This window comes from Sciurus vulgaris, assembly GCF_902686455.1.
Source record: "Sciurus vulgaris genome assembly, chromosome: 5".
NCBI lineage: Eukaryota > Metazoa > Chordata > Mammalia > Rodentia > Sciuridae > Sciurus > Sciurus vulgaris.
In genome coordinates this window covers 161,439,203-161,501,488 of record NC_136465.1, presented here as the reverse complement: position 1 = coordinate 161,501,488, position 62,286 = coordinate 161,439,203, and the positions used below count along the sequence as shown (strand labels likewise).

General features: G+C 39.0%; 1 protein-coding gene across 1 annotated transcript; it reads left to right on the top strand.

Moving 5' to 3' along the window:
- The first annotated feature begins 50,440 nt into the window (after positions 1-50,440).
- ARL1 (ARF like GTPase 1) lies at positions 50,441-60,157 on the top strand. Its single transcript, XM_079141407.1, has 6 exons — positions 50,441-50,672; positions 52,099-52,236; positions 54,737-54,818; positions 55,800-55,911; positions 59,006-59,184; positions 59,834-60,157. The coding sequence occupies exons 1-6, from the start codon at positions 50,669-50,671 to the stop codon at positions 59,862-59,864; spliced, it is 546 nt and encodes a 181-aa protein (XP_078997533.1). The 5' UTR covers positions 50,441-50,668; the 3' UTR covers positions 59,865-60,157.
- The last annotated feature ends 2,129 nt before the right edge of the window (positions 60,158-62,286 follow it).

Here is a 62,286-nt window from a genome sequence, read left to right as displayed (position 1 = left end):
TGCTCCCTAATAAACTGAGCAAGATGGCATGTGCTTGTAGTCCCAGCACTTGGGAGATGGAGGTTGGAGGATCACTTGAGCCCATGAGATGGAGACCAGTCTGGGCCTCATAGAAAAGCCTCCATCTTGTCTCTATGTTTACTGATACTCACATATTTATTGTGTACTGAGTACTGTTCTATCAAGTGGAGAGCAAAACTCAGCAGGACTTCTGCAATCAGGAAGGTAAGAAGAACGTAGTAATGGAGGCAGACACCGATCAAATGACAAGTGGATGTGAAAGTGTTACTTATTTCTTCTATGCAAAAATATTACTTATGTTGTTCTACAGAGAGAGCGAGTTATGGTGCTATGTGATGCTAGACCTGAAGCTGCTATACTACTAGCTGGGAGGTTGTCTAGTATAACTTAGCTTAGGAACTTCTATTTCATTCTCCATAAAATGTGTACTTTGGTCTAGAAGATCCCAAAGTTCTCATTCAGCTTTAATATTCTATGTTTCTTTGTGAATCCTCTTTTTAAAAAAAATTCTGAATACTTTCCAGGGGGGGGAAAAACCCTTTGTTTAGCAGAAACATTGGCTAGAAAATAATGTGACTTCTTTTCATCCGGCTAATTTGAATCCAATAGTCTTAGGCAGGCTCCTTCAGTCTTTTTGCTGAGATTTTGGAATATTGTTTACTCATTATTTTTGAGGGAACATGATGAGCCACGAGTAAGCAAGTTTCATTGAATAAGAAAGGCAGGTGGCATATAGCCATTTAGCAAACATGGCCCTCTCTGGGGTAGAATTTGAAAAACATCTTAAGAAAGCTGTGGTTGATGCGGGGAGGCACCTCCCCTGGTAGCTACCTGAAATCCTATTATTCATAATTCTTCAGAAAGCCATCAAATGGCAATGAAAATGTTCATTTGGAAGCAATACTGCCCTCCCCCCCCCCGCCAAACTTTAGTATGAATGTCTTATGTTAGCAAGAAGTCACTCAAGGAAAAGAAATCTTTAAAACTTGGAGCTTGAGGGATTTGGTCAGAGAATTAGAGAATTCAGACTTAGCTAGGAGTTCAGAGGTAGAAAGTCCCTAGGAAGGCTTGACTGCCAGGCAGAGGAGATCATTCCACATGAAAGATGGAGGGAAAAACTACTACACAATGTTGCCAAGGACCAGCAATAAGTATCAGACATGTTCATTATCAAGTAAGTCCACTCCCCAAGACCGAGCACCACAACCACATAGAATACTGGCCTTGCAGGGCCTAAAGAAAGAAGCACAGTCTAAGTATGTCAAGCAAGAGAAGAAAGGGTGTGAAATTTTTTTGCAATGACTGGAGGTCTTTGCTACCAGTTTCATAACATCTGTACACCCTAGATAGGTGTCAAAGAGGAAAAGGACAGGAAAAACTGAGCACAAACTTGAATTCATGTGACTTTCCCACGTTGATGCCAGCGAAAAAGTCAATGCATAAGTGCAAAACAGCTCTAAAAAAAATTACATGACTAAGCACAACTGGTATTAGCAAGCCAGTTCTTCTTTCTGTAAAGGACTTGAAACTTGCTAATGTAATAGGAGCAGTTTTCTCATGCCCGCAGTACCATTTTCACATCCCACATTTTGCCAGCTTGGTATTTCCTTCCTTATTACTTAAAAGATTGTCAGATATTTTGAAAGGAGAAAAAGAAGACAATTAAAACACATGTAGACACTTAAAAATTCTGAAAGAACAAAGAGCATTTACGATATCGGCAACAATTAAATATGCCCTTGTTTTGGAGAGGGCAAGGAACTTTGGTTAACATGGGGGAAACATGGAGGAAATGTTGTTTGTATTAAAAGTACATGTTTTCTGCATTCATTCAAGTAAAGGTTCTCTTTATTCCATACTATACATAAGTTGTCTCAAATAAAAAGCCAACATGTTTCCCTTTGGTTGTAGGGAATTCTAAGGGAAAAAAAAAAAAAAAGATTTTCAACCCAAGGGTGATTTACCACTGAGCTGTATTGCCAGTCCTTTCTATTTTATTTTGAGACAGGGTCCTTCTAAATTGCTCTGGTTGCCCTTGAACTTGGGATCCTCCTGCCTCAGCCTCCTAAGTTGCTAGGATTACAGGCGTACAGCACTGTGTCTGGCTGGTGGAACTGTTTCTACACCAGATTTTCACATGGAATGTCAACATATAAAACACATGGAATCTCTCCTGGATCCCATCTGGTTCTGCAAGGGCATCACAGAATGGCTTACAAAACCACGGATCTATTCCAACCTATTGATAATTGCACAAATGGGAAAAATGAGTTGCAGAAAGCTTAACTGGTTGACCCTTAAACATAAATCTGCTTAGAAAAAAAACCCAGAGCTAGAATCTTGGTCTTTGATGCTCAGTCCAGTACTCATTTTAAATCGTGTGTTTTTGTTGTTGTTGTTTTGTTTTGTTTCTTGCTTCATTACTTTATCACCAGTCCAGTGCAGGATTAGGCATGCAATAGGGACTTGATAAGTACTTACTGAAGGAATGTATTATGTTGACTCAGTCAATATCAAATAGAGATCATCAAGAACATTTATAAAAATAAATAATATAATTATATAAATTATTTTGTATGATTTTGATACTATTTCAGATCAGGTAATAGTTGGCTTTAAAATACATTTTAGCACTTGGTAAAGCAGTATGAATCCATATTCATTTGAGAAATGTATTTTGAGTGCAACTTGTGCTGTGTTAAAATAAACTGGAAAGTTCAGGTGGCGGCTGTCCATTTTGCCTGGACACTCTTTGCCAGTCTTCCCATGACTGTCTCCTTCTCATCTTTCACCCTTCAGCCTTCAGTTGAAATGTCACCTTCTCTGAGACCTTCCCTGACCTGTCTGTCTAAAATAGTCCTTTCTCCCCTGTTGATTATAATTTATCACTTTACCCTACAGATTTCCACCAAAGCATTTATTTTGATCTGTAAGTATCTCATTTATTTACTTCTTTACCTGTTGAAAAGTTACAGGTTCTCCTCCCTTTGAGGCAAATCCCTAGGGTCAACAGAGTAGCTGGCCTATTGCCAGTGCTCAATGAATATTAATTGAATGAATGAATCATTAAACAAATATAATGCCTGAGGGCACACAGTTGCCCATAATGATCTTATAATTTAATAAGAGTTTGAATACCAGTGGTGCCTGAAATGGTTCCTCATGTTGAACAGTAGCTATACTTCTTTCCATAGATGGCACTTAACCTTACTTTCCTCAGTAAATGAGAACAATAACATCAACTTTGACATTTATTAATAAAAGCCCTTTTTTCTCCATGCATGCCAATAATGCACCCATGGGATAAACTGAGTCTAACAGGAGGGCATGGGGGGAAGGGGCAGGCATGTGTTACCTTGAGCTAATGGATGGACATATGACAGGGAGTGTCAGGAGGTTTGTTGGACAGGGTTCACCAGAGGTCCATTTGCATGAGAGACCCAGAAGTGTCCAAGGAATTAGTTACTGGAGGTAGAAAGCCAATTTTGGGTGTTGCATGGTGTTTATCGTTCAGATTTGAAGAGTTTATGACTCATGTCAAAAACAATAACTGGGTAAGTTGTTATGATACAAAAAAAATTTGTGGGATGTGATAGAAGAAAGGACCTTTTTGCAGTATGGTTTGGTCCTCACTATGTGATAGCATCAGAGAATGCACCTGAATATATTTCCCCATTACCTGGAGGCTAAAAGGTCATGTATGTGGGCTTGGAAGAGAGACTGGGAGTCTCCCCTTTGTGTGCAGAGATGGAACTAAGGAATGTTGGTATTCCTACCAATGAATTTTCACCTTTTCATTTCACTCTCTACCTTTGTGGCAGTTGTTGAAAAGAGTGAGTAAAACTACATGTAATAATATAGATTATTTGCAAGGTACATTATTGTTAATTATTGTTAAATGTAGAAAGGTACAGAATAGTATAAACATTGATACTACTTATAATAAACATACATGTATTATTAATAATTATATTATTATTTATATTCATCCTATATACAAATACTACCATTTCTACTAAAGTATACATACCACTGGGCTCAGTGGCACACACCTGTACCTTGGGAGATTGAGGCAGGAGTACTACAAGGTCAGCCTGGTGAAGTTAGTGAGACCCTGTCTCAAAATAAAATAAATAGCTCAGCAGTAGAGTACCCATGAGCTCAATGCCCCATACCAAAAACACACAAAAAAGATATATATGTGTGTGTGTGTGTGTGTGTGTGTGTGTGTGTATACATAAGACTATAATGATAAATTCTGAGAAGGTGACTCTAAGTCAGGGTGGAAAAGAGATTGAAGTATGAAAAGACTATACTTTAATACCGCTGGAATTTTTAAAAATATCCTTTGGGGAATATTTAAAAGTCATGCATTAAAAAATAAAATTTAGGGCTGGGGATATAGCTCAGTTGGTAGAATGCTTGCCTTGCATGCACGAGGCCCTGGGTTCAATCCCCAGCACCACAAAACTAAATAAATAAATAAATAAAATAAAATTTAAATTGAAAATGATTTCTAAATTAGGTCAAAGTTCCTCCTATTGATAATATGTTTACTTATCCTAAAGAAAATAAAAAGAATATACCATTTACAAAATAATATGTAAATTAATTTCAGGTATTTTTGGTGGTGGAGGGGTGCTGGGAAACCAATGTGCGGCCTCACACTTGCTAAGCCCATGCTCTACTACTGAGCTATCCCTAGACCTACTAAGGAAATTTCTTAAGTGAGGTGGGCTAGATTTTTTCACAGCTGTACAAGACTGAGACTAGGTTCTAATGTTGAACATTTTGGAATTCAATCTTAGCTCAGAGGTTTATAGTTATGTACCTTGGCAAATTGCTTAACTTATCTAAACTTCGATTTCATTGACTTTAAAATATCAGAGAATGACAGTATTTTCTTTTGGGTTTTTTTTTTTGTTTTGTTTTGTTTTTTTTTTGAAGGTTTTTTGTTTGTTTTTGGTATGGAGGATTGAACTCTCAGGGGCACTTTACTATTGAACTACATTCCCAGCCATTTTTAATTTTAATGTTTTATGTTGAGACAGGGCCTTGCTAAGTTTCTGAGGTTGACCTTGAACTTAGGATCTTCCCGCCTCAGTCTCTGGAGTTGCTGAGATAACAGGGGTGTGCCTCCACGCTCGGCATTTTTATGAAGATCTAATGAAGTAATACAGCTGAATCTGCATACAGACTACTGCAAGGTAAATGCTTGACTATTAAGAATGATACACATGAAGAACATGAAGAGTGTATACAGTGAAGATTTATAAGATAAAGCCAACATTTATTCTTTCTTTCCTTCTTTCTTCCTCCTCTTTTCCTTTTCTTTCCTTTCCTCTCCCTTTCTTTCTTTCTTCCTTTCTTCCTTCCTATCTTCCTTCCTTCCTTCCTTCCTTCCTTCTTTCTTTTTTGATGTTGCTGGGAATTGAACCCAGGGCCTTGCAACTAGTAGGCAAGTAACTGCCTCTTAGCTATATCTACAGCCCTGATTTCCTTTTTGAAAAATGTGGCCATACAGTGACAAATATGGATACTAAAACAGGGTTAACCAGGCGGGTTGGCATATGTCTGTAGTTCCTGCTACTCAAGAAGTTGAGGCAGGAGTACTGCTTGAGTCCTAGCCACTGGGATTTCAGGCATGCCCTACTGTGCCCCTTTTATTTGTGTTTCTTGATGCCCTCACAATTCTCTGTTTCCCTGTGTTTCACTTAATAGAATGAAAGGAACCAGGGCCTGAAGAGAAAGAGTTCAAGCCAGATTCTGTGACTTATGAACTGGCCAGGCCACAGTGTCCCTACTTGGAAAACAAGACTGGGCCAGGTGATCTCCAGTTCTTCTGGCTCTAACAATCCCATAATAATGCCAGACCTGCCTCAGCCTCTCTAGTCTCTAGCAATTCCATATCCAGCGCTGCTCCATTCTGATGAACTCTGATTAGGAGGTGACAAAGAGCTTTGCAAATCATTATCTCCTCCTGTGACTATCTTATCACACACTAGAGAACAACATAAAATCATGATTATTGAAAGTACTGATGTCTTCTTAGAATTTTCACTTTATTTTGTGAAGAGAAGTTTCCATCAGAGATGGATACACTAATTTAAGAATGGAAATCCTTTAGGGTTTAAATAAAACAGTTTTAAAAGACTAAAAGCTACCAAGAATAAGATTTATTATGCTTCACATCTCCTATTCAAATGATAACACTATGTTTCCAAAGTGTACTAATTTAGTTTGCATTTTACAACATTTTGCAGAAATGTTAGGCCTAATAATGATTAAAATGCTTTATATTTGTGGAGCTAGTGCTGTAAATTTTACCAAGAGTTCTTAGAGTAGATTTCAATTTATAACTTCCAACTAAAACATCTCTCTGATCAAGAATTTGATACTATACCAATATAGTTCTTTTCTCTTGTCAGAAATGATGAATTGATATGTGAGTTAAAGTTTATTTTATACAGCAAATATTGCAAGTTGGCTTTAAAAAAACTGTGCTCAATAGAAATGCAAAGTAGGGTGGCATGATCTGAACCATCTTACTTTTTTTCCCACAATAGCAAGTTAGGCAATATTTAAAGAACTTCCTTATTTTAACTTTAAAATTTAAAACAACTTCTCTATATCAATAATAAGATTCTTTGTTTTCCAGGCAGGGAGTTCACTCCATTATTTGATATGCTTAATAGTATTTAGTATAAAGCAGATGTTTAACCAGGATGCCAAAATCATGGTATGATATCATCATACTCTATAGGACTAGGTTTCTTTTCGATGTGATGACAAGTTCACATGAATAATATGTTATGTGTATTTGGTTTTGAAACATGGGACAGAAACAGCAGGAGCAAATTTCCTTGTTTCCAAAACTGAAGGGAGAAAGTTGAATTTTAATATAAGCTAATTTTAGATATTCTTAGGATCATTAACTTTTGAATAGATCAAATTGTTGTTCAGATTGGACTGCCTCATTTGAGTAGATTGGGGAAATTCCATCTTAGCTATTTCCTCTATGTTCTAGAAAATATTGATATAGAGCACTAAAACATCTGATTTTTCTCTAGAGCAATAATGCTTCAGTGAGTCATTCATTCATTCATCGATTAAACAATGATTTTCTGAGTACTAAATATGTGAGGCACTGTGATGAACCTCATAGGAAAGAAAAAAATATTTAAATGGGTACGTACATATACACAATGATAATCTATAATTAATGGTTGTAGATGATGAGTATAAAATTCTAAGTACCAACAATGAATATTACAGTGGACTAAAGAAAGACTGAGAACTTGGGGTACTTGATAGTCAGGGAAGGAATAATCCAGGAGAAAGAGCTTGAAAAGATGGGTTGGATTCAGATAGAGGGCAATAAATGGAGGAAGACTCTCAGGAAAGAAAAGCAGTGTACAGGTCACTAAAGGATTAGTCATGCAAAAGACAATACATAGGCCACAGAACACAGAACTCCATAGGCACAGAGGGTGTTCAGTGGACAGCACTTAGTATCCCAAGAGCTTGTACAGAATGTGATTCAGCATGTTCAAGGCTTTTGGGTGCTTTATGTATACAACAATGACAGAGCAGATTTATTCTAGGTCAGTCCTTCATTTTGCAGAGGATCCTGAGTCACAGAGAGGTTGGATGGCTTTCCTGATAATAATGCAAATTTAATATTCTTCTTCTTCTTTTTGGCAGCACTGGGGATTGAACCCAGGGCCTCTCTTATCCTAGGCAAGTACCTTACCTCTAAGCTACATCCCCAGCTCTTTTTTTTTTTTTTTTTTTTTTTTTAAGTTTTTCCAGCATTCTTTTTTTTGTTGTTTTTTAGTTGTCAATGGACATTTATTTATTTATATGCGGTGCTGAGAATTGAACCCAGTGGCTCACACATGTTAGGAAGCACTTTACCACTGAGCATAACCCTGACCCCCCAGCTCTTTTTATTGCCTTTTGAGACCAGATTTTACTAGGTTAGCTGGAAGCAAACTTGTCATCCTCCTGCCTCAGCCTCCCAAGTAGTTGGAATTATAGGCATGTCCCATGGAACCTGGCTCAAACTTCATTTTAAAAGAACATAAATCAAGGCAGTCTTGGGGATAGTGAGCTCCCCACCCCCATTCGATTCTACAGTTTGCCTGAATTGAAGAAAAGTAGTAAGTTGAATCTGATTGTGAAAGTATTTGAATCCCAAGTAAAGAAGCTGAGGCCCCATCCTTGTTAATTCAACAATTTTTTATTGAACTTCAATGTGGTGGCTTTGGGAATACAGAGAATAAGAAAGGCCTGGCCCTGGACTGGGGAGATAGCTCAGTTGGTAGAGCGCTTGCCTTGCAAGCACAAGGCCCTGGGTTCAATCCCCAGCACTGCAAAAAAAAGAAAAAAAAAAAAAAAGCCTAGTCCTTAGGAAGCTCACAGTCTTCTGAAAAAGTAGCCAACAATAATAAATGTCTCTGTGTAATAAGTTTTAAATATTTGCAATAGATAAATTAACTTGATTTATTCAGTGAGCATCTATGGAGTATTTAGTACATGCCAGACATGTACATACCATGAAAACAGTGGTATTATGTGGTATTTGAGAGTGAGGAGAAGCAGGAAGGTGGATCAATGAAGTGTGTACTGTCCAAGAATAGGAAGTGAAGGAGGAATGAATAGGGTTTGGTATTGAGGCCAGAGAGAGGCCCGAGGCCTTTCAGAGGTGATTAGTAGAGGTAGTATTCAGATAACCAACCAGGGAAATAAGGAAGTTGGGAGAGTAAAACAGATTTTTGGAGTTTTCTTTGTTTGCTTTACTTTTCAATTAGGGAAAAGATATGTTTGGTTTTAGACATGTGAAGCTTGAGTTTATATCCATAAAGAACGCTCTATTAAGGAATTGGAGCTTGAGCAAAAAGCAGGGATGAAGAAAATGATCAGGTGTTTTGTTTCATAAAACCACATTTTCTTTCTTCATTCTTTGTCATCTTCTTCTTTGTAATCCCTCCGTGTTGGTCAGCTTTCCCTCACTGCTTACAAAATACCTGGAATACTCAAATGAAGAGGAGGGAATATTTCTTTTGGCTAATGGTTTCTGCCCATGGTCACTTGACCTTTGTTTTTGCAGCTGTGGCAAGCAGAACATCATGGCAGGGAACACAGCAAAGCGGCTCACCTCTGGTGATAGGAAAGCAGGGTAGGGGAGAAGGGCCAGGGTTCCAGTATTCCTTTCAAGAGCATGACCCCAACAGATTAACTTCCTTCTACTCCATTAAGCACCAGCACCAGCCCAATGGCTGGCAACCAAGCCTTCAGCTAATGGGCCTTTGGGGACCATTCAAAATCCAAACCATAAACCCCCACACTTCATCATAAAAAATTTCAGAAAATAAAGTTTAAAATTAGTATGACCATCACCTCTGTACCATCCATATTTGCTTTAACTTATATTTCTGTATATATTATTTTTTTTTGAACTATTGGAAAGTTTAAATACCATGATGCTTCATTTTATAAGTATTTGAGCATGCATCTCTCAAGAAAGAGAGCATTTTCCTGTGTAATTACAGTGTCATTATTATACTTTAGGAAATTAGAAATAAATTTCCTAAAATCTTGTCATACTTAGCCCATATTCAAATTTCCCCCATTATTCCCGTTCTTAAAAAGCCATGATCCGATCATGACTTATACTATGCATATGATTGTGTTCTCTTTTAACAGAACAGTCTTTATGCTTCTCTTTTTTTCCTTGATATTGACTTTGTTAAGAGAGCAGGTCAGATATCTTGCAGTGTCCTGTACTCTAAATTTGCCTGGGTAGGTCTCATGGTGTCTTTCAATTTGTTCCTCTATCCCCTGTATTTCCTGGAAACAGGGAACTAAATTCATAGACTGGAGAGATTCAAGTTAAATATTCATATCAATTTTATCTCTTGGATGAATTTCTATACTTCATATTGTGTATCAGGTGGCACATGTCAGGTTGCTCTGTGTTTACTGGGTTATTATTATAAAGGATATTGTAAAGGATACATACAGATCAGTGGGATAAATACTATGGTTTGAATACGATTCTCCTGTCTGGTCCCCCAATTAATTTTTAATGGTTTCCAAATCATATAAGTAAGGGGGTGAATACAATCTGACTGTGGTGTTTACAGGTGGGGCCTTTGGAAAGTGAACCCTGGTGACTTTATAAAAAGGAGAGAAACCACATAGACAGATACACAAAAATACTCCCTATCTCTTGCCATGAGATGTTGTGCATCACTTTGAGACCACCAGCAAGAAGGCCATCACACCACCAGAACCATGAATCCAAATATACCTCTTTTCTTTATAAAGTAGCATTCATGTATTTTGCTATAGCAATAAAAAATGGACTAAGATGGGAAGAAGGTAGGTGAACTTCCATACCTTTAGCAGGCACACCACCCTCTAGGAGCCTCCACATGTTCAGCTATACTGAACAACCCATTTAAATTGCTGGAGGAGGGTCAATAGAATTGGTTGTGCAAGTCCAAGTTGTCTGCTGATTGGTTAGTTACATTTTGTTTTCAAATAAAGAAGCTCCAAAGCCTTTGCTTTCTCAGCTACAAGCAATACAAACTAGTTATCTGTTCATAAGTCATCTAATTTTTATTTCCTATTAGTGCAACTGTAACAGTAAAAATGCCAGGAACCACACTGCTTTTATTAAACTCCAGTTTCAAAGTCCTGTTATATTTTGTTACATGAGTATTCACTTGTTAAAACGTATCAGCTGATTTAAGAAACAACAGCTGTCCTATATCCTAAAAAAATTGACCAACTGTATAAGTGCTTATTATAGTTAATGCACAGCTGGGTAGTTTAAATTCCTCTCAAGTTAATTGTGTAACACATATTTTAATACCAAGATTTAGGAACTTATATGTACCAATAACGCTCACCACCCCCAACACTGACTCAACTGCCTGCTTCAGTAAGCTTAGTAGACTTCCCATCCCTCCCCCCAGTACGGGGGATCATTCCAAGAATCTTGCAAAGATAGGTGATAGGTAAGATCTTTATCTCTGAGTTACATACCCAGTCCTTTCTTAAAATTTCATTCTGAGGCATGTTCTTACTCAGTTGCCCAGGCTGGTCTCCAATTTGTGATACTCCTGCCTCAGACTCCCCAATAGCTGTAATTACAGCAGGTTCCACCATGCCCAGTTTAATAGGATTCTTTATGTGGCAGGTACATCTGCAGCATCTGTCTATCATCGAGCAGGGACTGAGTACATGTTGTTATGATAGTCCTGGCAGATGGAGTGTCTGGGGTTGATTCCTGGGCACGTCTCTCTTGTTTATTTGTACTGTTTGCTCAGTTCATATAACAGAGTTTTCATAGAGTCTTGTGATCTAGCTGAATATGTTCACTTTATAGATGAGAAAAATGAGACTGTGTGAGAAAAAATTTACAAGTTATTGTTAATAGCATGGGCTGTGGAGTAAGTAGATGAGATGAAGTCTCCAATCCAAACTGCCATTTTTTAAACCAGATGTCTTGATATCTTGGGCAAGTAACTTCTAAAAGAAGGAGGAGGAGGACTAATTTATTTTTATTGAAAAGTGATCTAGGCACATGGTATAAAATTTAAAAGTACACAAGGGCATACAATAAAAAAAGGCTCCCTGTACTTCAAATCTACAAAATAGAAATATTGCTATGTATATGTGAAGGTGTATCTATATGATCAATACCTAAGTAGGCATCGTGGTGCACGCCTATAATGGCTTGAGAGAATGAGGCAGGAGGATCAGCAGTTCAAAGCCAGCCTCAACAATTTAGTAAGGCCCTAAGAAACTCACCTAGACCCTGACTCTAAATAAAACACAAAAAAGGGCTGGGAATGTGACTCAGTGGTTAAGTGCCTCGGGTTCAACTCCCAGTATATAAAAAAAAAAAAAAAATCAATACGTAGAAGTGGAATTTTTGTTGGGGATTTGTGCACTTAAAATGTTGTATATAGGTGCTGCCTAATGGCATCCAAGAGATTTCACAGTTTATGAGAGTGATGATTTTCCCACATGCTACTTTATGTATGTATGTACATATTTAGCAGTAGTGGGGATTGAACCCAGGGGAGCTTTACCACTGAGCTACATCCATAGCCCTTTATAGTTTTTATTTTGACACAAGGTCTGGCTAAGTTTCGGAGGGTCTAAGTTACCGAGGCTGGCCTCAAATTTGGGATTCTCTTATCTCAGCTTCCCAAGTTACCCCAATGACTTCTTCTTAGTGTTTATTGAAATTCTTTAAAAATATAACACACATACAGAAAAGCACAAAAAACATAAATGTACCATTCAATGAATTATCAAAGAAGCAATGCAGGTCAATAAATAGAAAATGATACCTCTTTCATGCCTTCTCCTAATCACTTACACTTTTCTGCTTTCCCCAATAGCCTGTTTTGAACTTTAAAAAAAAAAAACCTGGAATCATATAGTGTATTCATTCCTTTTGTCTGTCTTTTTAAATTAAAAAATGTGTTTGTAAGATTTCTTCATGTCAGTGTGTACGATTCTAGTTCTTTCATTTAGACTGTTACAGAGATTTCCATTACATAAACACATTGACACTTTCTTACCAATTCTGTTGAAAGACAGTTTTTGGTTGTTAGAGATAATGCCATTTAAACGTTCTCATACATGTCTTGGTGAACATATGCATGCATTTCTGTTAAGTATAGATGTACCTATGACTATGGCATTGCTAGACCCATGTCAAGGTCAGTCTAGCCTCTTTGAGGATGAAAGATCACATGGGCAAAAAAGGTCAAGCAACCCAGTCATTGAACCCACAGAACACAGCTGAATGAGTAACCCCAAGAAAGACCAGAAAAAAAATTACCCAGCCAATCCATGTAATTATGGTAAACAAAACATTTTTGCTAGTTTAAGCTCCTGAATCTTTTTGGTACTAGGGATTGAACCCAAGGATTTTCTACTACTGAGCTACATCCCCAGTCCTTTATCATTTTTTATTTTGAGACAGGATCTTGCTAAATGGCCCAGGCTGGCCTCAAACTTGTGTTCCTCCTGCTTTAACCTCCAGAGTAGCTGGTAGTATAGCATGTGCAACTGTGCCCAGCTTATATTAGAAATTTGGTAAGAATAGGGATTATTTCCACATACTTCATAGGCTTAGCCTATGGTCTCTTTTATGTAATCTTTGAATAATTATAAAAGTAATTGTGGGAGATATGAGGAAAGATGAATGAGCTGAATTGTTATTTCAGCGTAAGAAATTAGTGCTTTTTGTTTACTCTAGTGATAGGATACATATTTTATAAAATCAAAGCGACGGAACAAAATTACAACGTGGGATCATCCTATTCAAGAAAAAGAAAGATTGAAAAAACATGTGAAAAAAAAGACAATATAATCAAATTATACTCAAGACCCTTGGGTATGTGACCATTTAGAATATGTTGCATTTTCTTTGGAAATAAATGGTGGGTGGGAAAAAAAAAAAATGAAGAGGCTAAACAAGTGAGACTTGGAAGAACAGCAAACTATTGTTAGGGATAACAAGGCAGTGAGGAAATGTCATTGCAGGCTAGACAAAGAGTAAAGTGTGGCAAATCATTGTGAAACAGTTGGTAAAAATGTTTCTTGTGCTAACTTGAAATATACATTGCATACCTAATGAATTTGCCAAGCTGGCTGGGAAATTTCCAGACAGAATGCTGAGTGTCATTTGGCTTCTTGGAGTTGAGTACCGTAAGGTGTGGGAAGAGAGAAGAAACATAGGGGGCAAAGGACCTCATCTCAAAGATCTCCACTTGACAAGAGTCTCAAAATAAGAAACTTCTTCAGTGTAAAGACAGAATCAATGGCATAACTGGAAGACCCTTTATTAAGATCTCAGAAAATGTAGGATGCCATGGCATAAGCCTGTAACCCCAGCTACTTGGGAGGCTGAGGAGGAGGCCAGTTTGAGGCCAGCATGGGCAATTTAGTGAGACTCTCAGCAATTTAGCAAAATCCTGTCTCAAAGTATAAACTAAAAAGGGCTGGGATTTTTTTTTTTTTAATACTTTGTGTATTGAAAATTGCATTCTTATAAAAGGAATATTTGAAGTAGTGGCTATTAGACCCTCTTAGATAAAATGGGTTCTATGAATCTTAAGAGGATTATTTCATGTCATTCTGATTTTCCCAGAGAGGTCTATTTCTAAAAGAATTTTAATTGTGGCTTTTAAAAACATGGATGGAAACCCAGTAAAGCTCTTTGGAAAGCTGTAAAGTTTTCAAAAGAGATAAGGGGAAAGAACATCCACATTTTTGAAATTTAGTAAATTATTATTGTTCCATAAGTTCTGAAAAGGATTCAATTGTTCACTCAGCTTTTAATAAATTGACCAGTTGACACGAGTCTAATCATTAGTTTGAAACAACAACACCACCTGGTGGCTTCTCTTCAAATAGGACAACTTCCTTGAAGACGTTTGGCCTCTTCTATCAAATTAGGACTGGTGGGTCAGTTCTATTTTAGATAACAAGTTTAAATTGCAGAATATATGCATAGGAATTAAAGTAATATTTTTTTGGTACTGGAGATTGAACTCAGGGTTGCTCTACTATTGAACTACATTCCCAGCACCTACCCCTCCACCCCTTTTTCTTTTTTCAAATTTTTGAGATAGGGTCTGGCTCCTGCCTCACCTCCCATATCTCTGGGTACAGGCATGGTTTGCTGTGTCCAGCTTCTTATTTTATACTTTTATTTTAAATTTTTATTTATATATTTTGGTACTGGGGACTAAACCCAGAAGTGCTTTACCATTAAATTACATCTTCTGTCATTTTTGTCTTTTATCAGTATCCCTAAGTTGCTGAGACTGGCCTTGAATTTGAGATTCCCCTGCCTCAGGCTGCTGAGTTGCTGGGCTTACAGGTGTGTACCATTGTGCCCAGCCTTATTTTATAATCTCAACAAATGTGTTTAGTGCCCATTTGCAAAAACAAAACATTAAGCAAAATGGACAAAAAAATACTTGCATTTCATACTGAATGTAAGATAATGAAAAATCATAATAAGCAAGCAAGTTATAATGTTTGATGAGAAGTTGTTTAAAAAAACAGGATAAGGGGAATGTGGGGTAGGTTACAATTTTAAATAGGATGACATTTGGGCAAAGACTTGAAATGGGGCAATTCTACATGGTTGTCTGAAGAACAAAATTTCAGAGGCAGTCAATCTAAATAATAGTTTACAGTACGATGTTATAATTGTATTTCCTCAAAGATTACCTTTTTAAAATAAGCTGGAACATGTAATACCAGGTCAATATTAATGGGAGGCTACATTTTGAAGAGCACACTGCCCTAAAATTATGTAAATTTCTCATAGAATAATGACTATCTTGAGTTAGAATCAGAAAACACGGAAACTAGCAGTTTTGAAGTCCTGATTTTGTAATACTTTGTGCATTGACAATTGCATTCTTATAAAAGTAGTAAACTTTGTTCGAATCTTATAAATTGAAAGAAGTGAAGATTAGGTGGAGATGAGATAGAGCCACCAAGAAAGATAAGCTGTTTCTTTTGGTAGTTATGGTTTTGTTAATTTATCTCAACATTTTTTTCCCTTGGGGTGCTAGGGATTGAACCCAGGGCCTCGTGTATGCAAGGTAAGTGCTCTAACATTGAGCACTTCAGCCCAATCTCAAATACTTTAAAATGAACGAATATTTATGAAGTTTTGAGAACTATTCTAAATATTGCAGTTGTGTCAGTTCATTAAATCTTTTTCTTTTAAAAAGCCTCAACACCTTTGGAAATCATTTCAATTTTGTTCTATCCCAAGTTCCTCTGAATTTTTTTTTTTTTTTCTTCCCACTGGGAATGGAACCAACGTGTGTTCTACCACTGAGTTGAGCTGTTTTATTCTGAGACAGGATCTTGCTAAATTGCCCAGGCTGGCCTCAAACTTGTGTTCCTCCTGCTTTAACCTCCAGAGTAGCTGGGAGTATAGCATGTGCCACTGTGCCCAGCTTATATTAGAAATTTGGTAAGAATAGGGATTATTTCTACATACTTCATAGGCTTAGCATAAGGCTCTGAAATAGTGTGTAGAAAAAAATTAGTGGTTTTAAGCTTACAAAAATTTAAAGGTAACACCCTATCTTAATATTTTGGAATTTTTCTTTACATCCAAAGTTTCCATGAATGAAGTGTGTCTTTTTTTTTTTTTTTTTTTTTAATGCATTCAGGGAATTTTAACAGGTCTATACTGACAAAGAGGATTAAATGAGTAAGGTGTTTTGAAAAATAGGTTTTGATCAAATGGATTTTTTGGGGGGAGGGCACTGGGGATTAAACTTAGGGGCACTCGATCACTAAGCCACATCCTGGGTTCTTCTTTTGTACTTTAGAGACAGGGTCTAAGTTGCTTAGTGCCTCCATTTTGCTGAGGCTGGCTTCAGCCTGCCTCAGCCTCCCAAGTCACTGGGATTACAGGTGTGCGCCACTGTGCCCAGCTTGGTTAGTTTTTATTGAACTATTGTTTTCATCATGACTTGTTATTAGATGCTTAGTGTTATGGGGCACAACTTAAGAACAGACCAATCACCACTGAGAAGTCCAAATTTGAGAGTCTTTATTAAGCCGGCAGGCTGACTGTCTCACACAATGCCCCAAAAAATGGCTATTGGGAGAACAGCCCCAACCACAGGGTTGTAGGGGTTCTTATACCAAAAATCACATCAATCATAAGTGTCTATTGCTATGATTTAAAATTACATATTAACATCATGAGATCATTGACAGAGGGGAAGTGAATCAAAATGACCCTTACCTAGGTACAAACTAAAGAACAGTTACTAACATTTGCACAATTACTGTTTACATGGTACATTGGTTAAGGACAATAGAAATCAAAAGAGAGCAATTTTTCATTACATAAGAATTGTCATTTTGTATTGCTAAAAATGTCATGCTAAGTAACTGAGGATGGGTACAGAGGTGGGGTGTTCCCATGGGAAAAGCTTATTTCCTATATAACATGGAGTCTCAGAGCAAAATGGAGTCTGTTTAGTTAATGCCTTTATAGTCTGGCCTATAACATTCCCATGGAACCAGATCTGTCAGCCCATCACATTCCCCACTGGTTTTATGAACGTAATCAAATCATTGATTCATTAGTAGTGTATCGGTGATTGCAGTGAGTGTGCAACACCATTAGCTGAACAGACTGGCTTCTGTCTTTACCATATTTAGTTGAACAGTTTATTATGCATGGCCCGATTAAAAGCCCTAACATAAATAGGATGAGAGGTCCTGCCATTGTGGTTATTAAAGTAGTTAACCAGGGGGACTAAAAGAAGAAATTTTGATACCAAGTTTTTTAGGTTCTTTTTTTTTTTTCTCCCACTCCTTGAGTCTTTTTTTAATCAAAGATAAACTATTATGAACGACACCTGGGTGGTTACTATAGAAACAATAGGTCTCCTCTTAAGGCAATACATAATTTTCCTTATTTTAAAAATAGCAAATTTAATTCTCTTCTATTTTGTAGAACTACTTCAGCAAGTGAATCAAGGGAGTTTTCTAAGCGACTTACAGAGTTTTCTAACTCACTTAAGTCCAAATCTATTTGTCTACTTAAAGTTTTGAAATTCTGGTTTCCGGTAATCAGGGCAGTGGTTCCTACTGCTGTGGAGCCCACTATACCTATTCCTACTAGGAGGGAAACTAAGACGGGGGCCGCTTGTTTAGATATTAGTCCCATAGGACTTTTTTCTTCCCTCTTTATCATAATAGTACACCTGGGGAATGATGTGAACAGTAACACAGAATTTATCCCATTTGTTAATCTTAAAAAATTGAAGGGCTAAGCATGGAGTTATTCCTGACATAGTTCAAGCAAGAGAAAAACATGTTTAACATTTTTTCAGTCTTATCTTTACATGGTGGTTGGGGTCTCTGAGGGCTGTCCATTGTTCTGTTGTCTTGACTCAGATGTGATGAGTCATGTTGTGAGTAAGGTCCCCCCCATTTCAGCCAGGCATTAGTCCTTTTTGGAACCATTTGACGTAGACATAGTCTTCTGAATGAAATGGGTGTTGGAAATCAGTGTTCTCTTGGGGCTGGTTCTCTCATAAGTTGAACCTATTAGAGAGACTTAACAACAGGTTAGAATAGGAGCAGGTTCTTAGAAAGGGTAAAGGGCTCTGAAAGCATCAACACTTTAATCTCTCAGAGGAATTTGCCTCCAACTTTCTGGACCCAAACTGACCCTTGTTTTTGTGATTTAACCCAATTTACTTATCTATATTGACTGTCTTTTAAAATTTTTATTATTGCCCCTCTAATTTTAGGGACTTTTTAACTGCTGTAAGGAAAAAGGACGATGACCACTCTTCCTACTTGGAGCTGAGAGGGGGCGCTGTGGGGTGGAGCAAGCAGTAAAAAGTTCCTTTTTAGAAATTGCATCTTTCTAGGGGTAAAAGTCTTGTTTCATGAAAGAAACAAAAAACCATGAGTACAGAATAAATAGCATCTGGAACATGTCAATGAATATCATGAAGCTGATAGAAATTAATAATCTCTTACCAGGAGGTGGAAGAACTGAGAAGTGGTTTACATAAAAAGGCCTAACAAAGTCTAACAAGGCTGGAGAGGATAAGGCCTTAATTGTAAATCTTAACACTGTTGGAGTTATCAGGAATGTAACACAACATTTAGTTAAATTACTTACTGTCATCTGATTTTTGTAAAATATATATTTTACTGGGATGATATTTTTGTTTAGTAGAGATCCCTTTCTTTTTGTTACTCGGGGCTAGAGAATCATACTACCAAACATTGATTAAGTTTACCTGTATCGGAGGTTAGAAAGATCTGTAGGCCTTAAATTGACTTAAAATGTATAACTCTGGCAGTTTCTTTTGATAATTATCAGGCATTTTTGTCCAAGAATCTTTTTGTTACCTCTAGTTTTACTTATTTTGGGGAGGCTAACACAAGTGTACATCTCAAGTTACATTAAAATAACTGTTTGGTTTTTTAAAAAATGTCCAGGAATGACTTTGTTATAGTTTTAACTGTTTTTGCTAGGTGTTTAAGATCAAGGTCAAATTGACCTTGTTCCTATCCTTTGTTAAGAGTCAGCTGAGTTTCCCATACGGGTCACTTGAGAGCAGCTTCTTAGCTCCTTTAGTGCCATTCACCTGGTAGGGTCTCCTTGATGAGGTGGTTCCTTTGGAAGCATCAGGGATGGCTCCCTTTCCCAAGGACCCTCCTCTGCAGCAGGTGCGCTGATTGGCTTTTCATCCTCTCGTGGTCTCATCAGTCTCCCTGATTGGAAGGTTGTGTGGCCCAGAGTTGCAAAGCTCCGTAGAGAAGTTCTCTTGTTCCCTGGGTTTAGGCTGACTCTGAGGGCAAGAGTCAAATATTGATTTTCTTGACCCCTTTATTTTAATCTCAATCTTTAAGTTTTGATCTTAAACATCCAGCAAGTCAGTTTCACCAGTCATACAGTAAGAGTACTGTGTTTTAACTTTAATGTCTATGACTTTATAGTTATTTACTAACTTTTATTATACTGGGGTCTATATTATCTGTCCTACAGGTGATGACTTATTATCTCAAATTAATTTAGATTGTTTTAAAAGGAGTACCTCTGTAAAACATTAATCAGTCAACAGTATAGAGTTTACAAGGAAAATACAAAATGGAATTAATAACAGTAAAAACATATTTAGTTGTGTAATAGCTATCTTAAATTTTGACTGAGCTATATATTATATCCCTGTTTGAGATTACAGTAATTTTATAACAAAAAATCAATCTTTTGAGTATAACTTATGATCTGAAGTTTACTTATTTTGGAGCCATTGTAACATGTAATAAGGAAAGAAGCAGAGCCTTAACTCAGGTAAGGCAGGGCTCTTCATAAATCATAAGTAAAGCGGTCTAGTTCTGAAGTTGATCAGTATCTTTTTTAAAATATCATTTTATAAAGTTTACATATATTGTTTCCGAAGTCTATATAAATGTTAATTAACACAGTATGATATTATACCTAAAACATGAATCAAAGAAGGCTGAGAGAGCTTTTAACTTTCCTTTTGTGTAGGAAAGTGGCAAAATGTTTTCCTATTTTATGATATTAACCTTTAAACAGATCAGACTCTCATTATCTTTTAGAAATACATTTACATTTTTATCCCAGTGAAGAAGGTAACATAAGGTTCAGGTCCAGTTACAGAACACTAAATGATACAAATAAATCCCCAATAAAATTTCTTATTTTGATAAGTTTAAATTTACCATTACAACTTTAGGTTGGAGAACACCAGCTTGATAAAATGTTCTTTTAAACCTTTTAAAAACTTATATATCTGGAAGATATGAACACATTTAATATATAAATAAGAGTAATAGAATCATAATTACTGATTTCTGCTGCTTCTTGCCCAGGTTGCTTCAAGCGGCTCGCCGCCGCTTCTTGCTCTTTCGGCCTGACCAGCGGGACAAAAGACACATACTCTTCAGAAGTTCATGAAGCAGCTTCCACTTTATTCAGAAAACACCCTCAATATGTAAGCAGTCTCATGCATAAGCAATTGTAACCAGATATGTCCATCCAATCCTGTTAAAGGTCAAGAGATCACTAGCTCAAGCATACATGTAAAGTATATCTGTCCACGCGCTAGGTGGCTGAACTGATTATCATACAGCCAATTGTAAATGCTTCCTGCCTTTCTCCAGGCATAATCAGGATGCCATTTGCTCTCTGCCAGTTGCCATCTTTAGATGCACATGGCGTAACCCTGGGCCCCGGGTTTCGCCCGCCACAACTCCCCCTTTCTATTTATAAAAAGGACCATGCCTGTCTTAGGTTGTCCACGGCAGAGCAACATCCTTACCCGTCATTGGACAATGAGGCTCTAGCCCTCATTTCCTGTCTTAGGTTGGTATGAGCTCCCCATGAATCTTACCCATCTTGACTACCGGTCCCGTATATTTAACCAGACTTGGGGGATGGGCCAGCATCAATTGCGACGAGAGCTTGGCAAATAATGGCTGTTTCTCTGCGTGGATGTATATGCATTTTGTATATGCACAGGACAGATACAACACACAAGAGACCTCCCCTGGACAAAAACCCAAACCATTCTTTTCCCCATTGAACAGTGAACTGTAGAAATGTGGCCAATTGTTGTAAAAATAGGAGGATATAGAATAGAGGAGTTGGTAAGGGGTACAGGATAGGGCCACATCTTCACTATCCCCCATAGTTCATGTGAGTCTCCTCCATTAACTTGGTGAGAAATTGCCAGCACCATCAGTGGGAGAAGCCTCCTCATCTTCTTCCTGTTTTTGGGTCTCTGTTGAGGCCTTGACCAATCTCTCCGGCACCCAAATTGATGATTGTGCATCCTGTGGGAAAACACAAACAGACCCTCGGGTCCAGATTAGTACCGGATCTGGGCCTTTCCATTGTCCTGATAGAGTGTCCTTCTAGAGCACTTGAGGTAGATGCTTTTTATTAGGCTCTGAATGACGGTCAGCAGCCGATTGGCCCTCAGAATCAAGATTTAAAAAATTTAAAATGAACAAGACAACAGACAATTTGTCTTTTGGGGATCTGTAAGATGTCCCTATTCCCCCTTTTTGTTTATAAAGCATGTTTTTAAGCATTAAATGGGCATGCTCAACAATGCTTTGTCCAGTAGGATTATAGGGAATTCCTGTGACATGTTGAATACCAAAGGTGGAACAAAATTGTTTAAAGGCCTGGGACGTATATCCAGGACCATTATCTGTTTTAATTTGTTTGGGAACTCCTAGGATGGAGAAAGAGTGTAAACAGTATGTAATTACATCTTTGGTTTTTTCTCCAGTGTGAGCAGAGGCCATAATAAATCCTGAAAAGGTATCAATAGGCACATGAATAAATTGTAGTTTTCCAAATTTTGAATAATAAGTTACATCCATTTGCCAAATATGATTGTGCTGAAGCCCTTTTGGAGTTACTCCTAATGAGGGGTTAGGAATAAGTGTAACACATTTAGCACAAGACTTGACTATGTCCCAAGCAGTTGCCTTAGTAATTTTATAGTGTGTGCATAGAGTGGAAGCATTTACGTGAAATTTGGAATGAAAAGTTTTTGCATTTTCAAGCATATTAAAGATGTGTGGGTCTCTGGTGGCCATGTCTGTTAAATCATTGTGTAAACTTAAAGGACCTGGAAGGCCAGTATGAGCCCAAACATGCCCAATAAAAAAAGAATTTTTTCTATCCCAAGTAAGTTTTTGTAAACTTTGCAAATATTTAGTAATAGTGGAGGTGAGGGAAATCAGACCATTTAATTCTAAATTTTGAACAGCATTAACAACATATTTGCTATCAGAGAATAGGTTAAAAGGCTCATGGTGGGTTTTGAATACTTCTATAGCTATTAATAGTTCCGTTTGTTGTGCAGATAGAGTATTAAACAACAATGTTTCTGTAACATTATCTATAGTAATAGCACCCGTACCATTTTTTGATCCATCAGTAAATATAAGGGTAGCTCCTGTAATAGGTTCTTTTCGGGTGACTTTAGGAAAAATTATAGGATGTTGACTCCAAAATTGGAGAAGAGGATCAGATGGCAAATGATTGTCAAACACAGCAGAAGTACTAGTAAAGACTATAGCCCATGAATTTGAATTATCAATAAGATATTGTATCTGATCAGTAGTATATGGAGCAGTGATAGTTGAGGGATGTGATCCAAAGGTGGAAAGGATACTTTTAATGCCTTAAGGATTAATTCTGCCACAGATTCAGTAAACAAGGCTAAAACCTTGTTAGGGGCATAATTCATGTGAACCCATAGAATAGGACCCTTTTGCCAAAACACTCCTGTGGGTAACTTATTTGTGGCCAAGACAATGAATGATAAAGGCTTAGTTAGGTCAATATGATCAAGACGAGCCTTTTCCATAGCTGTTTTAACAAGCTTGAGGGCTGTTCAAGCCTTAGGGGTAAGCACCTGCTTAGAAAGGGGGTCAGAATCACCTTTAAGAATATCAAACAGGAGGCCCAAACTTGAGGTGGGTAAATGAAGGTAAGGTCTAATCCAATTAATATCACCCAAAAGTTTTTGAAAGTCATTTAAAGTTCTAAGCTCATCCACCTGAACAGTAATTTTTATGGGTTTAACCATAGTTTGATTTATGATAGATCCCAGGAAGTTTTTGGTGTTTATGATTTGTACTTTATTAATGGCAATATGTAAGCCCCATCTTTCAAGTGACTTTATTAAGGAATTGTAACATTGCTCTAAGACAGGTTTCTCCTTATGAGCTAGCAAAATATCATCCATATAATGATAGATTAAAGTTGAGGGTTAATTTGTTGATACACACCAGGGTGGAAATTAATCTGATTACCTTGCCCTTCATATGGTCCTTGGCCTGTCAGCATGTTTAGATTCCATTGAGGATTGCCCGCAACTGCATTTCGTTGGGCAGTATCAGAATATAACTCCTGGTTAGCCACCTTCCATTTTAATATGGCTGTGCTTTTGTTAGGATTGGAAGCCATACACAATCCCCTTAAAGTCTGCTCTGTCTGTTGAAGTGGCCAAGCTTTGGGCCATTTTGTAATTTTGATAATACTTTTGTCAGCCCCAGTATCTAATAAGCCCTCAAAACTTTTGCCTTCTATCATTAACTTTGTCACAGGCCTATCTTTTAAACCCCATGTTAACATGACCATATTTTGGCCAGTAGAACCTAATCCTTTATTTACCCTAATAATATTCTTTGATGGATATTGATCATAGCAACTGGGTAAGACCAACAATTGTGCTATGCAATCACCCTGAGCTATTATTGCTACACCTCTTGGTGAGGAAGCAAGGATTTTTATTTCTCCTGTAAAATCAGGGTCTATAACTCCAGGGACAACATTTAATCCTTTTAAAGCAGAAGAACTCCTCCCCAGAACTAATCCCACTGTTGCTTTAGGTAATGGGCCGACAACCAAAGTTGGTACTGGTTGTACTCCCATCTCTGGCGTTAATACTGTTCTGGCGGAGGCACAGAGGTCTGAACATCTACTTTCTCTTTCAGAAGCTCGACTTGATTGTTCTTCTTTTATAGTTTCTAATATCTTTTTCCCTTCTCTTAACTGTTTTTGAGATTTTGGTTTTTTGGAAGTCAGACAGAAATGAACTAATGTACACATCGCTACAACAACAACAAACAGAAACCAAACAAGGAAAGGTAACACAATTAACAACTTACACATATTTGTTATAGGATGTCCTTCTCTGTCTCTTGGGACAGCCTTTCAATATATTCTCTCTCTAGGAGAATCTTCCGTTATGCTCCCTCTCTAAGGGACCCTTCCGTTAAAACCTTAAGGCAACCGTTTCCTCAAATAGGGAAACCTTCTAGTTAATTACGCTAGTGAAACTGTCTTTTATTTACCTGAGCACTCACCCATTCCCAGTCCAATCCTCGTCTGATCCCCATATGGGCCACCACTTACTGATTTCCGCCGCTTCTTGCCCAGGTTGCTTCAAGCGGCTCACCGCCGCTTCTTGCTCTTTCGGCCTGACCAGAGGGACAAAAGACACATACTCTTCAGAAGTTTATGAAGCAGCTTCCACTTTATTCAGAAAACACCCTCAATATGTAAGCAGTCTCATGCATAAGCAATTGTAACCAGATATGTCCATCCAATCCTGTTAAAGGTCAAGAGATCACTAGCTCAAGCATACATGTAAAGTGTATCTGTTCACGCGCTAGATGGCTGAACTGATTATCATACAGCCAATTGTAAATGCTTCCTGCCTTTCTCCAGGCATAATCAGGATGCCATTTGCTCTCTGCCAGTTGCCATCTTTAGATGCACGTGGCATAACCCTGGGCCCCGGGTTTTGCCCGCCACACATAATTACATTGATGTTTTTATATTAACCATGTTTAACTTTTGAAGCAAATTTAGACTATGTGATGTACTACAATACTCTAAAATAACAGTTGCTGTCTAACCAGAATTGTACAAACCCTCAATTTTTAAGACTTGTTGCTCTAGAGAATAAAACTTAACAGATACAATGTTAAGAGTAAACTAATGTTTTAAGAATTATTGGTCATTTTAGCATATAGACTGAACTTTGGTTTATATCAGTACATTAATATTTGACCTTAGGGAACAAACCTTGAATAGTTTTAACTGTTGTGTCACCTATATATACACATAAACTTTTAAAAATTTACCCTTAATTAACACTTTTTAATCACTTAATTAGACACTCTTGTTGCTTATTTAGATGTATTACAGCTTTATTTTATCTCATAAAGACTTTTTTTTACCTAGAAACATTTTTTACTGAATATATTTTTATACCTAGAACCTTTTAATGTTTTAATCTGTTGATCCCCTTCTTAAAATTTATATTTTGAAACAGCCCTTATAAATTTCTGAATTTTGGTAAATTACTCCATTTTAATCAGATGAAATACTTTGTTACTTATAGGACTCTATTTAAATATAGTTGAAACTTTTGGACCCTGTATATAGAATAATACCTGTTAAGATTTTTAGTAACCATGTTTTCAGTGATAACACAAAGCAAATATAAATCCTCTTTTTATTTACCAATTTATGAAAACACCAAAAATGTTTTAAGTATGTTACCCTGTGGAATTTAAGGAGTTAAGAGTACTTGATGTTATATTTAACAGTCAGCATTTTAATTCTCTAAACCGATCAGATGTCTCTAACAAACACATCCATGATCAATCCCATATATGTTAAATCTAATTTAGTTATTTTTTTTTAAACCAAGATATCAGAGAAGTGTATTGGCCATATCAGTCATTTCTTTCCTATTGAAGAAAAACATAGAAACAATGGATATTAGACATTTTATAAAATTAACATTTTATTATTTTTGACCACCTGGAAAAAAAAAGCTATTAGTAACTTGAAAGCCATACTTTTGCTTACCCAATTTAAAAACCTTTTAAATCATATGAATCAAAAGCATTTGGACCTATTTTCTTAACTTTAAAATTGACATGAGTTGACATGTCAATTTTGGTACCAAATATATGTAGACGGACAATACACTGGTGTACATATACCTAAAATAAACAGATGGACAAAGGCCTTATAGCTCATTTTTTAAAACCCATTGGATTGAGAGTTGACCCTTGTAAACTGGCATCTGAATGAAACAGAGCATTAAGAAAACCTTATAGTTGAATAAAATAGGTCTGATAAAAAATTAACTTAGGCACACCAGATCGAAATTACGAATTCAAAAAATGGAATTTTTAAAAGTCTTTGGCCTCCATCCTGATGTGGTCCCTCTCAACAGAGATGAAAAGGAATTAAGAGAACATAGACAAAAGTTATGCCCTATCCCTCCCTGAAGGAATTTCCCGAAGAGACAGCAAGAGAGCTGCTTCCATTGGTCTCCTTGGGAGAGCACCCTCAGGTTGGGGTCTTGTTCTAAACCAGTTTTTCTGGTCTCCTGGATAGCAGCCATCAAAATTTTAGCCTGGCATTCTGGTGGACCAACTCCAATAGTTGGAAGTGACAATTGGCAGCAGTTTACATTTTAATGTAAGCTTTACTGAACATGGTTAAAAACCTTTTTAGCCATTTTTTCCAAATTTGACTACAAAACATTTGATCAAGATGTTCAGGAGATCCAAGATGGTGGACTAGAGGGAGGCTGTGTTCCTTGTCACCCTGTAACTCTGGTTTCAAGCAGAGGATATCTGTTTCTCAGTGAGGCAGTTTTTGCTGCTTATCGATCCCCTGGTGTTTACCCCATTTGTCTGCTGTGATGACCTGCAGTCTGCCAGCATATCAACGCCTTTTTTGAGTGCAGATTGCTCACTGTCAGGCATCTATCATCTGCCATTTGCCTGCCTCTCGCCTGTCCATCGCCTGCCTTATACCTATCCATCACCCCACGCACGAGGTTCACCTCCCGATCGTCTGACAACACTCAGCAAACTGATCGCCGACTGCCAGTGGAGCACCAGCTGGCTGCTGTTGCCTGGAAATTCACTGTTACAGTACCTGCAGGTTTGATTACACGTGGCTGCCGCCATTTTGAGACAACAGCCAGGCCCCACAGGACCCCTGGCCGGGCTGACTGAGCCCCATCTCCAGGATCCCTCAGCCCAACTGATCACTCCCTGCCTCTGGGGCCCTCACATCAACTGACCACTCCCTGCCGCCAGGACCCCCAGACCAACTGACTGTGCCCTATCACTGGGACCCCAGACTGACTGATTGCACCTGGCCTCCAGGATCCCACAACCACACCAAACACAGGACCTCCAGGACCCCTGCCTGACCAACTGCATCCCGCCTCCAGGACCTCCAGCTGATCACGTCCACCCCTGAGCTGCAGCTCCCCATTTGCCAACACATTTCGAAGCCAGAGCGGCCATCTTGGGTAATCCTGGATGCCGTAGCTCCGATCTTTGGGTGGGGCAAAACCCATCCTGAGATGCCTGCTGGAGGCTTGAAGCTCATTGTCAGGTACCTCTCATGCATCAGGCTACTGAACGCTGGGAGGTTTCATTACTCTATGACTGTTATACTGTAGATTTTCTTTTTCCTCCTTATTGAAAAAATTTAAGTTTTTATTTCTTTACTTTTCTTGCTCTCTTTTCCTTTTGTTTACCTGTTCCCTCAGAGTCTCTTTCTCCCTTTTTTTGCATGCTAACATCCAATTTCTTTTGATTACACTCTCACCCTGTTATCTAGAACTTGTGTATAATCTTTTCTTATCCCATTAACAGCCACATTCTACATCCCTCTGCATCCTCTTTGTCCTCCATTAGAAACTGCAGACCTTATTGCAAATCTGTTTGTTTTATTGAAGAAAATATTTTAACTCATTCTCTTTATTTTGACAATTTTGTCATTGTCCTCATAGGGGCTATTTGGTCTAGGATTGCATAGTGTGTGATTTGGGCACTGCTAATATTGATCTCCCCTTAAAGAAAGGGTTTTGGAAACCTATAGGGCCACTAAAAGCCTATAGGGGGAAATCTGCAATACCCCAGATCTGCACTGCTAGAGGGGAAGAAACCTGAACAACATGAAAAAACAAGGGAAGAAAATAATCCAAACAAATCGAGATTCTATAGTAATAGAATCCAATGACAGTATGTTAGAAGAAATGTCAGAAAAGGACTTCAGATTATACATGATTAAGATGATTCGCAAAGCAAAGGATGAGATAAGAGAGCAAATGCAGGCAATGAATGATAATACCAATAAGCTGAAAGAGCACCTGCAGTGTCGGGGTCTTAAGCCCCCTCGCCCTTCTCAACCAGCGACAAGGGAAGGGGACACGCCCCAACAAGGTCAGACCGGGATAGGTAAGGCCGACTGACCGCCCACTCCCAGCCCTCCTGGCGAAGGACAATCAGATGCGTCAGGGAGACCCGTCACAGCAGGAACTCGTTTATTGAGGAAGTCACACAGCTTTTATGTAGGGTGGGGGCTAGGCGGGAACCAATCAGCTTAAAGGTCAGCAAGGCATGGGGTGTTCACGCAGGCGAGAGTCCCATAAGACTATATGGCAAGCACGAGCTGATCACGTTCGCGGAACTGTTGTTAACCAATCCCTGACGGTGGTCCAATACATCGTCATTAACTATTGAAACCGCCTTTGAGGCCTTGATCTTGCTCACTCGCCAGGGAGTAAGGAGTCAGCCTGAGTTAGTTAACGTGTCATTAGTCCCAACATATCCCCCTTTTTTGTTTTATATTAAGGGTGTGTCTGTCTTAGGTTGCCCCTGGAAGGGTCTTACCTGTCATGGACCATCACCCTAGCAGTTTGGGGGTCCACCTTACTCGAAGGTGTGCCTGTCTTAGGTTGTCCACGGCAGAGCAACATCCTTACCCGTCATCGGACAATGAGGCTCTAGCCCTCATTTCCTGTCTTAGGTTGGTATGAGCTCCCCATGAATCTTATCCGTCATTGACTACCACCTTAGCACTTCAGGCGGGCCCCTCAGGAGGAGCAGGGCTTAAGGGAGAGACACTTAGACTCCAGTGTCCTGATACGAGTGATCCATGATCCTATAGGGCTCCCAATCATCATTATGAAGGGCGGTATAATGCTGTTGGACCACCATGAGCTGCACAGACTTAGCCTGGCTTTTCAGTAAATGGATAAGCTTATTGATTATGCAAGGCCCAAAGGTGAACACAAGGATAATGGTGATTAGCAGTCCCATAAGCGGGAGGAGGTAGGGGAGCCACCCATGTAACCCAGTCCAGAGGAAATTAGAGTGGAGCTCATTCCTACGATGTTCCAGATCTTCTTGTAGGTTTTTGATTTAATCTTGTACAATGCCAGAGCAGTTGGCGTAGAAATAGCACTTCTCACCAAGGAACAGGCAAAGCCTTCCTTCGCCGTTAGCAGATCCAAACCACGACGATTTTGCAGGACAACAGTGGCCAAGGAATCAAGTTGAGCCTGTAGATCTAAGATGGTAGAGCAGCAAAGTGCAATGTTAGGAGCTCTGTGTAACTCTCAGGGAAGTCCACTGTCCAAAGTCATGAGGTCAGAGACCCCAATCTCAATCACCGTTATTCCATTTTTGCTACTGTGCATTACATTCTTAAATGTCATTTTAAGAAGTTTACATATATTGACTCCTGAGTCTATATGAACATTAGTTAACACAGTTTAACATTGTATCTAAACATGAATTTAAGAAATGCTGAGAGAGCTTTTAACTTCCCTTTTGTGTGACGAAGTGTCTAAACGTTTTTATATTTAACCTTTAAACAAATCAGGCTCTCAATAACCTTCAGAAATACATTTAACAGAAGGAAGCAGAGCAGGCGACCATGGGGTAGGGGCTTTCTGAGGTCTTGGCCTCCACCTGACCTACCTACCCCGCAGCCTGGAAGGACCGCCCTCCTACAAGCCACCCACCCCAAAGGCCAAACTGGAGGAGCCAGAGATGGAAATGCCTCGGTACCATGAGCTGCCCACCTTGGAAGAGCGGTCCGGGCCACTGCTGCTGGGGGCCACAAGCTTAGGGTCCCCTGTGCTGGTGCCTCCAGGGACACCTGCTGTGGAGGAGGTTTCCCTGGATCTAGATGAGGACGAGGAGGAGGAAGAAGAGGAGAAAGACTATCTGGACAAGATCAATCCCATCTACGATGCCCTATCCTACCCCAGCCCCACTGATTCCTACCAGGGCAAAGGCTTTGTTGTGTCGCGGGCCATGTATGTGTGAGTCGCCATGACTCTGACCTCTCCCTTGTCACCTGATCCCGTAGCCTTCTGCCAGGGATCTGGTGCCCCTGAACTCTGGACAAGCCACTATCAGTTAACACATGTGCATCCCATCAATGACTTCCACTTTAGTGGCTCCACTGTGACCTCTCACCCATGATCTCTGACCCAGAGAAACCTGTCATGACCAAGGAAGCTTGATAACTTTATCTCCTGAGGCAGTAGGTAGGGAGGATATGTTTCTGCACAACCTCTGACCCCAAGGACTCTTCTGAGACTGTGACCTTCAACCATACCACTCCCAACCACATCTCCACTCCCCACAAACCTCCCCGCAAGATGCTGCACCTCAGATTGGTCTCAGGCAGTGAAGTCCCAATGGGTCTGTGATGGTGGGCATTACCGGTTCCCTGCTGCAGACCTGAGCCCTCCAGGCAGCGGAGCCCCCCTTGTGCCCTCCCCACCTATTCCCCAAAAGGGAGAGGAAGGGATTCCCCAGGCCAAGGCAGAGTTCTCCCATCTCCCTCCTGCAGGCAGAAGTCTCAGGGCCCAAACCCTTTCCTGAGCCCCACCACCCCAGTTCCTGTCTACAGAGCATGAAGCCCCAGCCCAGTGCTAGGTGGGGTGAGCCTCTGCAGAGTGTGCCTTGACAGCCCAACCCCAGGAGGAGCATTCACTGTTACCTTGAAGACTACTGCATCCCTTTACCCCTGCCTGGAGGGATGAGACCTGAATAGCCCCCTTTGGGGAAAAGTGGGTCACCTGGGTTGGGAGTAGAGGATATATTGTTTTGTAAACTAGAATTTCCTACAAAATATGAATTTATACTTTGAAAAAAAAAAGAAATACATTTAACAAATTTTACGTATACCCTATTGATGACAGGTCCCATAATAGAACATTAAATGATAGAAATAAATCCCCAATAAAATTTACTCTTTTAAGTTTAAAATTACTATTACAGGCAAGTTTAGTTTGGAGAATAGCAGCTTGATAAATTCCCTGCTTTAAAAACTTGTATACCTGGAAAATATGAACACATTTAATATATAAAAAGTGACCATTTCACAATTACCTTGACATTTTTATCTTACCAAATTTAGTTTTTTTAAAGGAAAATTTAGACTCTGTAACATAGTACAATACTCTTAAAAGTTGCTTAACCATAATTGTATAAACCCCAATTTTTAAGACTAATTGTTCTAAAGAATAAAACTTAATAGACACAAAGTTAAGAGTAAATTAGTGTTTCTAAGAAATCCTTGTCATTTTACCATATAGATTAAACTTTGGTTTATATCAGAACATTAGTATTTCACCTTAGGAAAAAAAACCTTAAATAGCTTTAACTGTGTCACACACATACAACCAACTTAGTTACATGCAAACTTATTGAAACTTGCCCTTTACAGACTTTCTTAGCATTTATTTAGACCCTCATGTATTTTATCACATAAGCACTTTCTTACCCAGAAACATTTTGTTTTTCACTAAATATATTTCCATATCTAGAACCTTTAGTTTTTCTTTCCTATCTGTTGACTTTTTGTTCACATTCTGAAACAACTCTTATGAAATTTCTTAATTTATATAAATTACTCCATTTTAATAAGATTAAATATTCTGTTATTTATAGTACTCTAATTGAAACACAGTTGAAACCTTTAGAACCCTTTGTATATAGAATTATACAGGTTAGGACATAACTTTTAATAACCTTGTTTTTAGTTTAGTGATGACACAAAACAATTTTCTCTACAAACACATTTGAGTAATCCCATGCATGTCAACTCTAATTCACTTATTTTCTTAAAAAAAAAAAAAAAAACCCAAGATATTAGACAAGTGTCCTGAATAGCATTTGCCATCCTTTTCTTGTTGGAGGAAAGTCCTAGAAAAATTGATGTTAGACATTTTATAAACATCAACATTTTATTAGTTCAACCACCTGGAGACTTGTGAGTTAATTTTAAAGACATTTTACTTCTATTAGTTTACCCAATTTAAATTGAACCTTTTTAAATCACGTGAATTAAAAGTATTTGGATCCATTTTTAAATTTTAATTTTAGGAGCACTCAGTTTTGATACAGACAAAACATGACACCAGACACCATGACATACACATAACACAAAATCAAAGGCCTTGAAACTTTATAGGTGAATCTCCATTGCAATGTAACAGATGTTCAAAAACTCTAGTTGAATAAAAATAGAACTGCTCAAAAAGTCATGAGCTCAAAAAAAATGTAGAATTCAAAAAAAAAAAAAAAGAATCCTGGAAAAATGATACGGCTGTTAATTACTTTAGTAACGCACCATAACATTTACTTTTGCTGGAGTTCAGGTAAGACTCTTTTTGCTCTTTTTTTTTTTTTTTTTTCTTTTCTTTTGGGTTTGAGACCCGTCTCCTACCGAGCCTTCAGGCTTTCTCTATTTGCGTTTCAATGGAAGCCTTGACTGAGATTTGGATCTGAAGGGGGCCAAAATGTTCTAGCAGAAACTTGATGCCTAGGGCATTTTAACCCTTATTCCTGGTTAGTAATCAATTCAGGTTTGGACGCAGAAAATTGTGAAACAATTATCTCCCAATACTTGTGGGGACTGGGGCTACTATATCATACTCCTTACTAGGACACGCCACTGATGGTTGGGCTGGTTACTCCCTCCACACCGGTATATGTGGGACCTCGTGGCAGGAGGACTAGGTGGGCTGGGCTGGGCTGGGGAATGCAAGCAGAAACAGCTGAGTCGAAGTTGGAGGAGGAGGAGGAGGGATTTTAGAATACTTGCGGTAAACATACCTCAAGAGGGTGTGCTCTTGGGTGAATTATATTGTTCTGGTTGATGGTATTTGAGGTTCCTGGTGGGCACCCAGATAGGATTTGGTTCTCCAATTGGGAATACACATCCAAAACCTCTGCCAGCACTTATTAGTGGATCAGGACCATGCCAGCATCCAGTTAATGGATCTTTCCATTCAACTTCAACTTTCAGGTAAGGCACCTGATTGGCCCAGTGTCATTGGAAGGCAGTTAAAGGCTGATTTTTTGAGAAATTTAAAATATTTAATGTAAGCATTGCTGTCCTTAATTGATCATGGGGGTTATTTTCCCCTTTTTGTTTTATTAGTTGATTTTTTAAAGTTTTATTATGTCTTTCAATTATGGCTTGTCCTTTTGGATTATATGGGGTTCCTGTAGTGTGTTTAATATGCCAATTGTTGAAAAATTCTTGTAATGATTTACTTGTAAAACAGGGTCCATTATCCGTTTTCATTTGTTGAGGCAAGCCTAAAATGGCAAAACATTGTAAGAAATGGCTTTCAGCATGCTTGGCCTTTTCACCAGAGTGAGCAGTGGCCCAGCAGGCATGGGAGTAAGTATCAATAGACATGAATATATATTTTAATTTTCCAAATGGTACATAATGAGTTACATCAGTTTGCCAGATAATGTTAGGTTTTAGACCTCTGGGGTTTACCCCAGGGGATTGGAGAGGTGGAACCTGTAAGAAAGGTAGGCAAGATTTGCAGGTTCTTACAATCTTTTTTAAGTCCTTTACAGGGACCAAAGGAAACTTATGATGTAACCCTCTCCAATTTAAACGGGTCAGGTCATGAAGGCCTTGGGCTAGTTGTAAGTCCTGTTGAGGTTGGGCGGTAGCTATTGAGGTCCCCGATGTGGCTAACTGGTCGGCCACAGCATTGCCTTGTGCAAGGGAGCCAGGTAGATTTTGATGTCCTCTTAGATGCTGTAAGAATATGGGTTCAGCACGCTCCTTTAACAAGGACTGCACCTGAATCATCAAGGGGGTAATAGGATTTTTATCTAACTTGATATATGAAGAGACCAATGTAGGTAGCAGGTTTACCACATATAGGCTATCTGAGAAAAGATTCATGGGTTCTTGTATTTGAGTTAGGGCCATAGCAATTGCATATAACTCCTTAAATTGTGCTGATCCAATAACTGGTTCAAAATGGGTAATTACTTCCTGTTTCACTAATCTGGGAGAGGGGGGTAAATTACAACAGCAGATCCCTCTTTTCCTCCATCTGTGAATACATTTACAGCTTTAGGGAGGGGTTTAGTGGAAAAAAGTATAGGGGGTGCCCATTTTAGTTTTGAAAATGAGGACACCCATTTGTTTGACCCATAATGGCAATCAATCTTCCCTAAGAAACCCTCCTATGCACAGGATACTCTATTGTTATTCCTTTGAACCCATTCAAAATCCGACAGGCGATAGGGCACTGTCAAAACATCAGGCTCTTTTCCATAGTGCCTAAGGGCAGTATCCCTGCCTTTAATTATAAGGTCAGCCAATTGGTCTAGGTAAGCGTAGACCCTAGGAGCCGCCCCTATGACTGCGTGTATCCATTGAAGGGGCTCTCCCTGCTGAGTTATGGCTGTGGTGGACAGCTGGTGGACAGCTGAGAACCGGAGAGAATCCAGAGGCTAAGGGGGTCTTCAGGCCGGTATCGAGCCAACCAGGTAGAGTTAAGGGCTGCTTGTATATTTTGGAGTATGTGTTGATGGTCTTGAGTTAGGGTAATAACGTTTGTTGGATCTTTGTCCTGCAGCAGGTCAAAGAGAGGGAGGATGTCCTCCGTAGAGATAGGAAGCCATGGCCTCAACCAATTAAGTTTCCCTAATAATTTTTGTAAATCAACCAAGGAATAGGAGGATTGGAGGAGTAATTGAGGTTTAAGAGGACAAACAGAATCCAATTTAAGCTCAGTTCCCAGTATCTTGAAGGGAGGGACAGTTTGGACCTTATCATTAGATATATGTAGTCCTCCTCTCTCCAGAAGGCCTTGGAGTTCTTTGTATGCTGAACTTAGTTGTAGGGCATTAGTGGCTCCTATAATAATGTCATCCATGTAAATATACAAAGTAATTTGTGGCCTTTTTCGTAGGGGTTGAAGGAGCTCAGAAACAAAATGTTGACAAAATGCAGGGCTATTTGCCATGCCTTGGGGTAGAACCACCCATTCGTAACGTTCATCTGGTCCTTGATAATTGGTAGAGGGCACTGAGAAAGCAAACTTCTCACAATCGTCTGGGTGGAGTGGTATTGAGAAGAAACAATCTTTGATATCAATAACAAGAAGCAAGAGATCTCTTGGGATAGAGGGGATCCAGGGAAGACCCCTTAAAGGGGATCCCACTGGAACCATATGACTATTAATTTTCCTGAGATCCTGAAGCATTCTCCATTTTCCTGATGTTTTTTGGATGACAAAAACTGGACTATTCCAGGGGCTTAGAAATGGTCTGATATGACCTAAGGTTAGTTGTTCTTGTACAATATTTCTTAAATGTTGAAGCTTATTTTGGGGTAATGGCCACTGTTCCACCCATATTGGGGGACCTGGGAGCCACTGGATGGCTGGCGTTATTGGAACAGTGGCCCTTAGGATTGGGGGTGAGGCTTTACCTGGGGAGCTGGGACCTTCTGCCTAGATGCCTCAAAAAGAGGGTCTCCTCTGTAATTGCTAAAAGGGCCAGATAGATTAAATTGTTGTTCATATTCCTCTTGCTCAAGGAGGTCATCATACACTGCCTTGTGATCAGTTGTTATATAGACCTCTGCTTCCCCTAAGATATCCTGTCCTAGTAAATTTGCAGTAAGACCTGAGGCCACAAGGGGGCACACGTCTCCCTGGGCACCGTCCACATCCCGCCATTTGAGCCAATCTTTGGTCTCTTCTGATTTAGTATTACCTCCTACCCCAAGCAACTGGGGGCCAGGAATCAACCTCCACTGAGGTGGATCTTCCTCCTTTCTTAACACAGTCCTATCTGCTCCAGTGTCGATGAGACAGCGGAATTTCTTTCCTGCTATAAAAATGTCCATTTTTGGCCTGACCCTGGGGACAATGGGAACAGTCCAATGTGCCTTAGGGGGGCTATTGGGGGAGAAACCTCCTTTGTGTGACGGGGCTGGAGGGTGCCCCCTGATTAGTTTAAAGGTTTCCCCTCAATGTCAAATTTAGATTTGCAATCCTGCCAATGGAATCCCTTTCTGCATCTTGGGCAAGGCGTTTTGGGGGTGGCCAGCCTTTGAGCTGAACTAGCCGAACTTTGAGCTGAACCCCTAGAGCGTCCGGGCAGAGCCTCAGAATACACCAGACCAGTGGGGCAATCCCTCTTGAAGTGGCCTGGTTGCCCACAGCCATAACATACTCCTTTGCCCTTAGCCCGACTGGTGACAAGGCTGCTGTGAGAGCCTCAGCAAGTGAGGCAGTTTGGGCCTGTAGGGCTGCAACCAAAGATTCAGACTGATGCGCTTGCGTGCCAATATCTTTGGTAGCCACTATCCACCTACCCATGGAGCGATCTTTCATCCCTGCACAGGCCAATTTGTGATCGGTAGTCATTCCTTCCCAAACTAACATTTTAACAAATTGATCTCTTAGGGGCCCTGGAGGAAATTTTCTCTGAAGGCTTCTTTCTACCCTTTCAATGAAGGTTGCTAGGTCCTCCGTTGCCTTCTGGGTAATTCCTGCGATGGGGGGTTCTGAGGGGCCCTCCTCTAGCTTTTTCCATGCCGCCAACCGTAGGGCTCTTACTTGTTCTTGATATGGGGCCTGTAAGGGGCCAGTAGAGAATTGGTCACTGGACCCCGAGAGCATCCCATAAGTAACCGGGACAGGAGGGTTAGCGGCCTGGTTCCATTCAGCCTGAGCATGACATTCTTCATTAAAAAAGGCACACCACTTTAGATATAAAGGACCAGAAAGGACAGCTTTAGTTAGGTTCTTCCAATCCTGAGTGGAGCACTGCTGGTGGGCGAGGCCCTGAAGGATGGTTTCAGCCCAAGGGGAATTGGACCCATCCTCTGAAACAGCTTTCTTTAGTTCCTTTAAATCTTGTGCCTCCCATGGGTACCATATAGCAGGCCAGTTATCCCCTGGATTAGCATTTACCGGGAAGGCCATACAAGGAGGGGGGAGGGTAGAGTCAGTGCGTTCTCCCCCAGTATCATAAAATGGCCGCTGGGAAGATTTCCCGCCATCTGGACAAGATGGTGGCAATGAGCTTCTCTGGGGCAGAAGTGGGCCCTCACTATGTGTAGAGGCTGGCTGCCATCGTGGTTCCTCAACCTCGGGAGGAGCAGACGGAGATGGATTGGGATCCTCATTAAAGGTCTCCCAACGTTGTTTACTATGTGGCAAGTTTCTGGAAGGAGATGCAACAGAAGGAGCCAGCGGGGAGCCCCCCTTGGGAGGTTCTGGAGAGAAGCAGGCCTTAAGGGAGGATGATGTAGGGTAGACTCCCAATGGGGGACCCTCCCCTAAACTGATTTCCCTCTCCCTAACCAGTTGTTCTACATGATCCCATGTGGACCAGTCAAAAAGATTAGCGGCGGGAAGCCAAGGGGCCACCTGAGTAAAGGTGTCCCAGGCTTTTTCCGCCTGTGTATCAGACAACTCAAGGCCCCTACTCTTCAGGATGAGTCTAAGAGCTGAGAGCGCAGGGTCACCATGTGTGGTGTGTGTTTGCCCCATCTTTTCGGGGATGCCTTACCTTGGAACTCGCTTGGCCCGATCTGCCGGTATTTTCGGTTTCGAAACTGCCTCTTCGCTTTGGCTGTGGTTCAGCCTTGAGGGGCCCCACGTTGGGCACCAGATGTCGGGGTCTTAAGCCCCCTCACCCTTCTCGACCAGCAACAAGGGAAGGGGACACGCCCCAACAAGGTCAGACCGGGATAGGTAAGGCCGACTGACCGCCCGCTCCCAGCCCTCCTGGCGGAGGACAATCAGACGCATCAGGGAGACCCGTCACAGCAGGAACTCGTTTATTGAAGAAGTCACACAGCTTTTATGTAGGGTTGGGGCTAGGCGGGAACCAATCAGCTTAAAGGTCAGCAAGGCATGGGGTGTTCACGCAGGCGAGAGTCCCATAAGACTATATGGCAAGCACGAGCTGATCACGTTCGCAGAACTATTGTTAACCAATCCCTGACGGTGGTCCAATACATCGTCATTAACTATTGAAACCACCTTTGAGGCCTTGATCTTGCTCACTCGCCAGGGAGTAAGGAGTCAGCCTGAGTTAGTTAACATGTCATTAGTCCCAACACCTTCAGGAAGCAAAAGATCATTTCAAGAAAGAGATAAAGATTCTGAAAAACCAAACCAAAATCCTTGAAATGAAGGAGACAATAAACCAAATAAAAAACTCAATGGAAAGCATCACCAACAGACTAGACCACTTGGAAGACAGAACCTCAGACAATGAAGACAAAATAGTTAATCTTGAAAATAAAGACCAAATTTAAGAATTATTGGGATTGAGGAAGGCACAAAGATACAAACCAAAGGAATGAACAACCTATTCAATGAAATAATATCAGAAAATTTCCCAAACCTGAAGAATGAAATGGAAAATCAAATACAAGAGGTTTACAGAACACCAAATGCACAAAAACACAACAGGTCCACACCAAGGCACATTATAATGAAAATGCCTAACATTCAAAATAAAGATAGGATTTTGAAGGCCATGAGAGAAAAACATGAGATTACATATAGGGGGAGACCAATACGGATAGCAGCCGACTTCTCAACCCAGACTCTAAAAGCTAGAAGGGCCTGGAACAATATATTTCAAGCTCTGAAAGAACATGGTTGCCAACCAAGAATCCTATACCCAGCAAAACTAACCTTCAGATTTGAAGATGAAATAAAATCCTTCCATGATAAACAAAAGTTAAAAGAATTTACAAATACAAAGCCTGCGCTACAGAATGTTCTCAACAAAATATTCCATGAGGAGGAAATGAAAAACAACAATGGAGGTCAGCAAAGGGAGGAACTACCTTAGAGAAAAACCACTCAAAGGAGAAACCAAGCCAAGTTAAAAACCAAAAATAAGCCAAATGACTGGGAATACAAATCATTTCTCAATAATAACCCTGAATGTTAATGGCCTAAACTCATCAATCGAAAGACATAGACTGGCAGAATGGATTCAAAAGAAAGACCCAACAATATACTGCCTGCAAGAGACTCATCTCACGGAAAAAGACATCCACAGACTAAAGGTGAAAGGATGGGAAAAAACCTACCACGCACATGGACTCAGTAAAAAAGTGGGGGTTTCCATCCTTATATCAGATAAAGTGGACTTCAAGCCAAAGTTAGTCAGAAGGGATAAAGAAGGACATTTCATACTGCTTAAGGGAGCCATAAATCAGGAAGACATACGATAGTGAATATTTATGCCCCAAACAATGGTGCATCCCTGTACATCAAAAAAATCCTCCTCAATTTCAGGAATCACATAGACCACAACACAATAATTCTGGGTGACTTTAACACACTGCTGTCACCACTAGATAGATCTTCCAAACAAAATCCAACCAAAGAAACCATAGAACTCAATAACACAATCAATAACCTAGACTTAACAGACATATATAGAATATTCCATCCATCAACGAGCGGATTCACTTTCTTCTCAGTAGCACATGGAACCTTCTCAAAAATAGACCATATATTATGCCACAAAGCAGCCCTTAGGAAATGCAAAAAAATAGAGATACTGCCTTGTGTTCTATCAGATCATAATGGACTGAGAGTAGAAATCAATGACAAAATAAAAAACAGAAATTATTCCAACACCTGGAGACTAAATAATACGCTATTGAATGAAACATGGATAACAGAAAACATCAGGGAGGAGATAAAAAATTTCTTAGAGGTCAATGGGAATGACGATACAACATATCAAAATCTCTGGGACACTATGAAAGCAGTACTAAGAGGAAAATTCATTGCATGGAGCGCATTCCAGGAAAGAATGAAAAGTCAACAACTAAATGACCTAACATTACAGCTCAAAGCCCTAGAAAAAGAACAGAATAATAGCAAAAGTAGTAGAAGACAGGAAATAATTAAAATCAGAGCAGAAATCAATGAAATTGAAACAAAAGAAACAATTCAAAAAATTGACAAAACAAAAAGTTGGTTCTTTGAGAAAGTAAACAAAATAGACAACCCCTTAGCCACACTAACAAAGAGAAGGAGAGAGAAAACTCAAATTACTAAAATACATGATGCAAAATGAAATATCACAACAGACACCACTGAGATATAGAACATAATGAGAAGCTACTTTGAAAATCTGTATTCCATCGAAATAGAAGACACTGACAAATTTCTACAGACATATGCTCCTCCCAAACTGAACCAGGAGGACATACACAATTTAAACAGATCAATATCAAGCAATGAAATAGAAGAAGCCATTAAAAATCTACCATCCAAGAAAAGCCCAGGACCAGACGGATTCTCAACTGAGTTCTACAAGACCTTCAAAGAACATCTCATTCCAATACTTCTCAAAGTATTCCAGGAAACAGAAAAGGAGGGTACCCTACCAAACTCATTCTATGAAGCTAATATTACCCTCATACCCAAACCAGGAAAAGACACATCAAGGAAAGAAGATTTTAGACCAATATCCTTGATGAATATAGATGCAAACATCCTTAACAAAATATTGGCAAACCGTATCCAAAAGAATATTAAGAAAATCGTGCACCACGATCAAGTGGGGCTCATCCCTGGAATGCAAGGATGGTTCAACATTCGTAAATCAATAAACGTAATCCACCATGTTAATAGACTTAAGGATAAGAATCATATGGTTATTTCAATTGATGCAGAAAAAGCGTTCGACAAAATATAACACCCCTTCATCCTCAAAACACCAGAAAAAATAGGGATAGTAGGAACATATCTGAACATTGTAAAGGCTATTTATGCTAAGCCCATGGCCAACATCATTCTTAATGGAGAAAAACTGAAAACATTCCCTTTAAAAACGGGAACAAGACAGGGATGTCTTCTTTCACCACTTCTATTCAACACTGTCCTCGAAACTCTAGCCAGAGCAATTAGGCAGACTAAAGAAAATAAAGGGATACGAATAGGGAAAGAGGATCTTAAGCTGTCACTATTTGCGGATGACATGATTCTCTATTTAGAGGATCAAAAAATCTCCTCCAGAAAACTTCTAGACCTCACCAATGAATTCAGCAAAATAGCAGGCTATAAAATCAACATGCATAAATCTAATGCATTTTTATACGCAAGCGATGAAACAGCTGAAAGGGAAATGAGGAAAACCACCCCATTTGCAATAGCCTCAAAAGCAAACAAACAAACAAACAAAAACTTGGGAATCAATCTAACCAAAGAGGTAAAAGATCTCTACAATGAAAACTACAAAACATTGAAGAAAGAAATTAAGGAAGACCTTAGAAGATGGAAAGATCTCCCATGTTCTTGGATAGGCAGAATTAATATTGTCAAAATGGCCATACTACCAAAAGTGCTATACAGATTCAATGCAATTCCAATTAAAATCCCAATGACGTACCTTACTGAAATAGAGCAAGCAGTCATGAAATTCATTTGGAAGAATAAGAAACCCAGAATAGCTAAAGCAATCCTTAGCAGGAAGAATGAAACAGGGGGTATCGCAATACCAGAACATCAACTATAATACAAAGCAATAGTAACAAAAAGAGCATGGTATTGGCACCAAAATAGACAGGTAGATCAATGGTACAGAATAGAGGACACGGACACAAACCCAAATAAATACAATTTTCTCATACTAGACAAAAGTGCCAAAAATATGCAATGGAGAAAAGATAGCTTCTTCAACAAATGGTGCTGGGAAAACTGGAAATCCATATGCAACAGAATGAAACTAAACCCCTATCTCTCACCCTGCACAAAACTGAACTCACAATGGATCAAGGACCTTGAAATCAGACCAGAGACCCTGCAGATTATAGAAGAAAAAGTAGGTCCAAAGCTTCAACTTGTTGGCTTAAGATCAGACTTCCTTAACAGGACTCCCATAGCACAAGAAATAAAAGCAAGAATCAATAATTGGGATAGATTCAAACTATCAGCAAAGGAAACTATCAGTAATGTGAAGAGAGAGCCTACAGAGTGGGAGAATATCTTTGCCTCTCATACTTCAGACAGAGCACTAATTTCCAGAATATATAAAGAACTCAAAAAACTGTACACCAAGAATACAAATAACCCAATCAACAAATGGGCTAAGGATATAAACAGACGCTTAACAGAATATCTACAAGCAATCAACAAACAAATGAAAAAATGTTCACCATCTTTAGTAATAAGAGAAATGCAAATCAAAACTACCCTAAGATTCCATCTCACCCCAATTAGAATGGTGATTATCAAGAACACTAGCAACAATAGGTGTTGGAGAGGATGTGGGGAAAAAGGTACACTCATACATTGCTGGTGGGGCTGCAAATTAGTGCAGCCACTCTGGAAAGCAGTGTGGAGATTCCTTAGAAAACTTGGAATGGACCCACCATTTGACTCAGCTATCCCACTCCTTGGCCTATACCCAAAGGACTTAAAATCAACATACTACAGAGATACAGCCACATCAATGTTCATAGCTGCTCAATTCACAATAGCCAGACTGTGGAACCAACCTAGATGCCCTTCAACTGATGAATGGATAAAGAAACTGTGGTATATATATATATATATATATATATATATATACATACACACACACACACACACATACACAATGGAATATTACTCAGCTATAAAGAATAATAAAATCATGGCATTTGCAGGCAAATGGATGAAATTGGAGAATATCATAAGTGAGTTAAGCCAATCTCAAAAATCCAAAAGACGAATGATCTCACTGATGAGTGGATGATGATACATAATGGGGGGTGAGTGGGAGGCAAGAATGGAGGAAGGAGGGACTGTATAGAAGGAAAAGAGAGGTGGGAGGAGTTGGGGGAAGGAAAAAATAACGGAATGAATCAAACATCATTACCCTACGTAACTGTATGGTTATGCAAATGGTATGCTGTTACTCCATGTACAAACAGAAACAACATGTATCCCATTTGTTTACAATGAAAATAAATTTAAAAAAAAGATGTTCAGGCAGCCCAAAGACAATTTGGTGGTCCCTTGAGGGGGTCATCTGACCTCGAAGGTTTGTTATTCTCTCTCACGGTTCCATAGTCATTGGCTCTCTTCTGGAATTCCTGAAAATTAGTTAATATGTCCTGGAGGGGAGTACATGACTGATGTGAGGGAGACTGACCCATGCTTACACTTAAAGGCAAAAACAAAACAAAACAAAAACAAAAACAAAAACAAAAAAAAAAACACAGAAAAGGACAAACACAGAACAGATAAAACACCAAAGACAAGGACAAGTGGCCACTCCAGGTTCCAGACCAGAGGGACTGAGCAACGTTTTGCCAGTCCCAGACTCAGGAAGTAATGCTGTGTCCAGCCTTCCTCAGAGTCCCCAGATGCAGATCCACCAGAAACAGACTTACTGGTCCCCCAGGGATGCAGAAACAGGTGACTCTCTCGAAGAATTTAGTTCAGTCCTGGGGTGGGGCTCCACAGACCGTGCAGCCTGGGGCTGAGGAACGTCTCTCAGAGGACTTCCCCTAGGAGCAACGTTGTGGTCTCTCCCCTTCGCAGGAGTTCCCAGGTCAGCAGTGAGCGGTGGTTGCCCATCAGGCAGCAAGGATCTCACTGGGGCCTCCAAATGTTATGGGGCGCATCTTAAGAACAGACCGATCACCACTAAGAAGTCTGCATTTGAGAGTCTTTATTAAGCTGGCCAGCTGACTGTCTCACTCAACGCCCCAAAAAATAGCTATTGGGAGAACAGCCCCAACCACAGGGTTGTAGGGGTTCTTATACCAAAAATCACATCAATCATAAGTGTCTGTTGCTATGACTCGAAATTACACGTTAACATCATGAGATCATCGACAGAGGGGAAGTGGGTCAAAATGACCCTTACCTAGGTACAAAGAATGGTTACTAACATTCACACAATTACCATTTACATGGTACATTGGTTAAGGGCAAAAGAGATCAAAAGAGAGCAATTTTTCATTACATAAGAATTGTCTCCAGTCCTAAGAATCCAGTCAAGAGAAAGAAAACAATGACTTACACATGAAAGCTCACAGCAGCAGTATTTCTAACAGCCAAAATGTAGTGATTCAACTCTTCATTGACTGCTAAATGGATATACAAAATGTGGTATATCTACTCAACAGGACATTATTCGTTTTTTTTTTAAATAATTTTTTAGATGTGGATAGATCTTTATTATTATATTTTTTAAAATTTCTATGTGGTACTGAGAATTGAACCCAGTGCTTCACACATGCTAGGCAGGTGCTCTACCACTGAGCCGCAACCCCAGTCCCAGGACATTATTCTTCTATAAAAAGTAGTAAAGCATTATTACAAGCAACCACATGTAAGAACCTTGAAAATATAGCCAAGTGAAAGAAACCCGATGCAAAAGATCACCTATTATATGATTCCATCTATACAAAAGTTTCACAAGGGTGCTGATCAATGGAGACAGACAGCACATAACTCTTGCCATGGTCTGGAATAGCAGTTAGGAGTAGATCAATTGGGTATTTTTTTTTTTTTTTTTTTTTTTTTTTACAATGGAAGTATGTTCAAACTGGACTGTGGTAATGTTTGCAAGAACTTTAAATCTGTTTAAAATCTCTTGAGTAGTGCATGTAAAGTAAGTAGACTTTATGATATGTAAATCATAGTTCATTAAACAGGGAGACAGAAGGGAGTCTGAGCATGCATGCACACGATGACAAGACAGCATTAGTACCTGAGGTCAAAAGTAATGTAGGCTAGAAGACTAAGGACCATTTAATGTCCTGTAGTAAAGAAATAGTGCAGATACCAAACAAGCAGGACATAGCTTCACCAATCGGTCCTTCTGGACAATTCAGCTCCTGCAAGTGTCTATACTGGTGGAAGTAAATGTCCTGCTGGTCAAATATCTGACTTTTGGAAATGAATTTAGGAATGAATATTGCATCATGCACTAAAGCAGTGGCATCCACATGCCGAATGATTCTGGAAGTCTCACAAAGTCATTCCTATGACTAGGGAATTAAGCAAAATGCTTAGAGACATTATTGGACATGTGCATCATAGGTTTTATGTTATGGGTATGTAAGAAATAATTGTTATGTTATGGGTTATGTAAGAAAAATGGAAATGATCCCTAAGCAAAACAATACAAACAAACAACAACACCAATAACAACAACAAGAAAAAAACATAACGGGTTGGGGTTATGACTCAGTGGTAGAGTGCTTGCCTGGCATGTGTGAAACCCTCGGTTTGATTCTCAGTACCTCATAAAAGTAGATGAATAAAATAAAGGTCCATCAACATCTTAAAAATTTTTAAATATTTTAAAATGAGGAAAAACAAATTAGCCGTCACAAACAACAAGAGGTGATTATAGCCCATTCTCTGCATTGGTGTATCTGAAGTGAAGTGGGAATTCCCTAAGAGCCCTCTGCCTTAAGAGTGGTACTGAACCACAGATGCTTGCCCTCCCTGCTTCAGTGGGCATTCCACCAAATTTATGCAGTGTGTGTGGTTCCTCAGGTAGGGCCCACTTGTCAGTGAGTCCTGTCCCCTGTATCTTAGGTATAGGTGACAAAAATGGAGAGAGTGTGGTGCTCAGGAGAGAGTATCTGATATGAGTTCACCGTGAAGGAGTGGAGACATATCTACCTCACTACAGATAATTACACCATGCATAGCATCCTTCTTTGGACCTATGTCTAAGTGAATATTGTATTTTATTGGTTTGGTGATTTTTCCTTAATTTTAAATTTTATGTATAACAATGTATAAAAATAGATTCTATGAGATTCAGAGTGAAGTTTCAAAATGTGTATGTGTTATATAAACTAGTCAGCATTTAGCATCTTTCACCTTGTATCTTTATTGTTATGGTGAGAACATAAAGAATCCATTAATCTAGTTACCTTGGAACACAGCACATTGTTAACAAGTATAGTTATCCTACTATATTCTAGGACCATAGAAATTGTTTTTTCCTGTGTATTTTAACCCCTCTGAATTTTACTTCTCCACCCACCACACTTGGGTAACCATTATTTTACTCTTGTTTTTGTGATATGAACTTTTTAATTTTGTACTTAAGAACATGCAGTGCTTGTTATTTCCTATCCAGTTATTTAACTTTATTAATGTTTTACAACAACATGCTTCTGCAACTGACAGAATTTAAATATATTTATGGTAAAATTGAGTGCCTTTTCATTTGCTTGTTTGCTATTTTTCTAATTTTTGAGAAATGTGTATTTAAATTCTTTGCTTGCTTTTTAAAAATTTTGCTTTTTTTTTCATTCATGAATAAAAAGATCTTCAACTATGTTTTGATATTAGGCCTTTCTAAGATATATGATTAGTATATGTTTTATCCCATTCCCTTTATTAACTATAACATTTAAATCAAATAAACCTTTGACATTTGGTAAAAAAAAAAAAAGAATTGTCATTTTGTATTGCTAAACATGTCACGCTAAGTAACTGAGGATGGGTACAGAGGTGGGATGTTCCCACGGGAGAAGCTTATTTCCTATATAACATGGAGTCTCAGAGCAAAATGGAGTCTATTTAGTTAATGCCTTTATAGTCTGGTCTATAACATTCTCATGGAACGAGATCTGTTAGCCCATCACACTTAGTACAGATTATGAAGGACTGAAATGCCATCTAATAGTCAACAATAATGCTTTTTAATTTGAATGCAGCATTTCAGTATACAAAACATCCTGATATATATCTCATTTGATTATTTGGTTCTAAATATGTAGTCTGCATACAAAGTTATATTACAGCACATTTTTTGTTCCTTTTTAAAGGGAATATTTTCAAATAATATTGCAATTGTACCCAAACATTAATCTTTTAGGGACAAAAATGTGAAGTAGCAATGGTTAAGATAGGCCAACTGGCAACAACTAATCTTGATGAAGAGGAGTCAGATGAAGAATAGGGAGAAAGATCAATGGATTCATAAGGCCTTACACTCAGAACACAATGCTTAGAAAGGATAGCCTCAAAAAGATTCAGGTGTTTAGGCTAAGAGTCACTCTTCCCTTCTCCAATAATAAATCATAAAAAGAAGCAAGACCAAACGTTTCTTTGCATGGAAAATTTCTGTGGATTAATGGTCTTCAAGGATCAGAACAATAGGCAAACATAGAAACAACTGGACAAGTGCTGGGTATAGTGGTGCATGCTATAATCCCAATAACTAGGGAAGCTGAGGCAGGAGGACTGCAAGTTCAAGGCCAGCCTCAACAACTTAGCAAGACCCTGTCTCAAGATAAAAAATAAAAAGTGCTGAGGATGTAGCTCAGTTGTAAAGCATCCCTAGTTTCAGTCCCCAGTACCAAAAGCAAAACAACAAAGCAAATAAACCAGAATAGGCAGTAGGAATATAAATTAATATAGCCATTGTGGAAAATAGTGAGTTTCCTCAAGAAATTAAAAATAGAATTACTATATGATCCCATTTCTGGGTGTATGTCCAAAGAAAATAAAATCAGTATGTCAAAGAGATATGTGCATTCCCATGCTCATTGCAGTTTTATTCGCAAGTCATGAAATTAACATACCTGTGAATTAACACATTAAAAAAGAGAATGTGGCTCTGCTTCCTCAGCCACGCCCTTCCATCATGACATTCTGCTTCACCTCAGGTAGAGAGCTATGGAGTCTACTGATCATGGACTGAACCTCTGAAAGCGTGAGCCAAAAACAAACTTTTCCTTTTCTATATTATTCTTTTCAGGTCTTTGGGTCACAATGATTTAAAAAGAAAAAAAAAAAGAAAAGCTAAAACAGAAATTGGTACTGAGATGTGGGGTTGTTGTTATGACTTACCTGACCATGTAGTTCAAAAGCTTTTTTGAGCTTTTGGGAGTTTATGGGAGCTTTTGGGAATTTTCAAAAGCTTAGAGCTGTAAGCTGGAAAAGCTTTAGAATGTTTTAAGTGGGTGACTTTGGTGAGTACTCAAAAGACCAGGACGCTGTTAGAACTGTGGAAAGTAAAGACTGGGCTCATGAGGTTTCAGAGGAGGATTCTATTGGAAATTGAATTAGAGGCCATTTGAGTTACTTTCTGGCAAAGACTTTGTCAATATTTTGCTTGTGTCCTGAGACTTTTTGTAAGGTTGAATTTAAAGGCGATATACTAATTAAAGTGGTGGAGGAGATTTCAAAACAGCACAGTATTTGGGCTGTAGCATGGATTGGGAGCTTTTAGCCAAGTTTACGGTGATAATCAGGAGCAGAAAGCAAAGCAGAAAGATCTGGAAAAACTTGCAGTTTGGCCAGAAATGGGTAAAATTGATGCTAAGGAAACTGTGGTTGTTAAAGAATTACAGTCACTTAAAGAGATGCTAAGTACTTTACACAGAGCAAAAAAGAAAGATGGTTTGAAGGTATCCCAGGAATTGGCAAGACCATGTTCATCTCAGATTCAAGGGTATCAAAGTATAAATTCCTTTGAGAAGAGACCATGGGGGCACCTTGGTCGCACAGGCAGGCCTAGAAGTTGTTTCACTGTTCTCAGCTGTGTAGGCACTGAGGCAGCTGCAGCCATGGTCTCAGGATGAATGGTTACTGCTCAGGATGGTGGCAGACTCTGGAGTCAACAATGTGGTACTGGTTCTGCAGAAATGTAGGATGCTGGAGTTTGGGGGTCATGGAGGTTTCCACAAAGATTTCAAAGGAAGGCCTGGAAAGCCACACATAATGTAGAAGGGTGAGAGTCCCTGTGGGCAGCCCCTGAGAGGGTGATACGAGAAGATGTGAGAAAGAAGCCAATATAAACTTTTCTTCCTCTGGGAAAAAAAAAAAAGTGATATATACACAAAAACAATGAAATACTATTCAGTCTTACAAAGGAAATTGTGTCACTTATGTCAGTATAGCCAAACCTGGAAGACATTATGCTAAGTGAAATAAGCCAGGCACAGAAACACAAGTACTTCATATTTGGAATCTAAGAAAGCAGAATTTACAGGAGCAGAAAGTAGAATGATGTTTGCCAGGGGACAGGGAACATAGGGACAGAGATGTTTTAGCCAAAGGATACAAAGTTTCATTTAGACAAGAGGAATGAATTCTAGAGATACATGGTGCAGCATGGTGACTATATTTAGTAACAACATACTGCATACTTAAAAAGTGCTAAGAGAGTAGATCTAACATTTCTCATTACACAAATAGCTGTGAGGTCATGGATATGTTAGTTGGTGGTAACCACGTCATAACACACACAGATATCGGAACCTCACACTGTACACCACAAATAGATACAATTTTGTTCAATTATACCTCAATAAAGCTTGAAAAAATTCTTTAAAAAGGTAACTCATAAACTCTTGAATGGATGACAACTTCTATTATAAATAAATAACCTGCGAAGTTTGTATTAGGAAAGACATCTTGAGAAACATGTTAAGTGTTCTGGCGGGTACTGAGGGTTTGGGGTTAAGGGATCCGTTTACTCTACTGTGTTATCTTTAGAAATTTTTAAGAGACAAACGCTTGACCTTTACAAATCAAGAATCTCGGGGACTCTTCCCCATCCTCCAGGTGTGCTTCCCTCCTGCTTTCAACATTTTCACTATCAAAATCTACATGACTTCCAAGTGACACCCCTAAGGGAACAAGTCCCCGATCTTTCTAATGCGGTCTAGTCCGTCCACACGGCTAATTACGGAAGGGTGGTCAGGTGTCCAGAGTCCGAAGGAAGAGGGCAGGGCTCTAACGCTGGTCCTGTAGGCCACCGAGATGGCAAAAAGTCCCCAGGTTGCGACCCGGTAAGGCTGCCGGGTATTGGTGGCAAGGAGAGGGGGAGGGCGTCTTCCCATTATTATTACGTCGTCCTATCTCCCTCTGGGGAAAGCACCTGGTGAAGCGAGCCGCCCGCGCAGGACGCTCCAGGACCTACAAGTCCTGCGATGCAGCAGCCTGCGCGAGGGTTCTGCGCGGCCGCTCCGAGGAGGCCCTACTCGCATTCTGAGTTGGCTGATTCGTCAATTTTTCGTGTTAGAATTTAACATGAAAATTCGTATCCCTGTATTTCGGAAGCCGTTTTTATCCAGGAAATCAGAAACCGGAGCGACTTCAGGTTCCTGCATTCTTTAAGATTCTGGCGTCCCCAGCATCTACGCTCGGCCAGCCGGGGCCCTGCGTCGAAAGCGCCGACGCGGACGCTCAGGCCGCCGTGCCCAGCGCGCAGTCGCGGCGGCCCCGGCCCCCACCCCCGCCGGGAATCCGACGTGGAAGTTGCTGGCTGACCGGGCTTGAGAGGAGACCGCCTTGGAGCCGCGACCGGAGGGCAAAGCTAGCGGAGGTGGCGGCGCCGAGGCTGGAATAGCAGTCGTTGCCGAGTCGAGGCCTGCCTCCGAGGACCGGCGAGGGCCGACTGGCGGGTCATCATGGGTGAGCGGTCCGAGGTGTCCGGGCGCGCTCGGGGGGCTGCGGCTGAGGGCGGCGGGCGGGAGGAGGAAAGGCGCCGCGGTGGGAAGCCCCGAGTGGCCGGCTTCTCCGGGGCGGGTCGCGCGGGACTTCGCTCACCTGGGCTCTTCACCGGCGGGGTGGATCGGCCCGGCGCTTTCTCCGCCGCCCCGGCTGCCTCTCCCGGGTACCGTCGGGGGCGGGGGCGGCCGGGCCGCGAGTCCTTTTCTCCCGACACCGACTTTCCGCTCACCCCCTGACACCCCCCTCGACTCGCTGGGCACAGTTGCGAAGCCTAGCGACGTGTCCGTTGCAGGTTCACCGACACGTTGAAACCCGAGCTCGGGCCCCGCATGGAGGCTGAGTTCTCTCCGTTCGGGAGTCGGGACTGCGTCACTTTGAGAAGTCCGACGGGGGGTGTCGCTTTAGAGCCGCGCTGGCATCTGTGCGATTATTTGCTGCAGCTTTTCGTGTAAAATTGAGCCAGATGAATTGAAAACGGGAAGGGTAGTCCTCGTCCGGTGAATAACATTTTCATTTCAGTTCTTGGGACGGTTCGTTCTGCCCGCTCGAGCCCAAGTGAGGGTGAACCTGCTTTCACTTGTTTACCACCTTCCAACGTGAAGATGCATGTTCTTTGGTTCAAATCTCGGCAGTTTTCCGGGAGGATCCTTCCTGCTCCAGAGCCTGTCTCGTATAACCCTTCAGATTTGTTCTTCCGCATCTTTCCTACCTGTAAATGGTAGTAAGGACTTTGTCAAGTCACACCCAGGCCCTTTGACTTTTCCCAAGGTTCTGTAGCCCGTGGTATGTTCATTTTTCCAGACTTGGCAGCTCTTAATTTTCCCACCTCCTTTCCGTATAAGCAAAGTGTAGCGTCACTTTTGTTGTCAACTTATTATTTTTCTCAACTTCTTTTTAATCTTCTCCAGTGGCTTTCAGAAATAGTTCTTGTGATTTCTGGTTTGTGTGCCTTGAGCCTGTTATATTGCTAAGTGAAGAAGTCTCAGTGATTAAAGCTAATTATGGTGGTTGTACTGCTCTACAATAATTGCTTTTCATGTGGGAGGAACCTCATTGTCCCACTGCCCTTCTGACTGGCCCTTTGGTCTTTAGGGATAGTCAGAAAACCATGCCAAGGCATCCTTATTCTGAACCTCATGAGGGTGGTGACTAAATTTCTAATTGTTTAGTATGTCTTCTGCCTGCCTGACATAATATTTAGGGCTATTGATACATCACTAATTACTTGTGTGATATCGAGCAATACATTTCATTAGAAGCAAAAATATCTACCAGGAGAATATATTGTTATTTAATTTGGTATGTAGCTTTCAAAGGACAAGATTACATGTATTGTGCATCTGGTTTACACAATATTGAATATGTTTTTGCTTTTATCATCTTTTAGGTGGCTTTTTCTCGAGTATTTTTTCCAGTCTCTTTGGAACCCGGGAAATGAGGATTTTAATTTTGGGATTAGATGGTGCAGGAAAAACCACAATTTTGTACAGATTACAGGTTGGAGAAGTTGTTACTACTATTCCTAGTAAGTGTTGGCATGATAAACTAATTGTAGGAACTTTCTGGTTTATAGATAATATAACTTTCTGAATAAATAATTTACATAATAAATTGATAAGGTTTGTAAACTTCCAGTGTGAATATAATATTAATGACACTTTTTTCTTTTCTTTTTTCTTTTCGGTACTGAGGAGTGAATCCAGCAGTGCTTTCCCACTGAACTACATCCCCAGCCTTATTTTTATTTTTTATTTTGAAACAGGGTCTTGCTGATTTACTTAGGGCCTGCTGGGTTGTTGAGGTCAACCTTGAACATGTGATCCTCTGGCCTTACCATCCAGAATCACTGTGATGATAGGCATACTGTACTACACCTGGCCTGATAACACTTTTTTTATAAACCAAGAGGCAATTTGATGTAATTTAAGGCTCCCTGTAAGGGTGCATAGCAGATTTACTATTTAGAGCTGAAGTTGACTTAAGTCACTAAATCTTACTGAAAGCCCGTATCTTTACTGATAAAATGAAGATAATAAATATCTACTGGCCTTGAGGGGGGGAAATAAATGAAGTATACAAAAGTACTTTGTAGGGATTGAGGATATAGCTCAGTGGTAGTAGAGCACTGGCCCTGAATTCGTTCCTAGCACCCAGGGGCAGGAGAAACAAGAAAGTGCTTTGTAAATGTGTGTAAAGAATTATATGGATGATAAGTGATATTATTGTATGCAGAGTTCCTTTTTCCTGTATTTGCTAGTATTTTAATTATAGTTAGTTTCTCTTAAGTAATTCTACTGATTCCTTTTTGTTGTTGTTGTCGATGTGGTACTTGGGTTTGAACCCAGTGACTTGGGCATGCTACTCAAGTACTATACCTACATCCCCAGCCTTTGTTTACATTGTATTATTTTGAGGCAGTGCATTACTGAGTTGCCCAGGCAAGTGTTGAACTTGAGCTCCTCCTGCTTCAGCCTCTTGAGTAGCTGCGATTTCAGATGACAGGGTTTTACTGATTACTTTTAAAGGTCTGAGTTGTAGAGACTGAGTGTCAAAGTAAACTTGTACCTAAAAATAACAAAAGAAACACCTCAACTTTAAATCAGTTGTTGCTTACTTAGAAAAATATTCACAAACCTGTTAAACTATATAAGAATACTGTTATAAGAATACTATTATTTATACTTTTTCATTTGATTTGAATTTACTTAAGATTAATACATTTAAACTAAATTGAAGAGTTCAGATTTGCTCAAGATTATTTAAATTATGCCTCTATAGTTACCTACTGTTACTGAAGTTCCAGATTTTAAAAGAAAAGTCTAGCTTTTATGAAAGAAGAACTCCTTGAACTCTGTAGCATGTGTTATTTCTTTTAGGTACTTTCAGTACATTTCAGTTTCCTTGGTTCTTCTCAAAATCTCTAATCTCTACTATGGCAGCTCTTGGTGGCCTGTGCAGTGCACAAGGCAGCACATTGGTCCCATTTCAGTGAGGGCTTTTTATACTATACTTTTGTCCTTTCACATAAATAGTGCTCTTAATCATGGTGAATGTGGGGTAATCACTGTGTAATTTGCCTAATTCTAAGGGGGACATCATGAACTTGCTTTTTAGTTTTCCAGTTAGGTTTCTCATACTATAGTTTTTTTTTTCTTTAATCATCCTGTTACAACTATAAGTTGTTTTTTGCTTTGATATTTTTAATCTTGTAAAATGTAAGTAATCTTTATATATATCAGTCCTAAGTTTTTTCAGCATCCTTTCCACTCCCTTAGATTCCTTTCAATAAAAATGGTAGTATCTTGCCCTAGCTATATGGTTTCCCTTCAACTGTCCAGCAAGACTTTATTATGAGTGAGCTGTCGAGGAGGGGCTGTGAGACTACTGGCCTCAGAGAACCCAGCTTCTGTAAAGCCATTGCTGTGTCATTACAGAAGTTAAGAATCTATTCTTGAGTGTTTTGTTTTGTTTTGTTAGTACTGGGGATTGAATGCAGGGGTGCTTAACCACTGAGCCATATCCCCATCCCTTTTTGTTTTTTATTTTGAGACAGGGTCTAAGTTGCTTCGGTCCTCATTAAATTGCCGAGGCTATCTTTGAACTTGCAATCCTTCTGCTTGAGCCTCCCAAGTTGCTGGGATTACAGGCATGTGCCGCTGCCTCTGGCCTGTTCTTGATCTCTTATTTATTTGCTACCTAACAGTATTCCAGTTTTTGTAATATACTTACAAACTACAACTTTCTGAACACTTTTATTTGCCACTACTGAGGGAATTTAATATAATAGGATTTCCATTGCACTGGGAATGAGATATTTCAGGGCATTATGTAATCTGAAGGTGGCGCTGATCTTGCTAATTGCTGTTTGTGTATATCACAGAATACTATCTTAAATGAAATAATAATATCCCAGCCAATAATGTGATTGAACAGTTACTATTAATTGCTAAAACTCAATTAGATTGGATACTTTGAAAGTAGAATGTATTAATGTACGTATACTATTGATTTGATTTCTCTTCCAGCTATTGGCTTTAATGTAGAGACGGTGACATACAAAAACCTTAAATTCCAAGTTTGGGATTTAGGAGGACAGACAAGTATCAGGTATGGTTTAAATACCAGGCGATTTTGTGGTATTTAACTTTATTTTTTTTTGGTTAAGTATTAATAGCAATAAGCAAAACATCTTCTATTGTAAATTAGTTGGAGTCACTTAAATTTAAACTGTGGCAAAATTTGAAACTATCTATTCCTTCAGAGCATCCATTGAATTAAAATCTAAAAATACTACTTCAGATATCTGACTTTTTTCAGATATCACTTAAATGAAAATCTGTTCATGAAAATCTCAAGCCCTAATTACTAAAGTAGTTTTTAACTAAAAAGGGCCTTTCATTTAGCTTTGTCAGCCCCTTCCTCTGTGTGACAGACTAAGAATTCATAAAAATACCCCATTTAGAGGTGAGGTAAACATAGATGTCTCTGGCAATTCAGGACTTGCATGAATATTTGGTAACTCAGTGATAGCTTACTATGGTGCCATTGTAAGAGATTAGTAATAAATTTCCTACACATACTGCCTTCCTTTAACCCATTTCATATCTTAAATCACTTTTGAGGTTATTTCTAATTTTAGCCATTTCTGCTTCTTGGTGTCTTTAGTGATTAATGACTTTGATAAAATCATATTAAAGTCCATTCCTTTTAAAGAATTCCTAGTTAAAGATTTATAAGCTACATTGGCCAGATGTTTGTACAACTTTTCTATCAGAAAATTTAGTGATTTTATAGATGATAAGTATCTCTCTCTGCCTAAAAATTTTGAATTATTTTGAAATTCCTTGGTCCTTTGATTTAATATTTACCACCATTCTTTCAACCTCGCCAAATCCTAGGGACATGAGAGATATCCATCAGAAACAGTGTAATCATTACAGCATTGATTCTAACATGAGCAGGGTAGGATTGGCATGCAGTCTTCCCTACCCCCTTATTATTGCCCTGAATCCTAGCATGTAAATTGATATGTCAGTTTTTTTCTTTCAAGCAATAATTATATGTTCCCCCTTTTTGAATTTTCTTTAGACCATACTGGAGATGTTATTATTCAAACACAGATGCAGTCATTTATGTAGTAGACAGTTGTGACCGAGACCGAATTGGCATTTCTAAATCGGAGTTAGTTGCCATGTTGGAGGTAAGTAAACTGCCACTTCAAAATGAAGGGAAATCATTTATATTTGCTTGCTCTTTCTAGCATATATTATCACATGTAGAAATAATGAAAAAGAATGCAGTAACTTTTTCCCTTCATGTTGCTAGTGTTCTTTCTTATTCATAATACTTCCTATTCCAGAAATATAGTTGGAAATGGAGGAAAAAAGGAAATCTAACTCTAACCTTGTGTAACTTCCTATAAGCTAGATATTTTGATTTCCAGAAAGTTCAGAGCTCTCTTTTTTAAATATGTATTTTTTTAGTTGTCAATGGATTTTTATTTAATTTATTTATTTATATGTGGTGCTGAGAATCTAACCCAGTTTCTCACACACGCGAGGCAAGCGCTCTACCACTGAGCTGCAACCCCAGCTCTCAGAGCTCTCTTAAAGCAACTTTTAAACTACTATAAGTCACTCCTGTGATGTATACCCCCACCTCCTTGTGTGTATGCATGTGTGCGTAGTTCTGGTGATCAGACTTAGGGCCTCATGCATGCCTGGCAAGCCCTCTACCACTGAGCTAAGCTCTAGCCCTTATGATATGATATTTAAAAAAAAATTTTTTTTTAGCTGTTTTAGAAGCACAAATGTAATTTAAAAACTAGTAAAGAAACAATAAGTGGAATAAAGAATAAAGTAAGATAAAGAGTCAGAAAATAACTGAGACTCCTGTGTGAGGGACAGACATGTCAGAAATGTGAATTTCTGGGTTACTGGCAGTACTAGGGATTGAACTTGGGGACTTTATCACTGAGCTGCATCCCCAACGTTTTTGTTTTTATTTTGAGATAGGGTCTCACTAAGTTGCTGGAGCTGACCTCAATCTTGCCATCCTCCCACCTCAGCCTCCTGAGTAGTTGGGATTATAGACATGTGCCACTCCACTGGGCCACACTGACCTTTCTTTTCTTTGGGCATAGTAAGTTGTACACTTATGTACCTGTTGATCCCTCTGCTTGGACCTCTCTTCCACTGCTACCTTCTGCCTTTTTTTTTCCGGACACAGTCTTCCAGAAAGAGAAGTCTCAGTTACTTTCTAACCCCTTACCCTACTGTATTCCTTATACCACTTATTGTTTCTTGATTTTATGTTAGTGTGACTTTGCAGTGTTGGGGGTTAATCCCAGAGGTATGCTACTATTAAGCTACATCCTCAGTCCTTTTTATTCATTTTGAGATGGTCTTACTAGATTGCTGAGGCTGGCCTTGAACTTTAAATACTTCTGCCGCCTCAGCCTCCTGAGGTGCTGGTACATGTACAGCCATGTGCCAGTGCACCAGCCTCTTAGTTTTTAAGTGTATTTGTTTATTTATGTGTGTTTCCCCCCCAAAATATAAGTTCCTTGAGTTTATCTTGATGTGTGGAAGAGTGGATAGTACTTAAGAACTCAGTACATTTTATTCACAGAGTTTATTATGCTGTATTGGCTGATTGATCTAATTCAGAGGATACATTAAGTAATTTTTAAAAATTAAAAAATAAGATATGCTATGATTAATTTAATTAATAATGAAATTGCATTTGCTCTAGAAGATCAGATGGTTAAATTTCCTTTTCCTACCAAAAATATATTTCTGATTTACCCAGTCATTGAATGCTTAAATATAAGTTCTAGACCACTTGATACTAAGTAAAAGCATTCTCATAAAAGAGGCTCTGGATTTCTGATTTCTTGGACTACTGACTTTGTAATAATTTCCAAGTTATAAATTTCAAACTTAGTAGTTTCAAACTTATTCTTAATTTTTTTTAACAACATATCATCATATTTATTATAAGATCTTTGTAGATTACATTCAAATATAAATATAAGGAACTATTTAATTGTCTTGTGTATAATGGATTTTTAAAATAACAGCTGCAAGCTGTTATTAGATTTAATTGTATTAACACAAAGATCTCCACCCCCACAAAAAAAAAAACATATATACCAAATGTAAATAAGAGTAAAATGGGAAATTAGAAGTTAGAACTTACCAAACACCAGTAACTTAAGAATTACTTGTTTTTGGTTGGTTGGTTTTTTTTTTTGGTTTTTTTTTTTTTTTTTTATACTGTGGATTGAACCAAGGGCGCTTAACCACTGAGCCATATCTCCAGCCCTTTTTAATATTTTATTTAGATGCAGGGTCTCACTGAATTGCTTAGGGCCTCGCTAAGTTGCTGAGGCTGGCTTGAACTCATGACCCGCCTGCCTTAATCTCCTGAGTGGCTGGTCTTACAGCCATTGCACCTGGCTAGACTTACTGTTCTTAATCATATCTAGACTCTAGACCTTTTGCCAATTAGTAGAAAAATGAGAAAAAGGAATTATATAGAAGAAAAACACATTGCTAATAACATTTGCATTTCTAATACCCTAATAATAAACATACAATTAGATCTATGTTTAGAAAAATAATTTTCCAGTATACCAAAGCTACATTGAAAATTTAGATTTGTTGGTGGAATAAAAATTGTTACCGCCTTTCTAGGAAGCCATTTATAATATATATTAACTTTATCAAATCCTCAACATAACATTCATACTTTGATGCCATTTTTAGAGAACTGTGTTAAGAGAACAGATTCAAAGATTTCTGTATGAAGACCTTGTTACTTGGGTTTCTCTCATAATCAAGTGAAAAGAATCTAGTAAGAGTCTAGTACTAGAAAATTGTTATATGATTTATGGTATGTGCATCTGTAGTGTAGAGTATATTTAGTCACTTTTTTGAAAAAATTTTTATGGTTTGGAGAAACATTCATGTTTATTTTTTTAAAGCAGGGTATAGAACTATATGTAATCTTAAATGTGAAAATGTATTAACTTAGTAAACTAAGTATCTGTAGAACACAGTACTAGTAGAAAATACTCCAAAATGTTAACACTGGTGATTGGGAGGTAGGATTATGGATGAAGCTTCTTTCTTTGTATTTTTCTATATTTTCAAATAATTTATAATAAACATTATATATTAATTAATAAATATGAAATGTACTTTTAAAGTGATGTCCTTTTTGGTATTTTTTCCATAAATTCAAGGAACCTAATCAATTAGAGGAAATTAAATATCTTCCTTTTTATTTAGGAAGAAGAGCTGAGAAAAGCCATTTTAGTGGTGTTTGCAAATAAGCAAGACATGGAGCAGGCCATGACTCCCTCAGAGATGGCAAACTCACTTGGGTTACCTGCCTTGAAGGACCGAAAATGGCAGATATTCAAAACATCAGCAACCAAAGGCACTGGCCTTGATGAGGCAATGGAATGGCAAGTATTGCTTCCAGAAGCCATCTTAGCAGCTTTTCACACAGGATCTCTCAGCCCTTTCTCCCACTGGTCTTCATGTGCTTCCACTTTTATTTCAGCCATATGTACCTGATTATAGTTATTTAGGTAAATCCAGCTCTCTGCCATTTTTCAGTCCTTTTTCTGCCTCACCTCCCCCTTAATTTCCAATCCTTCAGAAATTAGTGTAAAGCTCTCTTCTCAAGTTTTTTCTGATGTATCTCCATTCCCATACCTTTCCACACATCGAGTTAGATGACCTTGTTAGAGATCGGTGACATAGTACTTGTTACACTGACTCGTAATTGTTTGATTTGTGCATCTGTTCATTGGATAATCAACTCCTTGAGGAATGAGACTAATTTTCATCTTTGAATCATCCACATGTAGCACAACAATAGTAGCAGCCTGGAAAATAGGTATTTGGTCTTTTTTGATTATTCGTGTAAATCACAAGATTAAAACTTATATGACCTTCATGGAAATTATGTCTATAACCTCCTTCTAATTTGTCTTAGCCTTCATCACTTTATGTGCTTTGGAATCTGTCTCCATTATAAAATTTATATTATAAATGTTCATGCTTTATACCTGAAAATTAATTTCATGAAACTTCATTTTCTCTTCACAGGTTAGTCGAAACATTAAAAAGCAGACAGTAATTCAATCACTTCATCTCCTCTGAAATGAAGGCTGCATCACATTCTCTTTTTAGAACCAAGCAGGTGTGCTTCACATCACTAAGTGTTGAAACTACACGATTGTTGGCATATACAGAACTGACTGTAAAGTTCATAATAAATACAAAAAAATAAGTATTTGGAGGGGTAACTTGATTGAATCATCTGAATATTCTATGTAATGTAAAAACATTCTTTCCTTGCTTTCTTGAAGGTATATATTCTATTTGTATGGAATTCTTATTCAAATACAGTTCTATTAAAGAATACACTCTTCTTGGGGGAAAATCTACCTATTTTTGAATTAGTGGTTGCATCTTGTTTGTGTAAACACTAATAAATATATTAATTCAGATTTTTCCCTTCTTAAAATGAATTAAGTCCTTCCAAAGATTAGACTCCAGAGTAGGGTAGGAGCACAGTATGTATCATATAAAATTCATTTGCTTAACTGACCACTTTATATTAAACTGTTTCACTTAAAAGTTTTTGATTATAGGCATGAATATTTTGGTGACTGACTTCACTGACTTTCTGTAATTGTCACTTTATCGTACTTTATAGTTGTTAAAAGAGCTTTATGTATACTGATGTAATCAGTTTGTAAGGGAACCCTGTGACTCAGCTGGGACAGATTATAATGTCTTCACTTCAAGAATGTGGACCTACAGTGCTGATACATTGGTTTGCCCAAGGCCACTTACTAGTGAGATGGACTCAAAGTAAAACTTCTGGGTCAGAAGTTTGTTTCATAAATTGTGCTATATATTCCTAAAAATGTGAACATTGACAACACAGACCACCTCTTTATAATTATGCTAATTAGTTGCAGAACATTTAAAATGATGTCATAAATTTGTCTATACTTGTAAAAGTGATCAGTGACAGTAAAAACAATCCTGAATGGGTATATTTGATGGGATTCACAGCACAATAAAGAAAAAAAATTCACATTAAAGGAAATTTAAAAAATTCATTTTAAGAAGTATTATAAAAGATGTCTTTACTGTCTTTCATTACTTGTCTACCTGTAATTGGATGCGTAAATTGGTTAAAAGTAAAAATATTACAGGTACTAAAAGGAGAAATTACACATTCTCGGTTTTAAAAATTAGGTTTACTGCTAGGCTATGAGTTTTTTAAAAGCTTGTTTAAAGGAACTTTTTGAACTGCTTAGTCCGAGACAGGATAAACTAGTATGACAGTGGTAGATACAACTCTTTTTTAGCAGTTGTTAAAATTGGGAAGAGTTTTTCTCAAGTTGGACAACCAGCATTTTAAAAATTAGGTGTGATTACAAAGAGCTTAAGCTGGGTGCCCTGGCATGTGCCTGTAATTCCAGCTACTCAGGAGGTTGAGGCAAGAGGATGGCAACATATCAAGACCCTTTCTCAAAATAGATAAAAGGGCTGGGGGAAGTAGCCTAGGGGCGGAGTACTGTGTAGCATGCACAAGGCCCTGTGTATAATCTCCAGAACTGCCAAAACAAAAACAAAAAAAAAAAATTAATACTATTGTGCCCCCAAGTCTCAAAAATATTAGTGGTTCATTTCATGGCTCTTACCATCTTTCCAGATGTTGGCCTCTGGTCTCTTACCTTCAAATTCATGGGCATTCTCTCACTGCAAATGAATGCAGCTCTTTCACCTGCAGGATTTTTTTTTTTTTTTTCCTTCCTCTAATACCCATTCTCAATTTGGTCTTTTGAAATCCTTTTTGTATACCATTTTCCTCCAGGCACAAGTGTTTCTATGTAACTATTAACTCACTTTTGATAGACAAAGACTTGTCTTTTTCATATTTGTGTCCCTACTATCCAGTATGATACCTGGTACTTTATGGCCTATCAGAATCTATCCATAGTTGAAATAGTGGGATATAACTGTCAGCTAGGAAAATTGCACTTCTGCTGTTGATACTTGGGTTCTCTTCGGTCAATGGCACGTGACTGGGAAATGCCAGTCTAATTTACTTATAACCCCTGAGGTGCTAGGCTTATACTCGGGCCTAAGTACTCCCCAGTAGTTCAGGCAATGCGAAAAATAGAAGCAAAAGGGAATAAGGGCCTTCCATATTGAATTCTGAGGGCATGAGACTGTCCCAGCACTTGGATGATTCTGATTCCTCTGGTTTATAATAGAGAACAGAATGAGATAAAAGAGGGTCTACTAATTTTTAATAGGGTTTAAGATCTTTTATTAATGGAATAACTGCATAGATATGCTACGAGGGTTAAAATATTGATATTTACAAAATAAATCCAAATATTTTTTGTGAGAAGCCTGGTAATGGCAAAAGCACCACACTTGAAATCAGAATAGAAGCTCTAGGTGCAAACAGTTACCCTTCAATTTTATTTCTGTAAAATGAGACTTGGACATGATACCAAAGGTTTCCTTCACTG

Excerpts from the sequence above, each read along its gene's own strand:
- ARL1 (XM_079141407.1), top strand. Across the intron at positions 52,237-54,736 it reads AGTTGTTACTACTATTCCTA|CTATTGGCTTTAATGTAGAG; the intron begins GTAAGTGTTGGC and ends TTTCTCTTCCAG. Across the intron at positions 55,912-59,005 it reads AGTTAGTTGCCATGTTGGAG|GAAGAAGAGCTGAGAAAAGC; the intron begins GTAAGTAAACTG and ends CTTTTTATTTAG.